Below are 72,089 nucleotides of genomic sequence, written 5' to 3' on the forward strand. Positions count from 1 at the left end.
TGCATCACCTCACATACCATTTTATTTTGGCTTTTTTTTTGGTAGGAACATTTAAAATCGACATTCTTAGCAATTTTCAAGAGTACATATATTATTAACTATGGTAGTCATGCTGCATAATACATCTCTAGAACTTCTTTCTATCTGATTAAAACATGTACCCTTTAACCAACATTTCCCTGTTTTCCATCCTTCCCTTCCTCAAACCCCATCCCAGTGATTGGCAATTACCATTCTACTCTCTGGTTCTATGGATTTGACTTTTTTGGATTCCATGCATAAGTGAGATCATGCATTATTTGTCTTTCTGTGCCTGGATTATTTCACTTAGCATGATGTCTCCAGGTCCAAACATATTGTTGCAAATGATATGATTTCCTTTTTTTGTAGGGCTGAGTAGTATTCCATTATGTGTGTGTGTGTATGTGTTTGTGTATGTATGTGTATGTATACACATGTACATGTACAGAATATATATCATATATCCTTCATCTGGTAAGTTTCCATTGGTGGAAACTTATGTTAATTCTGTATTTTGGCTATGTGAATAATGCCTCAAGGAATATAAGAGTACATGTATTTCTTCAACATACAGATTTCATATCCTGTGGATTTATATCTAGAACTGGAATTGCTATATTATATGGTAGTTCTATTTTTAATTTTCTGAGGAACTTCTACACTGTTTTTCAAAATGGCTGTGCTAGTTTACATTCTGTATTAGCCATGGTTCTCTAAAGGGACAGAATTAATAAGATAGATGAATATATGAAGAGGAGTTTATAAAGGAGTGTTTACTCACATGAACATAAGGTAAAGTCCCATAATAGGTTGTCTGCAAGCTGAGGAGCCAGGAAACCAGTCAGAGTCCCAGAACATCAAAAGTAGGGAAGCTGAGAGTGCAGCCTTCAGTCTGTGGCTGAAGGCCCAAGATCCCCTGGAAAAATCACTGGTTTAAGTCCAAGAGTCCAAAAGCTGAAGAACTTGGAGTGTGATGTTTGAGAGCAGGAAGCATCCAGCACGGGAGAAAAATGAAGGCCAGAAGACTTAGCCAGTCTAGTCCTTCCACATTTTTTCTGCCTACTTTTATTCTAGCCTTGCTGACAGCTGATTAGATTGTTCCTACCCAGATTGAGGGTAGGTCTGCCTTTCCCAGTCCACTGATTCAAATGTTAATCTCCTTTGGCAACACCTGCACAGACACACCGAGGAACAACACTTGGCATCCTTCAGTTCAACCAAGTTGACACTCAATAATAGCTATCACACATTCCTATCAACAATGTACACGATTCCCTTTTCTCCACATCTTTTCAATGCTTGTTATCTTTTGTCTTTGTAGTATTAGCCAGTCTAACAGTAGAGAAGTGATATCTCATTGTGGTTTTAATTTATACTTCCCTGATGATTAGCGAAGATGATCATTTCTTCATTTGTGTGCTTTCTCTTGAGAAATGTCTATTCAGGTCATTTGTCCATATGCTAATTGGGTTGTTTTCTTGCTAATGAGTTGTTTCAATTTCTTATATATTTTGGATATTAATCCTTTATCAGATGTCTGGTTTGCAAATATTTTCTCCCATTTTGTAGCTTGTCTTTTTATTCTGTTGATTATTTCCTTTCCTGTGCAGTAGCTTTTTGGTTTGATGTAATCCCACTTGTCTGTTTTGGCTTTTGTTGCCTGTGCTTTTGCAGTAATATTCAAAAATTATTTGCCAAGACCACTATTAAGAAACTTTTCCTCTATGTATTCTATTCTAATAGTATTTGTACAATTTCAGGTCTTATATTTATGTCTTTAATTCATTTTCAGTTTATTTTATGTCGTAAAAGAGAAAAAGCAAAACCCAACTATTTTCTGACTATGGGAAAATCACTTTAAAGACACAAATATATTGAAAGTAAAGCATGGAAAAGCATACGTCATGTAAGTAGTAACCATAAAAGCTTGAGTGGTTATATTAATATCGGAGAAATAAATTATAAAGCAAAAAATATTAGAGAAAAACAAGAACACTTTATGATTAAAGTTTCAACCTATATATGTATATCAAATGCTATAAAATATGCAAAATATATATTCTATGTGTGTATGTATTTTTTTATATTTATTCACACATATGTTTATCCTTTTGGGTGCTTTTAATTTCTTACTGTGGATTTTTATTACTAACAATGTCATTTTCTCTCAGCCTGATGACTTCCTTTAATATTTCTTGTAACATAGGTCTGCTAACCACAAATTCCTTAGCCTTTGCTTATCGGGGAATGTCTTTATTTCATCTTCATTTGTAAAGCATAGTTTTTGCTGGATGTAGAATTTTTGGTAGAATGTTTTTTCTTTCAATGCTTTTCCATTATCTTCTGATCTCCATTGTTTCTGATTTAAAGTCAGAAACAATGACTTCTGATTTAAAGTCGGGTTAATTATATTGCTCTTCTCTTTCACATAATGAGTCATTTTTCTCTTAAGAAAATATATTGACTTCAATATATTATTTGTGGATTTTGGCTTTCTGAGGTTTGAGTATAATGTATTTAGACATGGATGTCTGTGTTTACAGTGTTTGAGAGATGTTAAGGTTCTAGATTCTTTTGATTAATGTTTTGCAACAAATTTGAGAAGTTTTTGGCCATTATTGTTTTTTAACTTTCACTTCTCTCTTTCTGAGATTCCAGTTTTGCATATGTGAGTATGCTTGATTGTATCCCACAAATCTCTAAGTTTAGTTACTTTTAGTGTAGAAACCATGTGCCTATGTAGCACTGTGGAGTAATTCCTGGGGCCTACCAACAGAGTCCCAAAATACATAAAGTAAAAATGACAGTAATGAAACAAAAATAAATATATCAAAATTGCACTGGAGATATCAGACAATACAGTCAGATAAGAAATTGCAATAAAAGGCATCCAGGTTGGAAAGGAAAAAGTAAAAGTCTTTTTAATCTCAGACTACATGATCCTTTGTGTAAAAAACACTCCTACAAAATCTATGAAGAAACTTTGAGAACTAATGAATTCATTTATCAAGATTTCAGGATACAGTATGTATAGCAAAAATCATATGCATTCTAATCGAAAAGTGACATTAATAAAAATATTTTTATAGTTGCATTATAAAAATAGCACTTTGCAATATATTAAACAACAGAAATATAAGATCTATACATGGAAAAATATAAAATGTTGAGATAAATTTAAAAAGATCTTAAAGGAAAAGTATCCCATGATCATGAAGGGCTCAGTGTTGTTAAGATAGAAATTATCTTCAAATTTACCAATAAGTACACTGCAATCCTTGTCAAAATTCTAGTAGGACCTTTTGTAGAGATTGACAAGCTGATCCTAAACTTGAATGGTAATAAATAGGACTTGAATAGTCAAGGCAATTTTGAAAAAGAAAAACACAGACTTTAAAGACTTACACTAGCCAATTTTAAAACATAGTATAAAGCTACAATAATCAACAGAGTGTGGTATTAACATAAGATAAACATAGATTAAGGAAAAAGAAGACATAGATCAGGGATAAACCCATCCACTTATGGTTAATTCATTTGTGACTAAGATATAAAGTTATTTTAATGATGGAATAATATTATTTTCAACAAATAGTACCGAAGTTATCCTATGCAAAAACACTAATACTATTAATAATAATGATCTCACACCATATCCAAAAATTAACTCAGAACATGCCATATGCCAAATATCAGAGCTGAAACTATGAAACTTCTATAAGAAGACAGAAAAAAAATTATGTCTTTGGGGTAGTTAAATATTTCTTAGAAGTACATGAAAAGCATAATTCATAAAAGATAAATTAAAAAAACTGAACCTCACAAAATAAAAAAAATGGTTGGTCTTCAAAGTCACTGATTAAGAAAATGCGAAGACAAATGATAGAGCAGTAAAAAATGTTTGAAAGTCATATCTAATAAGGGACTCTTAAAACTCAATAATTAAAAGAGACAAACAGTCCAATTAAAATGAATAAAGAATTTTAATAAGTATGTCATTAGAGGTCATATAGGAATGACTAATAAGCAAACAAAAAGATGCTCAATATCATTAGTTATTAGGGAAACAAAATTTAAAAACCGCAGTGAGATGACACTACACATTTGCCGTAATTATGATTATTAAAAAAGACCAAATGTTGGAGAGCATGTGAAAAAACTGGAACCCTCACACTTTGATGATAGAAATGTAAAAGGAAATAGCCAGTTCTAAAAACATTTTGCAAGTTTTCTTGTTTCTGTTTTTAATTTATTATACCCTTACCCCATGACTCAGTAATTTCACTTCTAGATACCTACCAAATAAAATAAAAGTTTATAACTTCCCAAATATTTAAATAAGAACATTTGTAGTGGCATTATTTATAATAGGTTAACAACTGGAGCAATCCAAATGTCCAAAAATTGCTGAATGGATACATAAAATATGCTATATCCATACAGTGGGATAATTTTCTGCAACAAAAATGTAGCAAATAACTCAAATATACTATAACATGATTGAACACCTCAAATGTTAGGTGAACTTAAAGAAGTCAGAAACAAAGACTGCGTATTTTAATACTCTGTTTTTATAAAGGTTTTCAGAAAAATCAAATCTATGGAGGCAAAGAATAGATAGGGGGCTGCCTGGGGTGGGACACCTTAGGAAATAACTGCTAAAGGGCAGAAAGGATCTCTTGAGGGCAATGGGAATGTTCTAAAATGATTTTGAGATGCTTGTAAAACTCAATATATTTACTATAAATGATTAAACTGTACCTTACAGAGGGTGAATTTCACGGCATGTAAAGTATACTTATAATAAATCTATAAAACTGAGCAATAGCTGCTTTTTTTTTTTAAATAAAGCAAGACCGGGTTTGCTCATATATAAGTAATATCTATTAACATGAACATGTCACTTATTTCTTTACACTGAACCCCACAATTCACCTGGCATCTTTCCGGGAAACATTCATCATTTTCTGTTCCAGGGTCAAAGCTAGCTCTTCCTTTCATCAGAGAATTGGAAGGATTTCACTGGATCAGCTTCCAGCATCGCATTCAAAAATACTCAGCAGGGGTAACATTCATCCCCACTCAGAGACTTTGCTTTGTTTTGCTTCTGTCTGATTTATACCCTGTGACCATTCTTAAACAAAATGCTCCAGGAAAACCATGCACCAAAAAGAGATATATACTGGAAAATAAGGAGGATGGTGATGAAGAGAGCCTCCCACACCACTATTTGGAGGACAGGAACAATCTGAAGCAGATGAAGAGTTTTTGTGTTAGCATCATCATTAATGAGATGCTGGAGTAGAGGTTGGTCCTGTAGACAAGAAGTGCAGACTTCGTAAATACAGTGACAGCAGGTACAGGGGCTCAGATGGGTAAGAGAACATGGTGTATAGAAAATGGTCAGAAGTTCAATACTCCCAGGATGAAAAACAGCTAGGATAAAGTGTTCAAGATAAGCTAATTTCCAGAGTCCAGATCACAAAATACCATTAAGCCAGGTGAAGAAATTTAAATTTTATCTTGAATGTGGAGGAGAAACATGGAGAAATTGTGAGGGGATCCAGTAGCATAATCACATTTGTCTACAGTTATCCCTCAGTATCTTGGGGAATTGGTTCCAGGACCTTCCAAGGATAACGAAATCCACAAATGCCCAAGACCCTGTTGAAAAATGGTATATAGTATTTGCATATAATCTATGCATATACTTTAAGTCACCTGTAAATAATTAATAGTACCAAATATAATATAATGCTATGTAAATAGTTGTCATACTGTATTTGTTAGAATAATGGCAAAGAAAAAGTCTGTATGTGTTCAGTATAGACATAATTTTTGAAAAAAACATTTTTGATCAGTGGCTGGTTGATTCCAGGGATATGGAACTCATGAACACAGAGGGCCAACTCTATGGTGCATATCACTTTTGGAAGAAAGGCCAGAAGGGTAAGGTATGAGGCTGAGTTCAGTAAGGAAGGGTTTTTAATCCTGTAGGTGTTTGCTAAGGACACCTGACTACTGGAGATGAGCCTCCCAAGACAATGGTGTCTCCAAAAGAGGACATGGTATTGGGAGGATGATGAACTCTGTTGGGGACAGGTTGAGTTGAGTAGCCTATGAAATACAGAGATAGAAATGTCTAGTAGGCAGCTAACTTGAAACTAATGAGACATATACTTCAAGTAATAGAGTTGATGATATTGTTTAAGATGTACGTGTAGGTTAAGAGGCAAAGAATAAAAAGTCCAGAAATAAGGACAAAATAAGGAAAATGAGAATAGAAAGAGCCCACAAAGGAGAGTGAAGAATGGCTAGTATTGTAGAATACAAATAGAAAAGAAGACTGAATAAGCACACTTTTACAGTAAAATACGTATTATGTTCTCGAGATTATTTTCCAACATAGTAAAGCTACTTTTTAAGGAGGTAAAACCAGGACAGAGACTCTGTGACTTTACATTTTGGTAACCTCAAAACAGAGGTTTCACATCTGAGCTCAGCACCCACCCATTCTCAGGAGACCTAGAGCCCCATAGCAGTGTATACTTTTGTGAAAAATGCATCTATTCAAGGTCCCAGGTCCGATCTCATGTGGATAGAGAACATTTCCCTGAGATTCAGCATACCTAAGACAGAAGAATCATCTGTCTGTAGAATAGTCTCCCAATGGCAAGAGTAGTCTCCAAAGAGATTTAGGGCTGAATCCAGGGACATTGTTGAAGGCTATTCTTTACCAACATTGGAGCCTTTTCTCTTCCTTCTGCCTCCTTAGATTTAGCTAAAATTACATTTATTTAGAGGGAGAGTAGTGAAAATAATCATTAATCACTTATTCCAAGTGAAAACAAAAATTTATTCCAAGTTCAAAGTCATAGATTGAGGAACTGAAGTTGTCAAGTGCAGGATTGGGGTCAGGAAAGGGCAGGGACTTGTGAGGCTGTGTATGAAGGAACTAGTTTAACATGAGGAAGGAACCATGAACCAGGGTCGCCTCTAAGATGAGGACATCTTGCCTTCAGAAACCTCATCTTAAACTACAAAAACTCCTGTAGATAAAGACAGCCTGTGAGAAAGTCAGAGGATCCCTTTCCTGTTTCTTAGCTGACAAAGACTTTCTTCAGTCAGTCATAAGGCAACTGTCAAATATTATCACATTTATCTTGAAGGATAAAATTCATACAAGCTCAATTGAACAGCAGAAGCTAGATGCAAGAAAGAAGTCAGCCATGATGATTGTGGGGCTGGATCATTTCTCAGCTTGGTAGAGACTGAGCTAGAGATAGTCTTTAGTCTAGACTGTTACTTCAGGCACACTGGTGGTCTCTTAATGCTGAGGAGTCTGGGAAGATTTGCAGGGGTTTCTGTAATTTAAGATGAGGTTTCTGAAGGCAAGATGTCCTCATCCTGGAGGTGAGCCTTTCTGTGCAGAATGTAGGTGTCCATGAAGCGCTGTGTATTCACTGCTGGTACAGAGGTACTGAGAGGTAGATGAGGGGCTGGCAGACTCCAGGGTTGGGAGAAAATTCTCCTTCCTTATTCTGGAGACTGTTGACTCAGAGGAAAGATCTCCCTTCTCTGTGGAATTAACTCCATGGGAATAATGGATGAGCTTTAGTTCCATTCCTGGATCTTGTTGATACCAGTACATTCTGTCATGGCCCATGGTTTGAGAACATTCCAGAGTGATCTTCTTTCCTGTCCCTATAACACAGTGTCTTGGTGTCTGGTAGAGGTCAGCTTCCATGAAGCCTATGGGAAGAGACAAAAATTGGCAACAGAGTTCACGATGAACTTTGATGCTGAACCAGGCACAAACCCCACAAAGAAGAAGTGTTCTTTCTTGATTTTGGAATGAACTGTGTCTATGACTTACCTGCCCCCAGAAAATAAAAGGCTACATGGCAGAGGAGCCTGATAGTCATGGCATAGTCAGGACTAGAGAGGATGTCTCGAGCAGTGGAGAAGTAGGATGGGCTCTTGATGAAGTGATCGTGTGGATATGACACAGCCCCTGCCAGCTTCCTGGGTCCCATAGCCATCCTGTTGAAACAGTTTCATCCTTTTAACCCATCAAATGGCTAATATTTTTTTTCACTTCCCTCATCCAAAGTGGGCTCGGTGCTTTGCTTATCTTAACTCAAGTGTTAATATTCTTACAAAACATTCCACTGCAAGTGTTATTTATAAGCTATGAACATAAAAACTACATAGCTTCACCTGCCTATAATAGCAGGATTTTACCTAATTAAAAAGGTTGGGAAAGGAAGTGGCATTTGAGTTAAGTTCTGAAGGATGAACAGGAATGAATTTTGCAAACCTGAGAAGAACATGCAGAAGAGGGAACCAGTGAATAGCATGCCTTGAACAGACAAGGAGCAGGGAACTTGTGAGCATTAAACGGGGCAACCTATGTGTATAAACGCATGTAAAGGGCTTGGAGAAGTAACTGGAATTCATTCAGTCCTCAGAAAATAGGGTGTTATTATTGTCTGATAATAGCTTTCTCAGTCTCATTTTTCACTGACTTGGTGTTCAGGCTTTATCAGCTTGATCAACTTAGCCTTTGCCTGCGCTGATTTTAGTCCATCTTCCTTTTAATTGCACTATCAATGATGACAGAACAGAAAATACAATACAATATAAGCTTTGGTAATATTGCTAGAAATTGTTTGGGTGCCGCGGCAGTAAACAATGTCTAAACCAAGTGTCATTCTCCCCCCTCTCTTTCCCTCATTTCCTCTTCACAGAAAAGCCTTTGGTTTTGGTTGAGACAAAAAGATTAATCCCATAATGTCCACTTCCTTTGCCACAGCGCATTAAGATCCATAGTCAGTATTCACTGAAATTTTTGTTCACACCATGCTGATATGGGGTTTGGGTTTTTACAATTATATCTCTACTATTCAAGAACCATGTCTTCAGTCTGTATGTATTTTACATGTAACACATGTAGGCCCTTGTTTATTCTTCCTGTGCCACGTGTCACAAAGAAATATAACAGTTTTGACTCGCCAAACCCTGAAACATTATTGTCCTGTCAGAAGCTCCTTTAAGACAAAAGTAACCACTAAAATCATTAATGAGATTTGGCCTTAGCCTTTGCTATGAAATCTGGTCTTAATAGTAAGTGCTGAGAACAGAAAAAAATAAATGGAATTTTACTGCCCCCTGCTGAAAAAAAGGTGTTAGAGGTTTGGGGAGATTCTGACAACTGTTAAAGAAACAGGAAAGAGGGCGGGTCCCAGTTGTTCTCAGTGTGAAATGACTTAAGGATGAGTGATGAGTTGATGAAAATCTTCAACAGTGACTGGATGTAAAATCTATGTATACCTCACAGTAGAAGCAACTAAAGGAAGGAAAAAAGAGAAGTGCTCAATCTGGGCTTGAAAGTAGATATGAGAGAGTCTCAGGTCCTAGTCAGATGAAGGGGTGCTCGAACGCAGAGGTAACTATCTACTCCTGTTGCCCAGTGCAGGAATAACTCATGCATAGCTTGCCTTTTATGGATGAAAACAACTTTCCCCAAAGACTACCTTTCTAGTTTAGATAGGGAAGTCTCTGGAGAAGTTGCTGAGAATTTCTAAGTGTAAATAATTACAGAGACAGAAATAATTGCATGTAATTCTTGTATATATCTCCGTATATCTTTGTTCTAGTAAAACACCCTCTCTCAATGGAGGCTCCTTGATTCTCAGAAACTTGTAGTCCTTCCGGTGTCCATGAAGTTTGCATGGGAAAGAGATGCCAAGAAAGACAAGAGACAAAATGCAGTCTTAATATTCAGCCAGGCGGGAAAGATCTGGAACCAGAATATGGCAATGCTAAATTAAGACTTCATATTATGGCAAAGGACTCATCTGTCTTCAGACGAGCCAGAAGGGAGAAAGGCAGAGGGTCCTGGTTTCCCAAATAATGATAGACATTTCCTAGCTCAGGGGTCTGGGGCCCCATGGAAGTAGTATTACCTCTGAGGTTTCATTTTCCATGCCAAGAATAGCCTGTAACATCATGGTTTCTGTTTTTACAGACTAGAGTTTGATTCCAGAGAATCACAGGCACTGACTATAAGGCATGTGTGTTGAGCTTTTATGCAGTGTCTTATGTCTGAATCCCACACCAACAGCTTTTTATGAGCTTCAGTGCTATGTTCCTAACACAGTGGTTCTTTGGTTTTCATGGGGGATTAGTTTAAATCCACTGGTGCTTAAATCTCTCATAAAAAATGGCATAGTATTTGCATATAACCTGTGCATATCCTCCTGTATATTTTACATCAACTCTAGATTACTTATAATAGCTAATACAATGTAAATGCCATGCAAATAGTTGGTATACTGCACTGTTTTAAATTTTAAACACTGTATTTTTATTGTTGTGTTGTTATTTTGTAATTTTAAAAACACATTTTTTTCATCTGAGGTTGACTAAATCTGCAAACAAGGACCCCATTGATCCAGAGTGCCAACTGCATACTCTACCAATTTCCAAAGGCCCTCAAACACAGCATACATAATTCATCCTCTTTCTTCCTTCTAACTTTGCTCCTTTGCCTCTAATACCAAAACTAAGACTCTGGGCATAAACTTAACTTATTAAATATTTTAATTAGAATATATCATAGACTCACCTCAGTATATGAGTATATAAATTTGTGTTAACAATTAAAACAGGACAAATCTTTCACACAAATGCATATATACATCTTCCTTTACATGTACTCTTTCTCAAAACTCAGATTCCATTAAAAAAAATCTTTGATTTCACCCTGAACATTCTCCTATGTCTGTTTGGGATTATGTCACTTCATACTAGTTCTCAATTAATCGTGTATTGCCATCAGATATTAATATTGGATAATAATTGTTATATAAGTCTCTATATATTTTTGTCCAGTAAAACCCCCTCTCTCATTTTCCAGCCTTCTCTTAACCAAACATATTTTCTTTGTTTTAAAGGGACTTGTAGATGAGAGGTGTGAAGGACTTAAATCAGGCATCCCCAAACTTTTTACACAGGGGGCCAGTTCACTGTCCCTCAGACCATTGGAGGGCCGCCACATACTGTGCTCCCCTCACTGACCATCCATGAAAGAGGTGCCCCTTCCTGAAGTGCGGCAGGGGGCCGGATAAATGGCCTCAGGGGGCCGCATGCGACCCACAGGCCATAGTTTGGGGAAGCCTGACTTAAATACACATGTTCTAGAAGCTAGAAAATATGTTACTTGGAAGAAAATCCTGAAGAACTACTTAAACACATATTTAAATCTACTTCCCTATGTTCTTCTTTTACTCTTTTCTTCCTTCGTCTTTCTCTTTCTTCCTTCTTTTGTTCTTTCACTAAGCTAGACATTGTACTCAATGCTAGGGAAATAAAATTGAAGAGGCACTAATCTTAATTAAAGAATATATAGCCTTGTAGAGCCAGTATAAAAAGAAAACCAGCACAAGACAAGGATACCCTCTTTCACCACTCTATTCAACACAGCGTTGGGAGTCCTGGTTAGAGCAATCAGGCAGGAGGATGAAACAGAGACATCCAAACAGGAAGAGAGGAAGTCAAACTATCCCTATTTGTAGATGACATGATTCTATATCTAGAAAACCCCATAGTCTCTCTTCAAAAAGCTGCTTGATCTGATAAACAACTTTAGCAGTTTTAGAATACCAAGTCAACATTAAAAACAAGTAGCATTCCTGTACACTAACAACATACAAGCTGAGAGCCAAATCAGGAATGCAACTCCATTCATAATTGCCACGCACAACAAATAAAATACCTAGGAATACAGCTAAGAAGAGAAGTGAAAGATCTCTATAACAAGAATGACAAAACACTGCTAAAAGAAATTAGAGATGACACAAACAAATGAAAAACATTCTAGGCACATGGATAGGAAGAATCAATATCATTAAAATGGCCAAACTGCCCAAAGCAGTGTAGAGTCCATGGTATTAAGTTGGTGCAAAAGTAATTTTGGTTTTGGTGAATTTTAAATTATTATAACTAGGCTCAAGCATGTCTTTATTAATCAAAATAAGAACCATTACAATCGACACATTTTTGCCAATGAGATATGTTTGTTTATTCCTGTAGCATAAAAATCTATGCTTTGGAATTCAGTGATTTCTTGGAAAGCATTTTCTTCATCCTGCTGGCTGTGGAAGTGTTTTGTGTTTTCCCTGCAAAAAGCTGACAAGATACTTGAAGAAGTGGTAGTTGGTTGGTGAGAGGTCAGGTGAATATGGTGGATAAAGCAATACTTTGTAGCCCAAATTACACAACTTTTGAAGCATAGGTTGTGTGACCAATCAAGTGTTGCTGTGGACGAGAATTGGGCCCCTTCTGTTGACCAATGCTGGCTGCAGGCATTGCAGTTTTTGGTGCATCTCATTGATTTGCTGAGGATACTTCTCAGATGTAATGGTTTTGCCAGGATTCAGAAAGCTGTGGTGAATCAGATTGTCAGCAGACCATCAAACAGTGAACATGACCTTTTTTTTTTTTTTTTTTTTTTTTTTTTTTTTTTTTTTTTTTTTTTTCTAGTGCAAGTTTGGCTTTGGGAAGTGCTTCAGAGCTTCTCGGTCCAGCCATTAAGCTGGTTGTTGGCAGTTGCCATATAAAATCCACTTTTCATTGCATGTAACAATCCGATCAAGAAATGGTTCATTGTTGCACAGAATAAGAGATGACACTTCAAGGAAAAAATTTCACTCAGTTCATGAGGCACCCCCTTATCAAGCTTTTTCACCTTTCCAATTTGCTTCAAATGCTGAACAATTATAGAATGGTCAACACTGGGTTCTTTGACAACTTCTCACATAATTGTAAGAGGATCAGCTTTGATGATTGCTCTCAACTGGTGACTGTCAAATTCTGATGGCCTGCCACTATGCTCCTCATCTTCAAGGCTGTTGTCTCCTTTGCAAAACTTCTTGAACCAACACTACAGTGTATGTTCATTAGAAGTTCCTAGGCCAAATGTGTTCCTCATGTTGTGAGTTGTCTCTGCCACTTTATGACCGATTTTGAACTTGAATAAGAAAATCACTTGAATTTGCTTTTGTGTAACATGTGCATAGTCGAAAATATATACAAAATAAGTAGCAAGTAAGAAGTCATTAGCAAAAAAACAAAGTTAGAAATGTGCATTAAAATGATGTATAACATGACTACATTTACTTTAGAATGTATTCCAATATTAAAAAATGGCAAATTTCAACAATGCAAAAACCACAAATACATTTGCACCAACCTAATATTCCTATCAAACTGCTAATGATGTTCTTCACAGAATTAGAAAAAACAATATTTTAAAATTCATATGGAACCAAAAAAGAGCTGAATAGCCAAGGCAATCCTAAAAAGAACAAAGCTAAAGGCATCATGTTACCCAACTTTAATTTATACTACAAGGCTATGGTAACTAAAACAGCATGGTACTGTACAAAAACAGATATAGACCAGTGGAATAGAATGGAGACCCAAGAAATAGTGCTACACTTCTACAGTCATCTGATCTTTGACAAAGCTGACAAGAACAAGCAATGGGGAAAGAACTCCTTATTCAACCAATGGTGCTGGGGATAACTGGCTAGCTATATGCAGAAGATGAAAACTGGACCCTGTCCTTATTCCATAAACAAAAATCAACTCAAGATTGACTAAAGACCTAAATATAAACCTAAAGCCATAAAACCCCTGAAAGATAACCTAGGAAATACACCATTCTAGTCATATGATTTGGCAAAGATTTCATGATGAAGATACCAAAAGCAATTTCAACAAAATCAAAAATTGACAAATGAGACCCAATTAAAGAGCATCTGCACAGCAAAAGAAACCATCAACAGAGTAGATAGTCTACAGAATGGGAAAAAATATTTGTGAACTGTGCAACTATCAAAGGTTGAATATCTAGAATCTATAAGGAACTTAAACTTACAAGCAAAAAACAAATAACCACATTAAAAAGTGGGCAAAAGACTTGAACAGGAACTTTTCAGAAAAAGGTATATATGCAATCAATAAGCATATGAAAAAAATGCTCAACATCATTAATCATTAGAGAAATGCAAATCTAAACTGCAGTGAGATACCATCTCACACCAGTCAGAATGGTTATTATTAAAAAGTCAAAAAATAACAGATGCTGATGAGGCTGCTGAGAAAAGGGATTGCTTATATGCTGCTGGTGAGAGTGTAAATTAATTCAGCCATCATGGAAAGCATTATGGTGATTCCTCAAAGAACTTAAAACAGAACTACCATATGATCCCTCAATCCCATTATTGTACATATACTCAAAGGAATAGAAATCATTCTTTTATAAAGATACATGCACACAGATAATCATTGTAGCACTATTCACAATAGCAAAGACATGGAATCAACCTAAAAGACCATCAACAGTAAACTGAATAAAGAAAATGTAGTACATATACATCATGGAATACTACGCAGCCATAAAAAGAATGAGATCATGTCTTTTGCAGAAACATGGATGGATTTGGAAGCCATTATCCTAATCAAACTAATGCAGGAACAGAAAACCAAATACCATGTGTTCTCACTTATAAGTGGGAGCTGTATAATGGGACACACGGACTTAAAGAAGGGAACATTAGACTCTGGGGCCTACTTGAGGGAAGCAGGTGGGAGGAGGGAGAAGATAGAAAAAATACCTATTGAGTCCTATGTTTATTGCCTGACTGATGAAATAATCTGTATACCAAATCTCCATATCACCCAGTTTACCTATATAACAAACCTGTACATGTACTCACAAACCTAAAATAAAAGGTAAAAGAAAGGAATGTAAAAGAACAAAACAACTATGGTAACTTTGAAATGCATAAACTATCACACACAAGAGAAAAACTGAGTCTTTGTCTATAGAAGTCAGAAAAACTGTTATAGATAAGCTCACCTCTGATCTGAGAACTAAAGAATATGTGAGAATTAGCCAGACACGATTTATTTCAAACAATAGATGTTAGTGAGGTTCCAGAGGAAAGGGAACACTTATACACTGTTGGTGGGAATGAAAAATAGTTCAGCCACTGTATAAATCAGTTTGGAGATTTCTCAAATAACTTAAAATGAAGCTATCATTTGAACCAGTAGTGGTACCCATTAATTATGTACCCATTATGTTCATTGTAGCGCTATTTACAATAGCAAGGACATGGAATCAACCTAATTCATAATATAATTATGTACCCATTAATTATATAGCCATTACGTTCCTTGCAGCACTATTCACAATAGCAAGGACATGGAATCAACCTAAGTGCCCATCAACAGTGGATTGGATAAAGAAAATACGGTATATATATACACTGTGGAGTACCATGCAGCCATTAAAAAAAAATCATTCCCTTTACAGCAACATGGCTGAAGCTGGAGGGCATTATCCTAAGCAAATTAATGAAGGAACAGAAAACCATATACTATATGTTCTTACTTTTAAATGGAAGCTAAACATTGAATACACATGATTGTAAAGATAGAGACCATAGACATTGGGGCTCACTAGATGGGTAAAGGAGGGAGTAGGGCGTGGGCTGAGCAACCACTTGTTGGATACTATGCTTATGGCCTGAGTGATGGGATCATTGGGACATGAAGTCTCAGCATCATGCAATTTACCCATGTAACAAACCTGCACACCATGTACTCTTTAATCTGTAATGAAAGTTGAAATTTAAAAAATTATTTTTGACAAAAAGGGAATAAAGAAGTTCATTTCAGATGAAGGAAAGAGCTTTCGCAAAGGTACACCTGTGCAGTTCAGCCTGGTGTATTCACGGGATTATAAACAGTTCGGTTGAGCTACAGTCTAAAGAGCTGGAGGGAATTTGGCAGAGTGGGCCAGATGTTTAGTTGAAGAACCATTTCTGAAGGGCTTTGTGTGTTGTGTTAAGAGTGTCGTACATGGTCACACTGGTGGCAATGTGAGAAATAGAATAAGGGAAAGGGAAAAGAAGCTAGTAAGCCATAGAGAGGGCATTGCATTTATTTCTAGGCAATGGATGATGAGGGTCTGCACTGAGGTAGAAGCATGAGGAGGGAGAGGGGTAGCTGAATCAGATAAATATGTGTATATTAGGAACTGTGATGATGATGGCTCTCTGTGAATGGCCTTGGTCTAAAGAGACATCCCTTCCCCAACAAATTCATGACTGTGCCTCGGAGCAACCCACATATAGTGACATGGTTACAAGGAAAGTGGGAATAAGACCTGTGACCTCACCTTGGGATGGCACTAAAGGACCATTCAGTTTCAGAGCTCCCTGTGGGGTGAGTGAAGGACTTTGTTGAGGGTGCAGCACAGCCCAGCTTCTCCCTCTGCCCCATTTCCCTCTGCTCCTGTGCAAGGGCAGCTTCCAGAAACCTTTTGCACATGAATTTCCCTCTCAAAATCTGCTTGTGAAGAACCCAAACTATGCCAAACTGGGATATAGAAGTAATAGATTTGGAAACTGATTTAATAAGAGGCATAGCAAAAAGGAGGAACCTAGAATGCTTGTTCCAATCACTGAGATAGAGACACAGGGTGTGGCCAAAGTAGGCAAGTGCGAGGATGAAGAGACAATAATTCAGGAATAAACTGAGTTTGACTTGCCTGTGGAGCATTCTGCTGGAAGTGTCCAGTAGATAGTTGAATTTTCCAGGAAGGAACTTACAAAAGAAGTTGTCATGATAATGAATGAGACGGTTGTGGGAAAACATGTATATTGAGGAAAAAGGAGGGGAGAAGGGAAAATCCTGGGAAAATCTATCAGAAATGTCCAGGAGACAATTAACTGGGACAGCTAATAGCTTGTGATAGGAGAATTATTATTGCTGATAAGACTTGATGAGGTGTGCATAGAAAGCAGGAAACAAAACTGGAGAAACCTGTTTTTTTTTTTTAAATGGAAAGCAGATGAGTTAGAATCCTTAAGACTGACATTCTTTTCACATGAGAATGAGTAGAAAAGGAAACAAGTTGGATTTTTTATTTCTGAACAGTCACCAAGTCCTGTGGATTCTTTTGCTGAAATAATTGAGGTTTCCAGGACAAGAAGGCAATGCACATGAGGAAGACATCAACTTGATTCTCAGGAAGATTTTTACATCAAGCTCTGGCAGTCCTTGATCAATTATTTCTGTGCCTGGGCCTCACTGGCTCCTAAAAGAAGCCCCACTGTTGGGGAACTAGGGGCTTATTCCAGTGCCTGGAAAGAAAAGGGGCATCTCCAAGTTCCTAGCTTTGGCCTCATGCTGGGGACAGGGAATTTTGTTTTTTGAAATTCAGCCTATCCAGATAATAAAGTAAGTCTATCTGCAGCTGCAGGTTAAAATGAATCTCAGCAGAGATCAAAGTATGGGGTAGCAGATGAAAAATTGCTCTTGTAAATCAGCCTCTGGTACTTGAACTTCAACTTCTGAGTCAGATTTAATGATAATTAAATTTACTTACAGTGAAGTTCTAGAAAACAAGCCAGTTACTTTGTTTTTAAAAGAAAGGCAACCAAATATAGAGCTGAGCTGGGACAAACTGGGGCAGAGAAAGGTTAGACAGGGTAAAGAAGCTGTCAGTGGGAACAGAACAAAGCGTGGGATGTTGCAAAGTGGGGGGACATAATGGCAAAGGGATAGTAAAAATGACACTGGATGGAGCTCATAAGAAATGCCCTTGTTGAAAATCATGAGCTTCTGTCAAATGCTCAAGTCCATTCTCCTGAAAGGTCACTATTGGGCTAGCTCACTAGGAAAAATAAATAGGGCAGATTGATTCAGTGTAGCGTGTGGTTTCATAGTCGCTAAAGGTCACATGGCTTGAGAACATTGATGGAAAGTGGTCCTTAGGTCAGACCGAGGCTCACACTGCCTAAGCCCACTGAAAGCTCTAAACACCCCACATCCCACAACCCACATCCAGGTGCCCTTCAGAGCAAACAACTCACCCGTGTGTCTGTCTTTCTGTGTAGAGAGCAGGTGGCCAAGAAGCACTGTGCTAATAACTGGTGGCACAGAAGTAAAGAGCTGTGTGCTTGGGGATGGCAGACTCTACGGACAGGGAGAATTTAGACTGTTCCTGTCGAGAGACACTGTATCCATCAGAGATCTCTCCTTCGTTTCTATCTCCGACACCAATGGAGTAGTAGATCAACTGTAGCCCCAGTCCTGGGTCTTGTCGATACCAGTACATTTGATTATCACCCCTAGTCTGAGAACATTCCAGCATAATCTTCTTTCCTTTCTTTGTGATCCTATTTCTTGGGGTCTGGGTAACACCAGAATCCATGGACCCTGTGGGGAAATAAGACAGAAACTGAAGACAGAGCCTGGTAAGTGTCCTCTTGCTGTCATCTCTAGGGAGAGGCTTAATCCAGAACCTGGAAAATTTAAGGCAGCGATTTCCCCATCTGCTTTCCAAACTCACCTGTTCCCAGGAGAAAAAAGGCCACACAGAAGAGGCGCAGGGAGGCCATGGCAGGGAGAGGCAGGATGGAGGTGCTTCCAGCTCTGGATGTTGATGGAAGCAGGGCAGGAAATAGAAAACTGGGAGGATTCAGGAAGTGATGTCATTGTTCCTCCCAAGGTACTGGCCTTAAAGAAAGATGTAACTTTGTCTTATGTATTGTATGTTCTCAGCAGATGCTGAAACTCTTCTACTTGCTTCTCTTCTCTTTCTGGTGCTTTACTGACAACCACCTGAGATTGTCCGTCTCCCCTTCTCAGGGGATACTTATTTCAGTTGTTCATGGAGAGATCATCCTCCTGACAAAACATACAGGAGAAAATTCAAAACCAGAAGTCACTTGAATGATAAGACATTATAACTCATCTCCTTTTTTTCTGCATTTAATCATTTATTCCAACTCAGTTCTTGGTAAACTATGTAATTTGAATACATTCTCTGTAAAGTTTGAGACTTTTTGTTTGTTTTAAGGAGGACAGGATTTCTAAATTTGTTTCAAATCGCTCCAATTTTTAGTGGCTCCTGCTTTTCTGGTCAATGTTTTCTGAACTCAGAGCTTAATTGAAAATACTGGTTTCTTGTAGAAAGGTGTTAGCATAACATGGGTATATGCTTCGAAGAAGTACTGAACACATTCATTCCTGTTTTGAATTAGCTGAAAATACAGTGGTTCATTAAAGAATTGATTTTATCCTAACATATATTATTCCTGACTTTAGGAGGAAAGAGTGTAATATTTAAGGCAGTAGATTGCAAGTACAGAACAGCTATAGTGATAGTGTGCAACCCTGTCTGATGTAATAAACAACTGGCTCTTTGCTGCTTCAGATCTGTGCTTGTCCTGGTGAAGCAGGAGAGTTCCCTGACACCTCCTTGAGGACTTGAGCTCATAAGAAATGCTCTTGTTGAAAATCATGACCTTCTGTCAAATGCTCAAGTTCATTCTTCTGAAAGGTCACTGTCGGGCTAGCTCACTAGGAAAAATAAATAGAAAGGGTAGATCGATTTAGTGTAGAATGTTGTTTTATAGTCATCACATGGCTCGGGGACATTGATCCAAAGTGGTCCTTAGCTCAGACCGAGGCTCACACTGCCTAAGCCCACTGAGAGCTCTAAACACCCCACATCCCACAACCCATATCCAGGTGCCCTTCAGAGCAAACAACTTACCCATGTGTCTGTCTTTCTGTGTGGAGAGCAGGTGGCCAAGAAGCACTGTGCTAATAACTGGTGGCACAGAAGTAAAGAGCTGTGTGCTTGGGGATGGCAGACTCTACGGACAGGGAGAATTTAGGCTCTTTCTGTCGAGAGGCACTGTATCCATCAGAGATCTCTCCTTCGTTTCTATCTCCGACACCAATGGAGTAGTAGATCAACTGTAGCCCCAGTCCTGGGTCTTGTCGATACCAGTACATTTCATTATCACCCCTAGTCTGAGAACATTCCAACGTAATCTTCTTTCCTATCTTTGCAATCCTATTTCTTGGGGTCTGGGTAACACCAGAATCCATGGACCCTGTGGGGAAATAAGACAGAAACTGAAGACAGAGCCTGGTAAGTGTCCTCTTGCTGTCATCTCTAGGGAGAGGCTTAATTCAGAGCCTGGAAAATTTAAGGCAGCGATTTCCCCATCTGCTTACCAAACTCACCTGTTCCCAGGAGAAAAAAGGCCACACAGAAGAGGAGCAGGGAGGCCATGGCAGGGAGAGGCAGGATGGAGGTGCTTCCAGCTCTGGATGTTGATGGAAGCAGGGCAGGAAATAGAAAACTGGGAGGATTCGGGAAGTGATGTCATTGTTCCTCCCAAGGTACTGGCCTTAAAGAAAGATGTAACTTTGTCTTATGTATTGTGTGTTCTCAGCAGATGTTGAAACTCTTCTACTTGTTTCTCTTCTCTTTCTGGTGCTTTACTGACAACCACCAGAGAGTTGTCTCTCTCTCCTTGTCAGGGCATACCTATTTCAGTCGTTCAAGGAGAGATCATCCTGCTGACAAAACATACAGGAGAAAATTCAAAACCAGAGTCACTTGAATAATAGGATATTATAACTCATCTCCTTTTTTTCTGCATTTAATCATTTATTCCAACTCAGTTCTTGGTAAACTATGTAATTTGAATACATTCTCTGTAAAGTTTGAGACTTTTTGTTTGTTTTAAGGAGGACAGGATTTCTAAATTTGTTTCAAATCGCTCCAATTTTTTAGTGGCTCCTGCTTTTCAATGTTTTCTGAACTCAGAGCTTAATTGAAAATATTGGTTTCTTGTAGAAAGGTGTTAGTATAACGTGGGTATATGCTGAGAAGAAGTACTCAACACCTTCATTCCTATTTTGAATTAGCTGAAAATACAGTGGTTCGTTAAAGAATTGATTTTATCCTAACATATATTATTCCTGACTTTAGGAGGAAAGAGTGTAACATTTAATGCAGTAGATTGCAAGTACAGAACAGTTATAGTGATAGTGTGCAACCTTGTCTGATGTAATAAACAACTGGCTCTTTGCTGCTTCAGATCTGTGCTTGTCCTGGTGAAGCAGGAGAGTTCCCTGACACCTCCTTGAGGACTTGAGCTCATAAGTAATGCTCTTGTTGAAAATCATGACCTTCTGTCAAATGCTCAAGTTCATTCTTTTGAAAGGTCACTATTGGGCTAGCTCACTAGGAAAAATAAATAGACAGGGTAGATCGATTTAGTGTAGAATGTTGTTTTATAGTCATCACATGGCTCGGGGACATTGATCCAAAGTGGTCCTTAGCTCAGACCGAGGCTCACACTGCCTAAGCCCACTGAGAGATCTAAACACCCCGCATCCCACAACCCATATCCAGGTGCCCTTTACAGCAAACAACTCACCCGTGTGTCTGTCTTTCTGTGTGGAAAGCAGGTGGCCAAGAAGCACTGTGCTAATAACTGGTGGCACAGAAGTAAAGAGCTGTGTGCTTAGGGGTGGCAGACTCTACGGACAGGGAGAATTTAGGCTCTTCCTGTCGAGAGGCATTGTATCCACCAGAGATCTCTCCTTCGTTTCTATCTCCGACACCAATGGAGTAGTAGATCAACTGTAGCCCCAGTCCTGGGTCTTGTCGATACCAGTACATTCGACTATCACCCCTAGTCTGAGAACAATCCAGCATCATCTTCTTTCCTGTCTTTGTGATCCTATTTCTTGGGGTCTGGGTAACACCAGAATCCATGGACCCTGTGGGGAAATAAGACAGAAACTGAAGACAGAGCCTGGTAAGTGTCCTCTTGCTGTCATCTCTAGGGAGAGGCTTAATTCAGAGCCTGGAAATTTTAAGGCAGTGATTTCCCCATCTGCTTTCCAAACTCACCTGTTCTCAGGAGACAAAAGGCCACACAGAAGAGGAGCAGGGAGGCCATGGCAGAGAGAGGCAGGATGGAGGTACTTCCAGCTCTGGATGTTGATGGAAGCAGGGCAGAAAATAGAAAACTGGGAGGATTCAGGAAGTGATGTCATTGTCCCTCCCAAGGTACTGGCCTTGAAGAAAGATGCAACTTTGTCTTATGTATTGTATGTTCTCAGCAGATGCTGAAACTCTTCTACCTGCTTCTCTTCTCTTTCTGGTGCTTTACTGACAACCACCAGAGAGTTGTCGCTCTCCTCTTCTCAGGTCATACTTATTTCAGTTGTTCAAGGAGAGATCATCCTCCTGACAAAACATACAGGAGAAAATTCAAAACCAAATTGAATTTCGAATAAAGGGAGTGGAGTCTCATTTGACTGATAGGACTTTATAGCTCTTCTCCTTTTTTTCTGCATTTAATCATTTATTCTGAGTTCTTGGAAAACTGTACAGTTTGAATACATTCTCTGTAAAGTTTGAGACTTTTTTTTTTTTTTTTTTTTTTTTTTAAGGAGGACCAAATTTCTAACTTTGTTTCAAATTGCTCCAGTTTTTTAGTTACTCCTGCTTTTCTGGTCAGTGTTATCTGGGCACAGAGTTTTATTAAAAATACTAATTCATTTTAGAAAGGTGTTAATATAATGCGGGTATGTGTTTCAAAGAAGAGTTCAAAACCTTCATTCCTATTTTGAATTAGCTGAAAATACAGTGGTTCATTAAAGAATTGATTTTATCCTAACATATATTATTCCTGACTTTAGGAGGAAAGAGTTTAATATTTAATGCAGCAGATTGCAAGTATAGAACAGCTATAGTGATAGTGTGCAACCCTGTCTGATGTAATAAACAACTGGCTCTTTGCTGCTTCAGATCTGTGCTTGTCCTGGTGAAGCAGGAGAGTTCCCTGACCCCCCTCAAATGACTTGCTTATGTATTGTATGTACAGGTGTAACTCACCTCTTCAATTGTTGCAGCTGCTCAAACCCTTGAGGGGAAAAGGAGCATGCAGATGGACGGATGCAGGAGCCCAAGTGGGCAGATAGCCCTGCCATCCGTGCACGGCTTGCAGGTTAACTAGCTCAGTGGACCCTCTGCGTTTTTGCAAGGGCAGAGGCCCAGTGTGACAGCTTTCTGTATCCTGAGCTCTTGGTCAGCATCTTGGAAGAATCAGGTCACACAAGGGCTTGAAGGATGAGTGTGGGGTTTCACTGAGTGTGGAGCTGGCTCTCAGTGGGATGGATGGTGAACTTGAAGGGGGGATGGAGTGAGAAGATAAACTTCCCCTTGGAGTCTGGCCATCCAGGGACCAAACTCTTCTCTTACCACCCCCAGCTGAACTTCTCTCGGGGTTCAGACATTCCTTCGCTTCTCTTTCTGCCACGTCATTCTACCTTCTGTCTGCTTGTCTCCTTGTCTCTTCACCTGCTCGTCTGCCTCTGAAGCCTGGGGTTCGGGGTTTAAATGGGTATAGGAAAGGGAGCATTGCAGGCCAAAAGACGAATTTTGGGACATGAAAACAGGAATGCCTGTCCCATATACAGCTGTGGGTCTCCAGGCTTGAGGGTGGGGCCTTTGCCAAGAAGCCGCCCTCTTCTACCCAGTATTTCTGTCTCTTGTCTATATCACTCGCTCTCCCTCATGCGTGGGTACACCATGGCATCCTACCCTAATCATTACTGCTGCATGCCAAATTGGTAACGACTTATTTATAGATGTTTTTACTTTTAATTCTAAAAATTTCAAACATTTACAAAGTAAGCTTAAGAAAATAATGAGCAGCTACAAAACCATTGCGCCCTTATTTGTTGTAATTCTGAAAGTAAACGTGCTGTTTTGCTGCCCCCTGCTGTGGGCAGTAATTTGAGTGGAAGCAATATTTGGGAACTGAATATCAACTATTCTTGGTGATCAGGTTGGTTGAGAGAGGACTCATATCCAGTGGCTGAGAAGACCATTTCTCGGGGGTATTTCTAACAGAAAGTTTGTAGGTACCCAGCAAGGAAAGGAGAAGCAGAAATCATTCTGGGAGCAGAATCTATGCCCAAAGAGGAGTGAGTGAGTGTTATCAGGGGAATGAATGGAGGAGACACACAACTGGGCTGGAATGAAATTGAAAAAGGCATCCCAATTTCTGGACAAATGAGAGGGTTCTTAAAGGCCCAGGCCAATAAATATTCTCTACTCCCGGCTGACTCACATACCTCTCAAATTGTATTTATAATCCACTTTCACTCTCATGTATCCTCTATCACCGGCAGAACACAGACCTCTTGGTCTTACCCACATACCATGTCCATCTGTGTGCTGTACGTGTGTACGTGATTCTAAGGATTGTTGCACCCTTCATTCCATGTGTTAGTTATTGATCTGTATAGCACACATCCTCTGGCACAAAGGCTGTCAAAGGAGAAATAATTTTATTTCTTTACTATTGCTTAGAGATGTTGGTGTCCTAAGAGAATTTTTGCCTACTCTCAACTCACAAAGATGTTTTTCTATATTTTCTTCTAGAATATTTGTAGTTTCAGCTTTTATAATTATATCTATGAGACATCTCCATTTAATTTTCATTTATGGTGATAGGTGACAGTAAAGGTTCATTTTTTTCCATAGATTATCCAGTTTTTCCAATATACTTGTTGAGAATTACCATCTTAATGCATTGAAACTTACAATCCATAAACATGATATATCTCTCCATTTAAAAATGTTTTCTTTAGTTTCCCTTCAAGATGTTTTGTAGTTTTTAATTGAAAATCCATTGCTACATTTGTTCTTATGTAATTTATTATTGGTACTACTGTAAATAGTATAATTTTCTAAAGTTTGTGTTTTAATTGTTTGCAACTAGTAAAAAAAATTGATTTTTAAAATACCAATGTATCCTGTGATATGTTGGTAAATTCACTAATTATTTCTGGTTGTTGTTCCTTGATTTCCTATGATTTTTTTATGTAAACAGTCATGTAATCTGCAAATAATTGTAGTTTTACTTCTTCCTTTCAATATTTAAAACTTTTATTTTTTATTTTATTTTTGTTGCCTTATACTGGTTAAGATTTCCAATATAATATTGAATAAAAAGAGTGAGAAGCTTAGCATGATGATCTCTTAAGCTCAAGAACTCAAGTCCTTCCTGGGCAATAGAGTGAGATCTCATCTATAATTAAAATAAAGTTGAAAGTAATGAGAGAACTTAATGGCTGTGTCTTATTATAGGAGGAAAGTGCCTAACACACTATTAAATCAGATGTTATTAGTAAAATTTTCACTTATAACTTTAATCAGATTGGGATAATTGTCTTACCAGTTTACTGAGAGTGTTTCTTTTGAGTAAGTATGGATTTTGTCAAAGGTTTCTCTGCATCAATTGAGATGGTCAAATGATTATTCTTCATTATTCTGCTGATATGGTGAAGTATATTAACTTTGGAAGGCTGAACCACTGTTTCTCATGCAATAAACTCACTTGACCATGTTGTAGAATCATTCACATATGCACACAAATATATACATATATTCACACATACTTGGATTTATTTATTTTTGATCTAAAAGTATATTTTCTATTTTTGAAGTATTAATTTTTGGAAGCTTTTGCTAATCGAAATGCAAGTGAATTATCTAGCCCTACCCCCCAACTCTATTTTTTTTTTTTTTTAGTTCTGGGGTACATGTGCAGGATGTGCAGGTTTGTTACATACATAAATGTGTACCATGGTGGTTTGCTGCACCTATCAACCCATCACCTAGGTATTAAGTCCAGCATGCATTAGCTTTTTTTACTAATATGCTGTGTCCCCCCTTCACCCCCCAACAGGTCCCAGTGTGTGTTTTTCCCCTCCCTGTGTCCATACGTTCTCATGATTCAGCTCCCACTTATAAGTGAGAGCATGCAGGATTTGCTTCTCTGTTCCTGGGTTAGTTTGCTGAGGATAACGGCTTCCAGCTTCTTCCATGGCCCTGCAGAGGATGTGATCTCATTCCTTTTTATGGCTGCATAGTATTTCATGGTATATATGTACCACACTTTCTTTATTCAGTCTATCATTGATGGGTATTTGGGTTGGTTCCATGTCTTTACTATTATGAATAGTGCTGCAATGAACATATACATGCATGTATCTTTGTAATAGAATGATTTAGTTCCTTTGGGTATATATCCAGTAATGGGATTGCTGGGTCAAATAGTATTTCTGGTTCTAGATCTTTGAGGAAGCACTACACTGTCTTCCACAATGGTTGGACTAATTTAGGTTCTAACCAACAGTGTAAAAGCATTCCTATTTCTCCACTACCTTGCCAATATTCATTGTTTTGTGACTTTTTCATAATGACTGTTCTGACTGGCATGAGATGATATCTCATTGTGGTTTTGATTTACATTTCTCTAATGATCACTGATGTTGAGTTTTTCTTTTGGTATGTTTGTTGGCTGCATGAATGTCTTCTTTTGAGAAGTGTCTGTTCATGTCCTTTGCCCATGTTTTAATCAGGTTGTTTGTTTTTTTCTTGTAAATTTGTTTGAATTTCTTGTGGATTCTGGATATTAGACCTTTGTTAGATGGTTAGCCAGCAAAATTTTCTCCCACTCTGTAGGTTTCCTGTTCACTAGGATGATAATTTATTTTGCTTTGCAGAAGTTCTTTAGTTTAATTAGATCCCATTTGTCAATTTTTGCTTTTGTTGTAATTGCTTTTAATGATTTCATCATGAAATCTATGTCTATGCCTATATTCTGAAAGGTATTGCCTAGATTTTATCCTATGGTTTTTTGGTTTTACATATAAGTCTTTAATCCATCTTGATTTAGTTTTCATATAAAGTGTGAGGAAGAGATCCAGTTTCAGTTTCCTGCAAATGGATAACCAGTTCTCCCAGCACCATTTATTAAATAGGGAATCCTTCCCCATTACTTATTTTTTCAGATTTGTCAATGATCAGATGGTTGTAGATGTATGAACTATCTGAGTTCTCTACTCTGTTCCATTGGTCTATGTGTCTGTTTTTGTACCAGTACTATGTTGTTTTGGTTATTGTAGCCTTATAGTATAGTTTGAAAGTTTGGTAGCTTGATGCCTCCAGCTTTGTTCCTTTTGCTTATGATTGTCTTGGCTATTTGGTTTCTTTTTTGGTTCCATATGAATTTTAAAATAGTTTTTCCTAATTCTGTGAAGAATGTCAATAGTAGTTTAATGGGAATAGCATTGATTCTGTAAATTACTATGTGCAGTATGGCCATTTTCACAATATTGATTCTTCCTATACATGAGGGTGAAATATTTTTCCATTTGTTTTTGTCCTCTCTGGTTTCCTTGAACAGTGGTTTGTAGTTATCCTTGAAGAGGTCCTTCACTTCCCTTGTTAGCTGTATTCCTAGGCATTTTATTTGCTTTGTAGTGATTGTGAATGGGAGTTCATTCATGATTTTGCTCTCTGCTTGCCTTTTGTTGGTGTATAGAAATACCTGTGACTTCTGCACATTGATTTTGTATCCTGAGACTTGTCTGAAATTGCTTATTAGCTTAAGAAGCTTTTGGGCTGGGACAACAGGGTTTTCTAGATATAGAATCATGTCATCTGCAAACAAAGACAATTTTACTTCCTCTCTTCCTATTTGAATACCCTTTATTTCTTTCTCTTGCCTGATTGGCTTGACCAGAACTTCCAACACTATGTTGAATAGGAGTGGTAAGAGAGGACATCCTTGTCTCATGCTCATTTTCAAGGGGAATGCTACCAGCTTTTGCCCATTCAGTATGATATTGGCTCTGGGTTTGCCACAAATAGCTCTTATTATTTTGAGGTATGTTCCTCAATACCTAGTTTTTTGAGAGATTTTAACATGATGTTGAATTTTATTGAAGGCCTTTTCTGCATCTATTGAGATAATCATGTGTTTTTTGTCTTTAGATCTGTTTATATGTTGAATTATGCTTATTGATTTGCGTATGTTGAACCAGCCTTGCATCTTGATTGAAGTGAAGCCAACTTGATTGTAGTGGATAAGCTTTTTGATGTGCTGCTGGATTCAGTTTGCCAGTATTTTTCTGAGACATATTTGGATTTAATCTGTTAATATATTGTGAAAAATTTTCGTTTATTTGTGGTCATAAAAGTTACTGTTCTGTAATGTGTTTGACAGATTTTGGCATTAGGGTTTTGCTGAGATTATAAAAGTGTTGTGAAGTGTTTCTTCCTCTTCTATTTTCTGAAAAAGTTTATATAAAATGGATAGTCTTTTTTCCTTAAAATTTTTAATAGAATTCATCAAGAAAGAAATATGGGTCTGGAGTTTTCTTTGAGAGATGGTTTTTGATAAAAATTTTAACTTCCTTCATATGAAGTTCTTTATATTTCTTATTTCATTTTTAATCATTTTGGTAAATAGCATTATTCAAATAATTTCATTTTATCTAAATTGAAGAATATATTGCATATACTTATAATATTCTATCACTATTTTAGTGTCTTTTGTATCTATAGACATGTACTTTCCTCATCATTGATATGGTAATTTGTATCTTTCCCCTTTTTGTCTTGATTGCTGTGGGTTAATCAGTTTCATCAATTGATTAAATCATGGCCATATTTTCCTCCAAATTCTTGAACATATTTATAATAATAGCTGCTTAAATATTCTCATCTGAAATTTCCAATATCTGTGTTATTTCAGGGTTGCTTTTTATTGTTTATTTTTTCCCCATGTGACATTTTCTAGTTTTTCCCATGTCTATTTTTTTTTTTTTTCATTTCAAGATTGAAATTGTGGATGCTACATTTTTGACACTCTAGAGATACATATCTCACTACAGATATATATGTATCTACAGACATATATATCTGCAGGTTTTATATGTATATGTGTATATATATATATATTTGCCTTTATTTAGAGAGTGCTGAGATATTTTTCTTCAAAAGGCAGTGAATTTATTGGCAGATCAGCGAGATCCTTTTGAGACTTGCTGAGCTTTGTTAGGGCAGTTCTGGAGTGGTTTACTCCAGAACTTTGGTAGTCATTCTCTTGAGACATGACTCCTCTGTGGTGCCAGCTGCTTTCCCAGGGGTTTCAGCAGGTCCTCTCTGTTCTGCCTAGTCAGGATTCATGTCTCCCCTACCAGTGTGACTGCCAGAATCTCCATTCCTCTCACAGCTACCCAGCAACTTCCCTCTGCCAGGTCATATGGAGGCTTTTTCTATGCATTTGCTGCTTAGTTTTTGACCAAAGACTTAAGGGGTCCTCATACAATATTTAGAGGTCTTATTCTGCATAGCTTCCTTCTCTGCAGTAGCTTATCTCTACCACCAGCAGCCATGTTTACAGCTCTGAACTCAATCTCTGCCTCCCTATTCTGGAAAGACCACTGCCCTTTGCCTAGGCTTCATATCCTTGTGCTGCAGCCCAGAAATCGTACAAAGGCAGAGTCTTAGGACAATAGTGAAATTCCCCTTCCAGGTTTCCTCTTTCCCAGTGATGGTGACCCTATATTGCCTGTTGTCTGTGCCTCAAAATAGTTGTCTTATAATTTTTATTAAGTTTTATAGTGGCTTAAGGCAATAGGACAACTACAGTAACAACTATGTATTTTTATTTAAAGCCAAATTCTCAAAAATAAGCATTTTAAAGTTTTTGTTCCATATTGTCCAGCAACACTATTATAAGTAGTTTAAAAGAGTAACACTTTGACTAGACTCTTAATCAAATTAGGCAACAAAATTCATTTGTAAGTGTTCTCAAATGCATTTTTTACTAATATTTCATTCCATATTCATATGAATTATCTGTATTTATATTTTATCTTTCATTATTAAATTGTTTGTTTGTTTTTTTTAGATTGTTACCTTTATGGTAAACCCTGATGGTTTTCAGGATATCATTTAAAATTTGTTTTCCTAAATTAATTTTTTCCCAAAATTCTTCAGGAATTTGTTTTCATGTACCCAATGATACATCACTCCCAAAAAGAATATAAACGTTCTAATAGTTTTCATGAAAGTAATCTATATTTTGTCATCCTTGTATACATTATTTGAAAACATTTTTTATGGTTCTTTTTACTCTTCTCACTTTTCCCAGAGACCAAAATTTCATGTAGTGTAGCTGAAAGTTTCTCAATGCTTTTATGTATCAGTGAATGGGGGTAGCTCTGCAAGCATCTGTGGAGTCAAAATGAGTCAGCTGTCATATCAAGAGCTTAATAAGACACTTCTGTTTGCAGTAGGGAACTTGGCCCTAAAGGAGATAATGTGTGGGCAAGGATTAAGTCTTCAGAAAAGATGTGTGAAGTTTTTCTGTCCTTGGCTATAACCAGGCAGCATAATCCACTTAGAAAAGAGCAATAAAAAGTAATTTGAATCACGTTTACCCCAGATAGTAAAAAAGCGTAGCTAAATGGAGTGAAGCATTTTTTCAGCAGTTCTGAATGAAAAGGGTTGTTGATGGGTGGTAGAGTTTAGGGACAGCCATGGCAGGTAGCTTTTCTATGCTGTTTAAAGACATGAGTAATAATGGAGGAGACAACATGTCGGACACTCAGGAGAGTGGAAGTGAAAGGCAGAGGTCTCATTCACAAAATGGAGATAACATACCTCCACCTGCTAAGGTGAGAGACCACCTGCTTCCTCCCACATCGACTGATTCTTTGAAGTCTGGAACAGGGGTGGTACCATTTTAGGTGGTGGTATTTCCAGTGCCTAAAATTTTAAAAAGGATACTAACATGTTGTATATCTTAGGACCTCCTACAAATTGTTGAGGAAAATACAGAACTCTCAATAGAGAATTTGCCAGAGGATATGGATAGGCCATTTTGAGAACAGAAATCCAGGACCACTATCATGTGAAGATGTGCTCAAACTCATTAGCAATTAGGAAAATACAAGAGAAGGAAAAGGAGGGAGAGAACATTATTTAGTTTTCTAGATTGTTGCCAGTTATTATTATAGTGGTATGAAATAATCTAGTTTCTTTAAATTATTGGTTTTATTTACTTAAAAAAATTGTCACCTGTATCTTTATGGTTAACACTGGTGATATTCTGGCTGTGTGTGGGGGGAAGAGGTTAGAATCTCTTTACATTGCTAGACTGAGAACAATCTAGATCGCTGGATAATGATTAAAGGAAATAATAGGATGTAGGAGGTAACCTTATTCACTTTTATGTGGGATTGCAGATTTATACAGCGATCCTGAAGAACCCTGTGGTGGTATTTAGATACATAAAATATGCACACTATTCTGTATCTCAGCAATCACGACTCACTCTGGGTATATAATCCTATAAAGCAATTATACAAGTCTATGAAGGTATTTGTACAAGAATTTTCAAATTTTTCCTTTGACCAAATATCCTGGACTCTGTGTGACTTTGGCCTGAAAAGAGCCTGTAAGAGAAAGAAACAGAAACTTTAGACAGAGTCCAGAAAAGACCTTAAATAAATAAATACATACATACATAAATACATAAATAAATAGAGCAAGCTTGGAACTGGTGGTTGGCAAGCCCAGGACAAAGATTTTTCTGGCAGGAAATGGGAGAAAAACTGCATATGAATTTCTGAAGAATAAGTATAGTACTATCTATCATATAGAAGCAACAGACTGAATGTACATACAGAAAAACAGCATTTCACTTGCTTGAGCTGAGTGGAAAAGTGACATTTATGTGATTTTTAAATGCATACATACATGCCTACCGTTGAGTGTTCTATGAGAAGGTTCATGGCTGAATTATGACCCATCTGTTTTTTTTTCTCCTGGTATTTTGAACTCAGGCTTAGAAAGAGCCAGGATGGTGTTTGTTAGTGTAGGGAAATGATGGCAACTGAATTTATAACCTTTAGTGACCATCTCATTTTCACCACAAAGAGATGGTGTGCAGGGAGAGAAATGCATGCAGCAGCCAAAACTGAAGAAAAATCAGAGCTGGAGAGATAGCCATTCTAGAGCCCCATCCTACTGGTGCCTTTTCAGAATTGTCTGCCCATCACTTCTTGACTTCTGCTAAACACCCTTGATCCTTTTGTTGAATTCCACTGTGGCTTGAGCTGGCTCCAGTTATTTTCTGTTACTCCCTTGCAACCTAATACATCACCTGCTTCCTGAGCTGGGTCTATGACAAGTTTGTGTGCTGAGAGGAACTGACATTTCAGCGCTGTGGATTGACTGCTGGCACAGAGATACAGGGCCCTGTCTCCCGGGTCTGAGGACAGGATTGTCAGCCTGCAGGGTGAGTTCCTGGGGCATTGAGATGAGAATTGCTTCTTGTACATCTCCATTTCTTCAAGAATTTGTTCATTCTGAAAGGAAATCAAAAACATCAACTCTTTATTCTGGTTCTGTTGATACCAATAAACAAAAGTATGTCCTTTTTCGGGGGTACAATCCATCTCTGTTTTCTGTCCTTTTCTTTTGATCAAATATCCTGGAGTCTGTGTGACTTTTGCATGAAAAGAGCCTGTAAGAGAAAGAAACAGAAGCTGTATGTAGACAGAGTCCAGGAAAGACGAAACAAAAGCAAAAACCAACCAACCAACCAACCAACCAACAAAGCTTAGATATGGGGGTTGGCAAGCCCAAGCCCAGGACAAGAATTTTTCTTTTGTTCTCAGAGCTGACCTGCTGCCAGGAGACACAGGGCTGCCCAGCCGAGAAGCCTGGTGCCCATTGTCGCATTGACGTCGCAAAGGGATGAGGCTTTTTCATTCCTCTTCTGCACCTTCTTGTGACGTGATCCCTCCACAGACTCATAATCATCATGCTACTGCTTCATGTTCCTGAGCAAAAACGCTTCATGGTATCGGGAAAAAGTTTTTATCCAAACTCAATAAATATAACTAAGTTATTCTGTATTCATTTAAAAGATTTTATGTCTATTTTTGCTAATCTAAGTTATGCACTGATGTTTTAGAAAGTTAGAAAATGAAATAGCAAAATAAAAATATGACACACTGCCAGAAAGTGATTATCCCTGTGAACATCTTAATGACAGTCTTTCTAGATCCTTCTCTCCCCAATGTATAAATGTGTAGATATATAGACACATTATTTTTTATTATAAAAATATTCTTGAAATTCTGTTTAAGATTTTTTTCAGTTAATGATCATCATCAGTTCTCATCAATGCATTTTCATCTTATCTACTATTTGGCTTTTATGAAAAGCAAAAATATAAAATTAAAATTGTTTCAAAAGTGTCCCTAGCCAGTAATTTGAACATCAGTTGCTAACTCAAGACTGGACATTCCTTCTGACCATTAATTATCTAATTGTTTTTTAGTATAATACTATCTCTGTAGTAATTGCGATATGTATGATTCTGAAACTAGCCACTGCTTTGAAAAATACTTCACCTTCTAGCACTTTCTGGTGTTTATTAGCTTGTTCATTTACTAGTGTTTCTTTTAGATGACATCCCTTTATGCTTTTTCTCTCTCTAACTATTTATTTTAAATAGTGCATTTTTGGTGATTTTTTTTCCCCTCCATCTCATCCTCATTTCACGTAAGTAATGTTAACAACTTAATGTACATCTTTCCATAGACTTTTCCTTGCTTATTTACTTATTCAGTGAGCTTGTTTTCTCCATGTTACAAAATTGACTTTGAATATATAGATAAAAACTTGATAACATACTAACAAAAAGATCACTTTCAAAAAACTTGAAGTAGGAAATAAAATATTATCAGAATATTTGAAAGCTCTTATTTCTTTTCCCAGATTACATGCTCCTGTTCTCTAACTCTATTGAGGTATTTTTTTTTTATATTTGTTTGCTTCTCTTTTATACTTTAACACATAGGTACATAAGCAAACAAAATAGTCTTTAGTTTTACATGCTTTCAAACTGCACAAACAAGACAACACTGTACCTTTCTTCTGCATTGTAAGTTTTCATTCAAAGTTTTACAATTCAGTCATGTTTGTGTGTTTAGTTTTAGTTCATGAATTTTTACCACTCTCTAATTTCTTTATAATAGTATACCATAATTTATCTATTCTTCTGTTAAGTTACATTTGGATATTTTATACATTGTTGTTATTACAGATGTATTACAGAAAATATTATTGTCCTGATTTTCATAGAAGAGTTTCTCTAGAAAAGCGTTTCTCAAGGGTGAAATTGATGGATAGTGGGTACATACACCTTGAACTTCACTAGATAATACCAAATTGTTTTCCAGTGTAGATCTACCAATATACACCCTAGCCAGTGATTCAGAAGTTCCTGTTGACACTTTGCCTTGCCAAAACTTAATAGACTACTATTTTTGTCATCGTAGCCATTTTTGTGAGTATATATTTCACTGGACTCAATTTCTATTTCTCTGATTATGAAATTTGGCAACATTTACATGATTAACGACCACTGAGATTTTGCTAGGTGCTTATGGCTTTCACTCACTTTTTCTATTGACAGTTACCTTTTTCTCATTGATCTGTAGAAAAATTAGTTTGTAGGTTTAAAAAAATATAAAAAATATATATATATATACTAGCTTTTCTGAATATATAAATATAGATAGGGATATGAATTTGGTATAAATATGTATATAATATATAGATATTTAATGATATGTCACTATATAATCAATCTTGTCACTCATATAATTAACTTTGATAAATTCAATATCTTAATTTTTATATAGCCATTTTTATCAATCTTTTCCCTACTGATTAAGGGAATAAGAAATCTTTCTCTGCTTTAAGACCAGGAAGATGTGCTCTAATATTACATAGTATTCTAGAAGCCCTGTGATTTTATTACAATTATGCTTTAAATATAGCTGGGATTGATTTTGGCTATGTATTGAGATTTGTTCAATTGCATTTATTTTTCTTTATATAGATACCCAGTTTTCCCATCACCATTTGTTGAAAAATACATTCTTTGACTACTGCAGTACCATTGCTGTGTTTATGCACATGTATGTTTTTCCTTGGATCTATTTATCTATCAATGCCCCTGTATTACATCACTTTTATTCTTGTGGTTTTATAATAATTCTTCATGTTTGTTAGAGTTAGTCCTCTCACTTGGAGCTTTTACTTGAGTGGCTTAGCTATTTTTTTATCCTTTGCAGCTTCATGTGAATTTTAAATTTTGTTTATCAAGTTCTGCCAAAAACCTATTGGGATTTTTTTTTATTGGATTACATTAAATGTATAAGTTAATTTGGGAAAACTATTTAAAACATTGACTCTATCCAACCTCTAAAGATAGGAAATACTTTCACATATTTAAGCTTTCGTTAATACAGTAGTTATCAACAAGGCTTTATATTTATTTTTCATGGAAGACTTTCACTCCTTTTTGTCCAATTTATGTCTAAGTCATGTCTATTTGGCATTTTTGTTTATTTTCTAATCTGTTGCTGGTACATGGGTGTACAAGTCTGAAATATCAGGGTTATGTATATCTCAGTCCCATGGAGTATACCCGGCTGGGAAAGATGTGTGTCTAAACCCCTTTCCCTCCCACACCTTTCACCTTCTCCATAACCTCAAGTTCTGCTTCTGGCACCAGCCATTGGTAGGCAGACTCATGCGACTTCACTCAGGGAGGCTTTTCTTTCCCTGCTTTGGTGATTTCTTGTAATAATCTTAGCTAACTCTCATGTCTTTCTAAAAGGAACTTCAATGGAAAAGGTTCATTCCGATCCACTCAGTAAATTAACATGTAATATTTTACCAACTATTCCGTTACCCAAGAAGTGTGTGTGACTTCTTCTGGCTGGTCTGCCTTTATTTGTTTCCCTCATTTTCTTAGTTTTTTTAATTGTTGTTTCTTTCTAGTGGTCTTTATAAGAGTGCAGAAGCATTCCTTCTTTGATAATGTTAAATTTGTAAGCTACAGGTGACACGTGAAACCTTTTTAAAGATTTTTTTCAAAGGTTTGAAAAGCTATTAGTCAGAATCATGGTGTAATAAGACATAATGTTTTTCCTTTAAAAAAATTTAAGTGCATGTTTAGAGTTAAGAAGCCGTTGTACATTTATGATTTGATAAAATAATTCAAAAGAAAAAAAGAAATATCAAACACTAGACAAAACAAAACTCTCACTCTCTCTTTTGTTTTCACATCCCATGTTCTAAAGACTCCCCTCTCTCAACTTTCTTTAATCGCCAAAAGGAACCAGAATATCACAGTCTTAATTTCCATGCATTTTATCTCTGTGATCTAAATCTATATTTTGGGTGGAATTTTCTGTCCCCATAGTTCGATTATTTACATGCTGAAATCTGCAGAATCTCAATGTCTAGTCCAGCTTTATGGCACCTCAATTTCACATCTTGTCTATTCAATTGCCTACTTCTAGTTTTTATCTGTTTGTTCCATGGACAATTGAAACTCTACTATCCCAAATGGGAATTGCTACTGCTAACATTATTCCATATTGTTTGAAGTTGTGCCCTTTGTAAAGTATCAAAGTTATATGATGAAAACTGAAAAATTGTGTCAATTGCTTGTCTGCTGCTGACAGTCAAGCTTCAGCTCTCTCTTTTGAGTAAGAGCCTACAAAGGACTTTCATACTTATTATATTTGTGGAACCCAAAACTCAACTTTTCCAAAAACTCCTTTCTGTCTACTTCCTAAAATGTATTCCATTTCTTTTAATTCATGTAAGCTGATGATCTTTTTTTCTCTTTGTAAACTGTTCTCCAAAGTGTCACAGCCTTTAATATGCCTTTGCAAAAGTGTTCTCTTTGCCTAGAACGCCCTACTCAGAACCACAGCTCTATCTGGTGAAATTCGGATGTGACTTCCTCTTTGCTTTCTCTGACTCAATCAGACAGAATTGGACATGTCCTCCCTTGAGCTTCCAAATGACTTCTGATTATAGTATTATTATATTATATTATATTATATTATATTATATTATATATTCCATCTATTATAAATACTTTCTTGCTAGACCCTTACCTCCTTGGATAAAAGATCTTTTTTTTTTTTTTTTCAGTTTTGTATCTTTTGTGTTTGCAAAAGTAACAGGACATAGTAAAATCTCAAGAAAGTATTTTAAAAATATTAAAAAATAAAAAGTTAACCTAGAGGATGTGATGGGGGCTGTAGGACTAGGACACATTTCCTCACAGAGAGACAAAGGCTATGTTTCCACTGTGTTGTGCTACCAGGACAGAGCACAAAGCTGTTTGGCTGGTGTGGGCCAACTTCACCATGAGAGGAAACGGCCCCTTCTGCTCTCAAGAGACACTGTAGCCTTCAGTTGGGTCTCCTCCCTCAGCATCCTCTTCAACCATTGAGTAATAGATTAGTCTCAGATTTTGTTTTGGGTCCTGCCAGTACCAGTACATGGCATTGTATCTCAAATTCTGTTTCCACTCCAGGGTCACATCCCATCCAGCCCCAGTGAGCTGAAATGGTGTCTGGTAGATGTCAGCATCCCAGGGTCCTGTGGGGTAAAGAGATAAAGACTGGAGATCATGTCCAGAAGGCAGGTGTTGGCCAGGGAGAGGCTTGGCAAGCTTAGGTTAGGAATTGACCAACAGGATGTATGCTGGGCTCACCTACTCCCAGGAGACACAGGGTCACATAGCAGAGGACCCAGCTGCCCATGGCAGGGATGAAATATCTCTGAAGTTACAGACACAGGCTCTGAAAGAGAGAAACGCCGAAGGAAGGGGCTGAAATCTAGACCCTCCCCTGAGGTTCAATGTAAAGAATTTGTCATTGCTACTGGATGACCAATTGTCACAGCTGATTTTGCAGATGGTGAGACTAAGACTTAGGGGGATCAAGTTACATGCACCTCCTCTTCTGCTTATAGAAGCTTTTTATATCCCTCCTAAATGGACAAGGGCCTGCCTGCGTGGTCAGAAGAGCTGATCCCTCATTGCCTGGTCAGAGTCATACACAGAACGCCATGTACCTGTGCTCAATGAAACACAGGAGGGGGTTGAATGTTTAGTTGTTAAAAATAACTGATTATCTACATCCTCTGTATTAACTATAAATAATTAATGCAGTAGAGATGGAGTGGGGCTGCTCCTGTAATTTTAGGAATAGCAAAGAGTCTGAAGCACCACTCCCCTAGTGACAGTGGGTTAGAGCAGGGACTCGGGAGACAGCATGGGCTTTAGTCATGTCTCTGCCATTTAGCAGCTATGTAACCTTGGAAAAGTTACAGAGCTTTTGATTTTATCTCTAAAATTGAGATAATAAGTAACTACCCCAAAACCTGTGATGAACATTACATAAAGCATTTAGAACAGTTATTAGTACATAAGAAACACTATATTCGTGTTTGCTATTACTACTTTCCGGACCTGATGTTCTAATTCACAGAAGGTTAAGAAGTCAATACTATATCAAGTGAAATCAGACATTCGCAGTCGTAGGATTGTACCAGCTGACTTAAGTATCATTTTCCAACACAGAGTAGAAATGTGTGAGTGTAAATTAACTGCATAACAGGTTCTTCTCAATAGTTTTAGTAAATAAAAATAGGATGCGAGATATTTTCTTAATGAATGCATTTGTTTTGGTAGATGAATGTTGTTCTATTTCTGAGGTTATCTGCAATTAAAAGAGGCTTTCATGATGAAACTTTTGGTTGCAAGCTGGTGGTGGTTAGAAGCTGTTGGTGTTCCCTCCTGGAAGAAAAAACAGAATGTAGAGAGAAATAGAGAAAAAGGAAAGAGAGAGCAGGGGAGAGAGAGAGGTGGAGGGGGAGAGAGAGAGAGAGACAGAGAGAGGAGAGAGAGAGAGACAGAGAGAGAGAGAGACAGAGAGAGAGACAGAGAGAGACAGAGAGAGAGAGAGAGGAGAGAGAGAGAGAGAGAATGAATGAATGAATGAGAATGAAGTAATGATTTGGAGTGAGAATCATTAAGAGGTGTAGCAGTGTGGCTGAAACTCTGAGAAAGAATGCTTTCAACATGGTTGCTTCCAATGCTTAGGTCTAGGCTTCTCAATCATACCTGCAAAGTTGAGGATCTTATTCTTTGTACAGGAGTTCTTCACTTTGTACCATGGACCTCTTTGTCAGACTGGTAAATCCTAAGGACCTCATCTCAGAATAATATCTTTAATGCATAAACTAGAATATGGGAAAACAATTACTTTGAAATCCAGATATCAAATTTTTAAAATTCTCATATATTGATATAGGAACACCTTTACATTTCATTAAATAAAATGTAACCTGGTGAATCTGAAAACTGTCATGATTTCAACATAGTGATGAAAGTATGTTTACTGCATGTAATGTGATATAAAAATATCTGACTTTTATATCAATTGTCATTTATGCAACATATAAGCAAATGTCTGATTTCTATTGTTGCCTTTGTCATTGGTATTACTAAAACTACTATGGTTTTACTCACTATATCATAGAAGGAAATGCGTATTTCGGTTAGAGATTAGTTAAAACAAAGATCTATTTTCCCATTCAAATTTATGGATTCCCTGAATTTTATCTGTGCACTCCTTGGAGGTCCATGGATCCAAGGTTAAAAATTTCTGCCTTAGAAGACGATATCTTTGTGCTGGAATTTATAGTTAGGAAGTGTTTTTTAGGAAGCTCATATACTCTTGGAAGTACTTAGCCTATATGTGTACTTTGCAGATTTGTCAAGGTGTCAAGAGAAAAAGTTTAAACTACTTTGTTAGACTGCTTACAGACTTCAATTATAACAGGTATCACATTATATTTACCATGACTGTATTCTAGTCCTGGAAACATGGTACAAATTCTATCATCCATCTTTCTACATATTATCTGCATTATCAATGATATTCATCATCATCCATATCATCATCATCATCACAATGATCATCATCATGTATATTTTATTCCCAAGGAGGTGATTGGAATAGAAAACTATAAGGACATAGTATGATAGTATATACTTTCTTGCATGAAAGAGTGAGGCTTTATGCTAAGAAACCATGTAATCAGAAATAGTATTCCTAAAATGGAATCACAAAATTATCTCCACACTGTTTTAAAATAACCTCTACAATACTATGTGTTACTAATTCTGAGACACCTCAGATCCCGAAAATGGTAATAGACACATTACTCTTATTGACAGAATTTTGACAATTCTACTGTATTTAAGATCCTTGCATTCAATGTTAAGTACTGTCCTATTTCCTAGATAAAGGAGTAAATAATGAAAATATTTATATCATTAAACACCCTTACTATATTGCAACAGATTCGACAGTATGTTCCCATTTTGTGCTTCCAATATGGTAATTCTCCATCTGAATACTTGTATCCATTTTTAAATTAGTGAATTGTGTTTTTGGAGCAATTTTAAGTCCACAGCAAAGTTGAGCAGAAACTACAGAATCCCAAGTATTCCCTGTTCTCACACGAACAGCCTTCCCTACTATGGACACTCTGTGTTGTAGAACTACAGACCTGATGAAGGTGGCCCATGGGAGAAACAAGAATGGAATTCAGAGAGTTGACCAGCAGGGCTGCCTCATCCAAATCCCTCATCCCAAATCATGTGCTTACCTGCAAGACTTTCCCTAACAATCTTGCATGTTCTTCACATGTACCCCAAAACCTAAAATGCAATAACAAATATATATAAAATAATAATAATAATCATCATCATCTTAACTCATAGGTATGTTTTCATTAACAAAATATACCTCTTCTTAAAGCACACCTTGCAGAAATTTCACAGCTTTTCCAATACGTGCGAATGAGTATATCTTACCTGGAAACAGAGCGGCACTCACACTTGATTGGCTCACGTGGTAAATGAGGCTGACTTTGTGAGCTCACATATGGTTGCTCCAAACTATACACAATTTCTGAAGAAGGTGTTTTTATGTAATATGCTGAGGTAGAGATGTCAATTGAGAAATGTAAAGATGAAATTGAATTAGGCTGATGTGAAATCTTGGCAGAAATATTTTTAAATATACATTTTATTGCATTTTAGGTTTGGGGGTACATATTAAGAATATGCAAGATTGTTGCATAGGTACATACATGGCAATATGGTTTGCTTCCTTCCTCCCCGTCACCTATATCTGACATGTCTCCCCATGTTATCCCTCCCCAACTCCCCGACCCTGCTGTCCCTCCCCCAGATCCCCGCCACAGACCCCAGTGTGTGATGCTCCCCTCCCTGTGTCCATGTGTTCTCATTGTTCAACACCTGCCTATGAGTGAGAACATGCAGTGTTTGATTTGGCAGAAAATATTTTTATTCAGTACATTTATAATCTTACTAAAATAAAATTTAGGAAAGCATGTATAAAATCTGTATAATAAAAACTACAAAGCAATGCTAAGCGAAATTAACAAAGATCTCAATAAAGAGATGTGGGAAACTTTTTGAGATGATGGAAATGTTTTTTATCTTTATTGTCATGATGGTTATATGGGTATAAAAATGTTTTGAAATTTGTTGAAGTGTACACTGAAAGTGGGGGTGTGTTTTATTGCATCGGTTGCATTTGTTTATTGCATAAATATTCCATTTATATCTTATATCTCAGTAAAGTTGCTTTAACATTTTTTGTGATTGTCCCATTACTGGGTATATATCCAAAGGATTGTACGTCATTCTGTTATAAAGACATATGCACACATATGTTCATTGCAGCAGTGTGGACAATAGCAAAGACCTGGAACCAACCTAAATGCCCACCAAGGGTAGGCATGTCCAATGATACACTGGACAAGGAATATATGGCACATATACACCATGGAATACTATGCAGCCATAAAAAACGATGAATTCAGGTTCTTTGTAGGTTCATGGATGAATCTGGAAGCCATCATTCTCAGCAAACTAACAGAAGAACAGAAAATCAAACACTGCATGTTCTCACTCATAGGCGGATGTTGAACAATAAAGAACACATGGACATGGGAAGGGGAGCATCACACACTGGGATCTGTCGGGGCAGACTAGGGGAGGGACAACAGCGGGTAGGAAGGTTGGGGAGGGATAACAGGGAGAAATACCAAATATAGATGATGGGGGCATGGAGGCAGCAAATGACATTGCCATGTATGTACCTATGCAACAAGCCTGCATGATCTGCACATGTACCCCAGAACCTAAAGTATAATTTATATATATATATATATATATATATATATATATATATATATACTTAAAAAATTTTTAGAGAACAACAAAAAACAATTTTCTGATTGCACTATTCCAGAGGCAGGATTGCTAGTGGTTCCCACTAAGCTTCCATAGCAGGGAGAGTTGTGAGAAGCCTTCATAAATCCCTTAGAGTCTCTGTCTCTAGTTCAATGAAATGTGCTGGGTCAGATGATCAGAGTCCATACCTGAAAGACACAGTTGACCTGCTTGTCATTCTTATTTCTGAACTCACAGCTTTACCAAGTGAAAAGCACAGAATCACATTCTTTAAGTAGAGATTGTCAGAAATCCATAAAGCCCATATAAAAAGAGAGAGAAGGTAACCTAGTATATCTTACCCAATATCCCAAACACTGAGGAATCTGAACTTTTTATGCCTTCTGGGTCCTTCCCCAGGGGTTTGCTGCCATCAGCTGTTTTAAATAACACCCCCCTTTGTTTTTTCCTCACTTAGAGCTGTTATTTATAAGTTTTTCCTTCTGATTTATTGTCTTTCAAGCTTGGTTTCTGACCTACCAACCTGTTATACCACTTATTTCCTGAGCTGGGTTCGTAATGAGTTTGTGTTCTAAGAAGGGCTAACATTTGACACTGTGGCTTTGCTGCTGGCACAGAAATACAGTCCTGCATCCCCTGACTCAGTGGACTGGATCTCCAAGGCACAGGGTGAGTTTTCGGGGCATTGGGCTGAAAATCGCTCATTGATCTCTTCTGCTTTCTGAATAATTTCTCCATTCTGAAGGTAAAACAAAAACTTGAGCTCTTCTTCCAGCTTCTTATGATACCAGTAAACATAACCATGTCCTTTTATAGGAACACAGTCCATCTTTGCTTTCTGTTCCTTTGCTGTGACCACATGTCTAGGTCTCTGGGTGACCTTGGTGTCCAAGGAGCCTGTGAAGGAAGCAGAGAGCAGCTGTAGAAACAGTCCAGGAGCAAGCCTGATTCTGCGGCCACAGGAGAGAGTCTTGAAACTGGAATTCAACCAGTTCAGAACTGGGACTTACCGGCTCCCAAGAATGAAAGGGCCACACAGTAGAGAAGTCTGAGGCACATGGTCGGCTCAGAGAAAAATCGTGGTGGTGGCTTTTTCTGTAAGGCCTCCTCACCCCATTGGCAACCTGCTTGTGACGTGATCACTTCCCATAGCCTTCGTAGATGCTCTGTACATGGGACAGAATCCTTTCAATTTCATAGAATGTAGGAGGGCAGGCTTTGTTTTAGCTGGTGAAAACAGGTAGTGTAAGTTTCAGCCTGCTTTTAGTTTCTTTTTCATGACTCACTGTTTTGCCAGTTTTTTAAGTAAAATTACTCATACATTTTATTTACTTTTTTAACTTGTCAATTTGCTTCTTTCCATCCTCCCTTCCATCTCAGGTAAGGAATCATACAACTTGGTATTTAAGAATAGTAGCTTTTGCCACACTTAAAAAATCACATAGCGGCTGCTTTACGTTAAAGAATACTTTTTTTTTTTTTTTTGAGACAGAATCTTGCTCTGTCTCCCAGGCTGGAGTGCAGTGGTGTGATCTTGGCTCACGGCAGCCTCTACCTCTTAGGTTCAAGCAATTCTCCTGTCTTGGCGTGCCGAATAGCTGGGATTATAGGCTCCCACCACCACACCTGGCTAACTTTTGTATTTTTAATGGAGACAGGCTTTCACCATGTGTGCCAGGCTGTTCTCAAATTTCTGACCTCAAGTGATCTACCCACCTTAGCCTCCCAAACAGGCATGAGCCACTGTGCCCAGCTACATTAAAGAATTAAATGTTGAACTATACCAAACAATATTTATGACAGATATGCATGCACATATAGAAGCAATAAAACAAACACCCTTGCCTGAACCAATGAGCTTAAGAGATAAATCATTGCTGAGAATTTCTCAGTCATGTTACTCTTTAAGGTTTCCTCATTGTTTCTCCATCATGCCCAGGTGGGTGTAACCCTGAAGTTTAAATTTGTCATTCACTTGCTTTTCAGTCCTGGAGCAAGCCTGCCCAATAGGGGAGTGGCCTGCCCCCTAATGAGGCAGCAGGGAGGCATCCCAAGTACCAGAGCAGAATTAAGAAAAAGCAGCACATGATGTGATACCTGCCACATACTCCACAGCATTGTTACTATCAATTACTTACACAGTTACTCAGCCATTAGTCTAATGCTGATGGTGCTTTATCAATGGATTTTGCCTTCTCAACTTGTTACAGCCCCTAAGGCAGCTGTGCCCTCTAAATCTCAATCCTATGTTCTCTGCTCTTTTCATTGTAAACTCTGTATCAAGGACTTGGAGACACTTTCATTCTTCCAGTGATGCTAAATGTCCCAAAGGTGTATTTCTTATCCAGACCCGTTTTCTGAGTCCATGTCTTGTACATCCAACTGCTCTCTGCTTATGTCTGGTTAGATTTCTGTCCCAAAGGCACTCTCAGTTTCAAAGTAAATCTTGATCTTCTTCCCACTTGGTCCTTTTTATCTGTCTGGCTGTAGCCGTCTCTTTTAATCACCTCCGACCCCCTGCGTATTGCTGCTCATATCTAACCAATTGTCAAGTCCTTTGATTTACTTCCTTTTAAATTTCTCATTTCCCCATATTTCTAACACCGTTGTCATTATCCAAGCTAAACTACTGCTTGCCTCAGCTGACACGTTCCTCTGCATCAACTCTGACACACTGCTGGAGGGTGGCAGCGTAAGTCCCCCAACCCTCCACCCAAAATATGCCACTTTGGCATAAAGATTATTTTGAGCTAGAGGCATTAAAATAGCGGGTGTAAGAGGAGTACTCTGACCCTTCCCTTTTTCTTCTTGAAAAACAGGGGATAAGCCTCCCCTGTAAAAGATCTTATCTATATCAGGAAGAAAGAACATTCTGAACATCAAAGATAGGATGAGATGATGTTGAGGCCAAGGGGATCTGTACCAAAAAAAGCTTGTTAAACTAACCCTCACCTTCCTAGTCACTTTGTCATTTTGCCAGCCAACCTAGCCCTAGTGCCATTGCTTTTTCGCATTTCCACAGTGTGTGACTCTTTGCCTAATTCAGTATATATGTGTTCAACTCTAACTGCATATTCAGGCCTTCCTTTACTTATCAGGGCTTTCGTGTGATGTAAAACTTATATTAAATAATTTGTGTGCTTTCCTCCTGTTAATCTGCCCACTTCTCAGACCCAGCCGAAAAATCCTAAGAGGGCAGAGGTAAAATTTTGCCTTTCCTGAAAGGATCATTGTTTCTTCACTTTGTGACCAGGGTGATCAAATACACAGATACACACACAGCCACTAATGTGATTACTACATAAGTTAAATGTTTAAAACCTCAGGGTCTTCTGTTAAGCTTTATGGTGAATTATATATCATTTACCTTGACCAGTAAGGTTATGAGTGGTCCAGTGCCTTCCTGCCTTCTTCAATTTCACCCTGTATTCCACCCATTCCTCCCCCTCTTCCTGTCCACTGCTGACTTCTTTTCAGTTGTTAAACACACCAATTTATATCCTGATTAAAACATTTTGCACTGGTTCTTTAATCTTTTTTAAATGCCCTTTATTATCCCTAGTCCCACTTAAATAACTCTAGCTCATCTTGATGTAATAATATTTAAAATTTATTCCCATACCTTTTATTAAAAGGAGGATAACTATTAAATACACAAAACCAGACTCTCTAGGGAGTATTTCATCAAGAATTACTTGTAAGAAATTATACATAGTTCATTTTTTAGGATAAAAGAGTCTTAACTTGTTTTAAAAAATGGCACCAGATAGGAGATTACAGATAAAAGACACTCACATATTTATGAGTAGTTGAAATTGACTACTGGTCAGCTAAAAGTAGTTACACTGCTTTCCATATTCCAGAACGGGAAAACAGAAGCACAGCTATGAAGTTGTGAAGTAAATAATCAAATATTCACCTTTGGACAGCTGAGATGGTGCATGTACTGTAACAAATGGGTCGAGACTCCTGGAAACCAGTTCCTGAGATTATTTTTGACATTAAGAATGGGGCTATTCAAAGATATGGAGGACTTACAGGACCCTAGCTCCCTTGAAACCTCTGAAATTCTCCCCATGCTTCTCCTTTACTGGGAAACAGTGCCGCCATTGTGTGTGTGTGTGTGTGTGTGTGTGTGTGTGTGTGTGTGTGTGTGTAGGAGGATGTAAGAGTCTTACCTCACCCATCACTGCCTCTGAAAGTTGAAGTCGATTTACAACAAAGCCTAGAGAGTAGAATATAAAATCAGAACAGAAAGTTCAACATTTCAAAAAGAATTGGTCATCAAAAATTCATGGCATTGAAAATGTATAGGAAATGTGATAGGATTTTATTTTATTGGTACTTGTCCAAGGAAGATAGAACACAAATTTGGATTGGATGCTGTTCAATGCTGTTTTTTAGCCCCTGCAACGTAACATAGGTAGGCAGTAGGCTGTGTCCTTGAGAGACAACTGGTTTGGGAAAGGCAGGTCTGAACCCAGCACTCCTCCATGCTAAATGTCACTGAAACACTATACTCCTCAGCTTAATGCAGAGGGGAATAGTGACAGCATGAAATAGGAATGTAACCACTGTCTCCGTGTCTTATGCCAGAGCCTTAAATTCTCTTGTCTTTTCCATGCCATTAGTGAAACAGTGGAATATTTAAAAAATATTTTACTAGCTCTCTTCTCCAGGCTGAAGACACTAACAGAGTAAAAGGCTACAACTAAAATGTGTCATCAAGTTCAGTGGCAATGGCACAGTCTGACCTGACTGAACCAGGTGGGGTATTTAACCACCAGCAAAATGTGGTCATAGTGGGGATAAAATGTAGCAGCATGTCCGCTGCTGAATTGGCTCCCATCTTATTCCAGGCAGTTCCATGTTGGTCAGGGGCCAAGTGTCGTCTTAATGTTTTCATGTTCACCCTTCGTATCTAAACCCCTGCTCTCTGTTGCAAAGGGATTGACAAGGGTCCAGGTCTGTTGGATGGTAAGTTGTCTTCTGTGATTAATTTAGCAACAGATGTCTATATGAGGATGGTAGCAGTTGAGCCACTGCTATTTCACTTCCTGATTTGGACTATAAAATGCTCTTGATCCTTTTCTTGTCAGAACTCTAATCTATTCATTTATTTGTTTTATTTTCTCTTCTTTTTGATTTTATATGCATACAATTTGGTTAATCTTAACCAGTGGTTCGTAACACACAGGTATTGCTTGTCAATGAATCGTTATTTATTTATTTAAAAATGTAGTAGGCACTTGTAAAACATCTCCTCCTCAATGTTAGGCAAGATAGACCTTGATAATATTTCAATGTATAGCTGTGTAGTTCTCTCTCATTCTATCTCCTGCCACGCTCCAGCCTTCTAAAAACCCTAAACTTGGATCATTATTATTCCCTGCCAGTAATGTGTTGGTAAAGGTTTGACAACTAACTCTCTGGAGGAAAAACACAAACCATAATGTGTTGTGTTTGCTGATTTCTGCCATGTAAATACCCTCACTATGGCCAGTTCCAAGCTAACAACATGATGTTACTAACATTGGAATTGGGAAAAATGCGTAGAGTCAGCTCCCATGAGCTGATAAGGTTGGCTCCAGCATGCAACTGGTCTTTGCTTTCCTTTCACATAATTTGATCTAATATATTTTAGTCCTGAAAATTATTTTCTTGACTTATTTGTTTTTAGCCTATGCTTTTCACAATCTCATTAGACTTACTTAGTTTTTACATTTGCTATTATATTGCTAAGATTCACCTATAACCTTGCTCTTCACTACAGTTCATTCACGTTGACTCATACGAATATGCCAGTTTATTTATTCACTCCTATCCGTGCATATGTGGCTTGGTGCCATGTTTTTCTACTGTTTGATGCTGTTAAGAACACTTTTATATTTACGTCTTCTGATATGTGTATGCAAGAGCTTCTCCTGAGGTAAACCTAGGAGTGGAATTGCTGAGTCATGTATGCAAGAGCTTCTGATATAAACCTAGCAGTGGAATTGCTGAGTCATGGGATATAGGAATCTTCAGCTATGAGATAATGCTGAACCGTTTCCAAATGGTTTGTAGTACGTATGCTCCCATCAGTAATTTATAAGCAATCCTATGAATCCATATCCCTCACTTTTTATATTTCTAACCTTTTTATATTTTGCTAATCAAGTGGATATAAAACTATGTATCACTCTGTCTTGCTTCATAGTATCTTGATCATCAGTGAAGTAAAATATCTCTTTATGTGTTTATTGGTCATACATGTTTCTTCTTTTAAACATATGATCATATGTTTTGCTCATTTTCTATTGGCTCATACAGATTCGTGATCAATGTAAATTTTTGGTTTCCCCCAGGAAAGGATTTTCACTGTTCCACTTACTGTCTTCTAACTACTAGCAGAACTTTCCAGCTCGGTAGACAAGCCATGTTACCTGAGGTCTTCCTTCTAGGCTCCCTCTGCCTCCTCTTCCCCTTGAAACCTTTCCCAGGAGCCAGCTCACCAGCACCTTCCCTAGGGATACGTTCCACATGGTGTGTACCTAGGATCAGAGGGTGCGCCCCTCCCTTGTACCCAGACTTACCCTGTTCATTCAGCAGCTGAAGCACCATGGAGAACATGATGGTATTGAAAATTCACAGGAAATGTGATTGGATTTTATTTTGGTGGTCCTGGTCCAAAAAGGACAGAACACGAATTTGGAGTGGATGCTATTCAGTGCTGTTGCCAGCCTCCCCTAGGGTAACGTATTCATGCAGAACTCTCTCTGCTTGGCCGCCTCGTGGTTCTGTTTGTCTTGAGGGTCCAGCATGGTGTCAAGAAAGAGAGCCAATTGCTGAAGTTTATTATTAGGAGATGCACAGTGATTCTACAGCTGTCTTCATATCTACCTATAGGATTATGTGTAGATCTATTCAAGAACATTGAGTAACATGACAGAATCAGGGCAAAATTCCAGGTTTTATCATTTTCAAGGAACTTTCTGAGTCCAGTGACCACTTTAGGCCCAACTATACCTCCTCCACACTCCACACTCACATTGTTTCTTTTCTTTTTCTCCTTCTCTCTCTCTCTCTCTCTCTCTGCCCCCCCCCCACCCGCCCACACACATACACACCCCACCCCACACACCCACATGTCTCAGTCAGGAAAGCTGTGGTTTTCTATTCTCCATGCCTCCTTTCTCAGCACTCAGCGGGCCTGTCGGGGAGGAGGGCTGCTGCAGGGGTTCTTGCCACACTCTCTCATCCCCTCCTGGCGCTGTGTCTCTACCACTGCAGAGGTAGAAGCTGCTGTCTTCGGGTTGGGCACTGGCCACTGTCAGAGATGAGGAGGTCAGGTCTGGATGGCTGATGGGAAAGTGGTCCTCTGAGAAGCCTTGCTCATACGTGGCCTTGGAGCCCTCATTGGAAGTTGCCATCAGCATAAGGCCCTCTTTCTGGGACTGACGATACCAAAACATAGTTGTGGCCTGAAAGTCCAGGGCACGGCACTCGATCTTCACAGAGGTTCCACTCTTACAGATAACCCTGCTCGGATGTTGGGAGACGACAGCGCCAAGCCCGGAGCCTGCTGGAACAGGAGCCAGACAGAGGAGAGGCCAGTGGGACGCGAGTCAGACAGGATGTCAGGCGGAGCTCAGCCTGTGCTCACTCCCTCCCCGTGCGCCCAGCTCCTGGAGAATCCTGTTTGTTTTGTGCAATCTTCCTGTCATCGTTCCAGAGCCATAATCGCCCATCTCCTCTGACCGGTGGCTCTCACCGTACCCTTCACACCTCTAGAGAGCAGGCTCGCTGGCTCTCCCTTTGGTGAGCACAGGCAATCCACATTGCATGGCCACCACTTTACCATGCCAACACACGCAAATGCCCACCCAAGCTCCCAGGTAGGAGGAGGCTCATACCTGGCCCCAGAAGCAGCAGAAGCATCAGCATCTTCTGTGATGGCCTCATACCACCTTCTGTGGGGAGAGTTGTGACCACTGTCTCCATTCACCAGCGGGCTAATCACAGAATCCCAAGGATGCTCTGGTCTGCCCCCTGGTGGCGATCGTTGCCCATGACTGATGTTACATCCATCTCTGCCTGTCAAAGAACCACGCGTTGCCTAAAGTGGCCTAAGGGTTTCCCAATTCAACTTCTAAATGTATTGAAAATACACTGAGACATAGAACATTGCAATGACTTCAGTGAGTTTCTTATAAGGAAAGGAGTTTATGTTTGGGCAGTGAATCGCGTTGTAGTCTGTTTGTTGCTTCTGTTTCATATCCTCTAAGTAATCACACCAAGACAACTCATGGTTGTTAATCACTAGACCTACAGGGTTGACCCTCTCTTCTAAGTGCCAGAACTGGACTTATGGAGCCTCCTGGGCGTTTCTACACACATGTCCAATGAAGATCCACTACAACCAGGAACTCAATTTTGTTCAATAACTTTTACTCCATTCATTCCTCCAAATTTTCTTCCATTGTCACATTCCGGTGGAGGAGGGAGTGTTGATTTTTTTTCCTGGTATTATCTCATCACTCTTTCCTTTCATAATTCCTTTAGCCTGCCTCCCTCTTTTGGTGCTTGCCCATCTGGTGAAATCCTACTTGCCCATCTGGTGAAATTTGAATAATAAGTTTCATTTCAAAATTTACTTTCTCTTTGACGCCCTTCCTGATGTCACCAGACAGAATTGGCCGTGGTATTTCCTATACTCCACTAATGTCTCTGATTAAAGCACACATCATGTGAAATTATGATTACAGGGTTTGTCTTCTACGTCTCTCTTACCACAGGCTTTTATTATCTTCCTGAAGGAAGGAAATTTTTTCTATTCATTTTTATTATCTAGCATTCAGTAAAATAGGGAAAAGCTTGGGGTTGTGAGATTAACTTTTCTCTTCTTTCTTCTCTGTGTCTCTCTGACTCTCTCTCTCTCATATATATCTTATATACAACATATAACAGATGTATATATAAGATATATATGCATATATCATATATAACATATAACATGTACATACATATGTACATATATGTATGTATCTCTATAAATGTATGTATCTTATATACAACATACCACATATATATAACATATCTATATCCATATCCTATATGGCAGGAAACTTCACTAAACCACTAAGTGGGCTTAAAAAACTCTCTCTCTATATAAAACACACTATAAACTATAATAATATATATATTTATAACTATATAAAGCTATAAAGCAGCTGGGCATGGTGACTCACACCTGTAATTCCAGCACATTGGGAAGCCAAGGTGGGTGGATCACCTAAGTCAGGAGTTCGAGACCAGCCTGGCCAACATGGTGAAACCCTGTCTCTACTAAAATACAAAAATTAACCAGGTGTGGTGGCATGCACTTATAATCCCAGCTACTTGGGAGGATGAGGCAGGAGAATTACTTGAACCCGTGAGGCAGAGATTGCAGGAGCCAAGATTGCACCACTGTACTCCAGTCTGGCGACAGGGTGAGACTCTATCTCCAAAAAGTAAATAAATAAACTATAGTTTATAAAATTATACACACACACACACACACACACACACACACACAACTAGTTTAAAAACTATGTATATAAAACTATAGTTTAAAAAAACTATATGAAACTATATATAGATATAGATATAGATACAGATATAGTGGCTGAGTGAAGTTTTCTGTCATCACACAGTCTGTTGATGGCAGCAGCTGCACTGCATGCCTGGCTGAGGTGCAGGAAAGAGGGCAGGCAGGCAGGGACGGTGCAGAGGAGCCCTGCCACCTGGTCGGGGAATCAGGACTGGGCACATTTATGCAGAGAGAGGCAGCATCTGTGCTTCACTGTGTCAATACTACTGGCACAGAGATAGAAAGCTGTGTGGTTCCATTGGGCCGATGTCACAGTGAGAGGGAAAGACTCCTTTTTCTCCCGAGAGACGATGTAGCCTTCAGTTATGTCTCCTTTCTCAAAGTCATCTACTATCCATGAGTAGTAGATCAATCTCAGCCCTTGCCCCGGGTCCTGTCGGTACCAGTACATGGCATCGTGGTTCAAATTCTGTTCACAACCTAGGGTCACAGCCTGTCCTTCCTTTCTGAACAGATACTTTGGGGATTGAGTGATTCCACCAACCACGATTTCTGGAAAAGAAAGACATGCAGAAAGTACAGCCCAGGGAGGCACCCGATGCTGCTGTCCCTTGGGAAAGCCTTAGCTCTGGATCTTGCAGCATTCCAGATAAGGATTTTCTCCCTGAACCCAGGACTCACTTGCTCCGAGGAGACAAAGGACCACACAGCAGAGCACTTGGTTGCTCATAGTGGAAAGGGGCCCTTCTTGCTGGTTGCTCATAGTGGAAAGGGGCCCTCCTTGTAGCTCCGAGCGCTTATTGGAAGAGAATGAGAAAAGAGGCTTGGCTCCGGGGCTTCCCCAGGCCTGATGTGCAGAGTTTGTCAGAGGCTGGAATGAAGAGGGGAGAGATCCCTGGAGATATTCAAGACAGGCTTTCTAATTTTGCAGATGAGGTGACAGGACAGAGAACAGAGTCATTCCCACCTCCCATAACTCTACATCGCATCTGTGCTGAGGGGGCTGGCACCTCACGTTTCCGGGTCAGAGTTTCACTCCAATTGGCTCATTCGTTTTTACCTTTCCAGGGACCATATGTTTGAGTTACTTTAGGAGCACTGTAGACACTCTGATTATAGAAGAATGTGAAACTCATTCATTTTTCCTTTTTTAAAAATTGATACGTAATATTTGTATCTATTTGTGGGTGCCTGTGGTATTTTGTTACATGCGTAGAATGTGTGATGATGAAGTCAGGGTATTTAGGAAGTCCATCCCCTGGAGTTCTTATCATTCTTTGTGCCATCAGCTCTCTCAGAGAGAGTGACTCCTGGGGTCTGGCCAGCGGTGTCTGTGGCCACTGTGACAGCCTACTGCTTAGCCGTCCTGCTGCACAGAGCCCAGCGCTGCTGTTCTAGGACCCTCACGTGATCACACCGAGACCTGGCCTCCTTTGACCGCCTTCTGACTGGCTGGTCTCACTCATGTCCTTCTCATTCTCCTACATGTTTCTTTGCCTTTGTTCAATGTCCTAACAAAATTTTCATTTGAGTTTTTTCTCCCTTGGTCATCTTTTAATTTATTTTTCATTAATGGGATAATTTTATCTTTTTCTTTCATGTCCTTCCTGAGTTCTTTTTTTATGTCTTCCCAAGTTGGCTATTTCTAGTCTGAGTTTTTGAACTTCTGGTCTGGTTATGGTCACATCATATCCTCAGCTGCTTACCTGAATGTATTTAATTCTGTTTGGAGTGTAGGCTTATGTTTTCTTCTGACTCATGATTGCTTTTGAGGTGAGGAACAGGGGACAGAGGTGAGATGTTTTCCTTTGTTGTATGGGGTTTCCTTTCGTCTTGCTCATTTTTGTGTTATTGGGGTGTTTTACAAAATTCCTAGTTTCATGTTCCTTTTGCCATCATTCTAGCAAAGTCCACACTCCTTAGTGAGCTTTTTGTCTTCGTAGCGGGGCTGGTTGTGTCCTCTTAATTTGTGATTTCCTTTGTTTTGTGGAACTCTCAGTGTCCCCCTTTCCTTCTTATTCCTCACTATTGAATTGTCAGAAGACCCTCTTTTCTCCTCTTTGCCTTTTTCCCCTCCCTGTAAAGCAGTACCTTTGGAAGCCTGTTCCTCTAAATTACACATCTGGTGCTTTAAATGGCATGGAGTTTGGCATCCCTCTTCCTTGCAGCCTTGCTGGGGTCTTAGGGTTGGTCTTTTTCAAGAGATCTCTCTGGATTTTTCTCAGGCTCCCCAGCCAGTGTCCCTCTTCTGTCTTCCTGGAAGATTTTCTGGGCATTTCTCCTTTTGGGTGAAGTGAGGGAGGGGCGGGAGTATATTAAATGATTTTAGAAAATCAAAGGGCGAAAACTGCAGTGGAGTCGCGTGGTTTATACTCCATGTTGGTGAATCTGAACTTAGCCTGCATATACATTTGAAATGACTTTGTCTTTGTCTGCCTTTTGATTTTAGGAAATTGTTTCATCATAGCAAATTATAACACATCTTTTTCTGTAGGCGGCCTGTATCTGTGGAGTGATGATGATAAAAACAAACATTGACTGAGTCAAAAAGTTGAGGTGACATATTTCTAATGAGCAATATCTGTGGGCCAGACCTTTTCCCTAAATTCTAGACAAATTTATCCAACTCGATCTCCATCATCTCTCAGATGTTCTATAATTTTCTAGCAGAAGTTCTTGAACCTAGCATCTGTACAAACCTGCACAGGCACTCGGCAAGGAACAGAATGAGGATTATGCCTGAAAGAATGCTAAGCAGCATGGTGTGGGTTAAAAATCATAACCCTTTGAGCCAAATGCTCTCTGTTACCTTCTAGGTTTCTTTCTCCCCTCCCTCCCCTCCCCTCCCCTCCCTCCCCTCCCTCCCCTCCCCTCCCCTCCCCTCCCCTCCCCTCCCCTCCCTCCCCTCCCCTCCCCTCCCTCCCCTCCCTCCCCTCCCCTCCCTCCCCCCCTCCCCTCCCCTCCCCTCCTTTTCCTTTCCCTTCCCTTTTTCCTTCTCTTTCTCTTTTTCTTCCCCCCCGTCTCTCTGCTAAGTGTCTTGAAACTGACAAATTAAGTCAATGTTGAAACTGACAAATTATGTCTAGCTCTTAAAAATCTTCATTCTTTGGATGACAGAGTCTTAGTTTCTGAGCATATATGCTGGGATGTTTCATGATATTCCTACAATCCTCCCCTATTTCCGTCCTCAACTTGCAGAATGCCTTAGAGCTGACCTGTTCTCTGTACAGTTAACGCGTTTCCTTTCCCAGCCCGCCGCTGTCCCCATCCCCAAGGCAGTTCCGGAAGATGTTTGTGCACTGAGAGGATGTGGCTCTGCATTGATGTGGGTACTGAGCTGGCACAGAAATAAGCTGCTGAGTCTCCACGCTCTGCCTGCTGGATCCTTAGGACGCTGGGCCCCTCTTTGGGGAATTCAGCAGAAAACTGTTCCTTTGGCATTCCTGACTCATCTATGGTGCTTTCTCTCTGGAGATAAATCATGAATTTCAGACCTTCCCCCAGGAGTTGCTGATACCAATAAACATGATTGTGTCCTTTCACTGGGCTGCATCTCAGTCTTGCCTCCTGTCCCTTCCTCCTGACCAGGTGTCTTGGGTTCTGTGTGACGCCGGCATTTGAGAGACCTCAGAGGAGAAGAGACCGCATGAGACAGAGTTGTAATGGCAGAAGAATGAATGTCTTACAGCGAAGGAGCTTTTCCTGCATTCATTTAAAAACTCACATGAATTTTACTTTTTACTCCACAATGTAATTATTTGTTTTCATATACAAAAATCCTTAGTCAACACAGAGGTCCAGGGTATATTTGAGACTCCGCTGTAGAGCCCAAAATGAAGCCCAGCCATGGTGATCCTTTAGCTCAAAACTCACCTGTCCCCAGAAGACAGATGAGTGCACAGCAGCGGACTGTGGTGTCCATGGCAGAGCTGGGCATGGAGGGAGCCTGCAGGCGGGGCTGGCAAGGCACTCACTGCAGCACATAAGGGAACCAGACCTCACAGCTGCCTCCTACAAGACGCGTCTTCCTGTGAGGTCACCACTTCCAGTGGGTCCTATAGTTTCTAGTAAGAAATCTCGGATGTCAGTTAAATGGTAGATCTTTTGTTCTTACCTGTACATATAACCTAGGCTTCGTGTGTGTTTGTGGGGAGAGTGTTTTGAAGTGAGCACCTCTATATTATTGGTTTTCCTTATTCACTTTTTTTTAAAGACTATATCTAGCTCTGTTGTCCAGGCTGAAGTGCAGCAGTGCAATCGTACCTTATTACAGCCTCGATCTCCTCGGATCGGTCAAGCGAGTCCTTCATCTCAGCCTCCCAAGTAGCTAGGACTACAGGCCACCAATCCCAGATAATTCATTCATTTTTTTTTTTCATAAATGGAATCTTGTTGTTTTGTCCAGGCTGGTCCCAAATTCCTGGGCTCAAGGAATCCTCCCACGTCAGCCTCCCAAGTAGCTGATCTCACCACTATTCTTATTTTTTGTTTATTTTCCTTTTGTTGGCTCATATCATTTTTCTGTTTTCTGGCTGTTGCTGAGTGGAGGTATTGACAAGAGTTGATATCTAGATGCATACAGTAAGAGACAGGGAGGTGTGCACCAACATTGCTGGAGGGAAAATTCGGGACAGAAAATGATTTGGCATTGTCTCAGCTTGTTTTTCGCTCCCACACCTCAGCTAAGGAGTGGTTTCAAGCATTTTGAGGGAACTTTAAGAGTCACCTTTGCTTATTCCACTTGAATTTATGATATAAGTAATTCAAAGAACAAACCCTAGAAAAACTTCTCCCGCTGACCTCACGTCTCCTTGTTCTAAATACCTATCACTCTCTGTAGTCATACTTGGGATGCCTGTGTTTGAGAGATCTTCCTTCCTCACGTTTTTTTCTGTCCTTTCTTATCCTGTAGCATTGAATAAAAAGTATGTGAAAGTCTACTTTGTTACCGGCATAAGGAGAGGAAGATCTCACCCCATCGGATAGGCACCCTAGAGGAGTTAGGTGTGTGACTTGTACCTCTAGGACCCTCCACACTTAGATTAATAAATAAGATCATGTTAACATTTAGTGTCCAAATAACAGTGACTCATGGCTTTACTCTTATCAGGATCCTAGAGATCATGTTAACATTTAGTGTCCAAATAACAGTGACTCATGGCTTTACTCTTATCAGGATCCTAGGGATCCCCAAATATACTCCTTTTTTCTGATGTTGGAGCTGTCATTTTGAATATTTTCATGTTGAGGTATCTTTTTCCTTAAAAATGAAATATAATTTATATGCCATAACATCCACACTTTCAAAGCAAATAATTCAGTGGTTTTTAGTATATTCACAAAGCTGCAACCATCACCATGAATTCCAGAACTTTTTTTTTTTTTGAGATGGAGTGTCACTTTGTCACTAGGCTGAAGTATAGTGCCGCAATCTCGGCTCACTGCAACCTCCGCCTCTGAGGTTCATGCAATTCTTCTGACTCAGCCTCCTGAGCAGTTAGGCCTTCAGGTGCACGCTCCACACCCAGCTAATTTTGTATTTTTAATAGGGATGGGGTTTAGATCCCTTTCCATTTTAAAACTGGGTTGTTTGTTTAGATCCTTCCCCATTTTTAATTTGGGTTATTTGTCTTTTTATTATTGAGTTGTAAGAGTTCTTCATATATCCTGGATACAATTCCCGGTGAGATATATGATTTGCAAGTATATATTCATTTTGGAGTTATCTTTCTTGAAAGTGTCCTTTGAAGTACAGATTTAAAAACATTTGATTAAGTCCAATTTATCTTTTTCTTTGGTTGCCCGTGTTTTGGGTTTCATATTTAAGAAGTCACTGCCTACTCTGCAGGACAAGTTCCTGGATGGCCCTGGCAACACAGATCCCCCTTTTCTCTTTTATAATTCTTAAGAATAACTAGGATGTGCTAGCAATACCACATCCTGTGTGGTATTAAGAGGAACTGGCAGGAAAAGCCTGGGCTCTGTTCTTGTCTCTCCTGGAACAGGATGTCCTGCAGTGCTTTAACTCATTAAATGTAGCCCCTGGGTTTTAAACCCAGGGCAGAGCGCACTTTCAGAGTCTCTCAGCTGCAGTGCAACATGAGGCGGATGCAGACAAGATTCTGTCCATCCTGAGTAGTTTTCCTGAGCCTTGAGAAGACAAACCATGAATCCTAAGCTTCTACTGCCTTTTGCTGCCTATTTGTGAGTAATAAAGTTGCTTTGCTCAAATTGTTATATGAATCATGCAAGTAATGAAAATTGCAGTTCAAGATGCAGTGGGCTGAAGTGGTGGTTGGCATGGTGGCGACCTCTGTCATCCTTCATGCATTCCTCCCTGGAAAATTAACACAATTTCCTGGGATTAGTAATGGTGCACAGCAAATCTGCTTCACATATACCTGCTAGAATAGGTAGTTAGGCAGATATGAGCAGGGCAAGAGGGACCCCCTCCTCACACACCAAAATGTCAGGTGATCATCAGGTGATGGTCAGGTGGTTGTTAAACTGTCTCTCAAAGATGATAATTGGTCACAGCCAGCGTCATGGAAAGACGGTTTCTACATAGATAAAAAACATCTGGAGGTGGTGATCAGCAGCTTGCTGAGAAGATCTCTGGAGTTGGGCAAGTGGGCTCAAGCATGTGCACAGAGGCTAAATGGTGGAGTTTAACTAACATATGACTCTAGGAACACCCCACTGGTAAGGGAAAAATGCCTCAAGTGAGCATGTGTACAACTTCAGTAAGAACACTGTGCACTTAGCCCCTCCCAAGTGCTGGTGGGCCCCTGAGCACACAGACAGCTTTCCCCAAGGAAAAAACATCAAGGAAGGAGAAACACAAACCCTAGAATCATGGTGATGAGTAAAACCCCAAGTCAAGTGCTAAACAGGGCACTTAGGGCTCTCAGGACGCCTGCTTGGCCCTCTTCCAAGTGTACGTTGCTTCCTTTTACTCCTGCTCTAAAACTTGCCTGGGTCTTTTCCCCTACCTTAGACTGCTGCCCCTTGGCCACATTCTTTCCTCCCAGGAGTCTAGAACTGAGCTTACTACAGACCCATATGGATTTGCTGCTGGTTACATACACACCCAGGTCACAAAGATGTATACCTATGCCTTCTTCCAAGAGTTTTTGCTTTTACACTTAGGTCTTTAATTCATTTTTAGTTATTTTTTGTTTACGGTATGAGACAAGATCCAACTTCACTCTTTTGTACATACATACACAGTTTTCCCAGTATCGTTTGTTAAAAAGACCATTCTTCCCCCATTGAACGGTTTTTGCTGGACTCTTGTCTAGGATTAATTGCCCATAAATTTATGAATTTATTTGAGGGTTCTCAATTCTATTCCATTGACCTATATGTTTATACTGTTCCAGTACCATACAGTTCTGAATAAGGTAGTGTAGTAATAAGCTTTGAAATTGTGAAATATGAGTAGCTCAATATTTTTTCTACTATTACAACACTGTTTTGGCTGATATTGGTACTTGAGACTTTTGTATGAATTTAAACATTGGTTTGTCAATTTCAAAAAAAAAAACTAGAATTTTAAAATTTTGATAGAGATTGAGTTGAATCTATCAATAAATTTGGGGAGTATTGCCACTTAACAATGTTAAGTCCTCCAATCCATAGACATAGAGTATCTTTCTATTTATTCAGATCTTTAATTTCAACAATATTTTGCACTTTTCAGCCTACAAGTCTTTTCTGGGTTTTTTTGCTTAATTTATGCCAAGATATTTTATGATTTTATTGCAATTATACACATAATTCTGCTCTTAATTTCATTTTCAGATCATTCATTGATAACATATAGAAATACAGTAGAACTTTTGCATTTAATTTTTTATCCTGCACCTTGCTGAACTTGCTTATTAAATCTAGTGGAGTTCTGTGTGTACATGTGTATGTGTGTGAGAATTCATTAGTATTTTCTATATACAAGATTATGTCAGATGTCAACTGTAATTTGAGATTATGTTATGTCTTTCTTTCTAGTCTCTTATTTTCTTTAAATGACTGATTTCCCTGGCTAGAATGAGGTTGTTACAGGTTGACTTTTTCTTTCAGTACTTTAAGAGCGATGCTTTCCTATTTTTTTCCCCACTGGATACCCCAGAAAAAAAAATTGTCTGTACTTTGCCTAGACTCGCCTGTACCCAATAGACAAAAGCCTTATGCAAAAATTTCCACTCGCCCATTGCAGAGTGCAGCAGGGAATGCATACCTGCAGCTTCAGGTACCAGATCTGAGGATGGCGAGAAGCAATGCTGAAGTTGCAGTTCCGCATGGATTCACATGCATATTTTCTTTATTCTATCAAATGACAGAAGCCATAGATGAATGGTTCCTGGATTAGATGAAGATCTGTTCTAAATTTCAAAATTTTAAATTCCTATGGTCTAATTTTAAGCTACTTTTCTGTGTGTGTGTGTGTGTGTGTGTGTGTGTGTGTGTAAGCCCTGAAGTGTAAGGCAGCAGTGAGCAGTGAGTGAAGTCACTGATCATAGAATGAGAAGATAGTGAGTTTATTTTGATTATAAGGATAGATGTGAGGATATCTCAAATGTGCCTCATTTTCAAAATGACCCCATTTGAATTTGTATGCCTCCTTTATTGAATATTCTCTTTCATCTGTGTTCCGTGGATTTGTTGTTCATATTTTTATTCTTGAAATCCAAGGGTCACCTTAATCTCTCTAGTCTCCCTCACTTTTTAGTGCAGACAGTGTTAAGACTGTGTTCATTTTATTTCCAAAGAGTTTATTCCCCTCTTTCAAATTCTGTTACTGTTGTTTCAGTTCAAAGCCTCATAATTTCCTGTCTAAGTTATTCCAATAATTTCCTCTTTCCTTTAATAAATTTATTTTATCGTTTGTTCTATGAGACCTACCCTGCTAACACATTTTTGAGTGTATCATACAGTCATGTTAGCTATAGGTTAAATGTGCTGCCTTCTTTCTTTCCCATTTTAACAACCTTCAATTCAGTTGCTTTTGACAACTTTGTCTAAAATATAGATGACCTAATTATTTTCTGGCTCAGTAATATTAAAAGATCATGTTTGAAATCCAAAGAAAATTAAAAGTCTTTCGATTCTCTATGGCTTAATTTTAAGTTACTTTTCTTGACTTAACCCCTAACGACGTTACACTGTGCTCCGGTTATGTGGATCCCACGTGGGCTTTCCCACTTCAGTGACTGTCCTGCTCCTCCCTCAGCCTAAACCTCCGCTTTCTCATTCCACTATCCAGTGCAAGCATCATTCAAGGTTGCTTTAAAACATTCTTTTTGACCAACAGTCTTGGTTTTCACCTCTAACTCTGAGCAAATGCAGTAATTTTTAAAATATCTCTCTTATGGCATTTTTCTCAGCCTCTACCACTTCTCTTTAAGTGTGTGTGTATGTGTGTGTGTGTATGTGAGTGTATCTGTCAGTGAGTGTAGCCGTATGTCTTTCTTCTCACTAAATGGTAAGCTCCTAGAAGAGAAAGTCTTGTTCTTCTTTGTGTTGTTAATAATATTTATCATAGTCCCTGATGCAGAAGAGCTATTTTTTAATAACTCTTTAAATTAATTAAATTTCCCATTAGTCAAGATTGAGTTTATCCTCCCTAAAATTTCTAAGCAAGTTGGTCTCAAAAAAATACAAATCGTTTTTTTTCTCTTTCCTGCTTCATCATTCTCCCTTTAGCCAAAAGGTTACTTGAGTGCTTTTAATATAATTGTGTGGGTCTGGGGCTACTGGGTCTTCTCAAGAGCACTGAGATTGATATGTACACCTGTTCTACTAGATAACGGAAGCCAGGATAATTTCCTATTGCAACCAGGTGATCTCATCACTCTGAGTAGCCAGTGTTGTAGGGGTAACTTGCAGAGTCATTTTAGGCAGCCGATAATTTGCTGTGAATAAATGTATTAGCCTCAGGCAGACTGACTACAAATCCTTGGGAATTACTTTTTCTGACTAATCATTTTATTGTAAGAAGCTATAAGCAAACTTTGGCCCCATCCCTGGATTTGTCAATACCACAATATGAGACATTCCTCAATGTCTTCCTAAGCTTGTCTCATTCTCAGCTCCTGATTAGATATTGTCATTTCTGGATGACTCAAAGACAGTGAAAAAAAAAAAAGACAGAAACTGTGGAAAGGGCAGAAGAGCGAGCCTAATGATGCAGCCGTCAGTGAAAAGCTTCAAGCCAAGTCCCAGAACATCTGGAACCAGAATGCCCCACCTGCTTCCAGTGGAAAAGGCCACATAACAAAGAATCTGGGGGCTAGGGCAGGACCAGTAGGTATGTTCCATAAATAAGAGAGAGAGCTTACGTCTGTCTGTCTGTGGCTTCTCCACCCCAACCCAAATAAGCCTGGCTGACCACACCACAGTCCCTGCATAGCTCCTCCCTGTCAAGAAGGCGTACCTCCCGTACAGCCTAAGTGAGGGGTCAGAAGTAGTCAGAACAGCCTCTCCACTAAATCCCTAGTATCTGAAGCTGGTCTTCGGCATTAGCACGTTTTATCTACTCATCATCAATCAAAAGATCTATGGCAGGTCACCATGGCAACTGTTCAATCTCATACCAGCCTTCCCAAGTGTCAAAATTTCTGCCTAGCCACAGGCAATGACACCAGCATTTGCCCACACTATGGACAAGTTTGGTGGTCACTGTGTAGGAAGGAGAAATAATGTGCTGTGTTCAAACCTCTGGGAACTGTCCTTATTCTTGTCTTTCTCCAGATAACTTGTAGTTTGTCTTCTAGCAATCTTTCTATACCCTTCAGCTTCCTGTTTTCAACTTAGATGAGTCATCTTTTAGCTGTCGTGCCCCTGGGCTTTTTCTCTCTGCTTTTTCTAGTTCCTTTCTCATTCTATTAAAATGATTTTATTTTATTTTATTATTATTTTTTTTTTGAGACGGAGTTTCACTCTTGTTACCCAGGCTGGAGTGCAATGGCGCGATCTCGGCTCACCGCAACCTCCGCCTCCTGGGTTCAGGCAATTCTCCTGCCTCAGCCTCCTGAGTAGCTGGGATTACAGGCACGCGCCACCATGCCCAGCTAATTTTTTGTATTTTTAGTAGAGACGGGGTTTCACCATGTTGACCAGGATGGTCTCGATCTCTCAACCTCGTGATCCACCCGCCTCGGCCTCCCAAAGTGCTGGGATTACAGGCTTGAGCCACCGCGCCCGGCCATGATTTTATTTTTAATTTTTATTCTGTTTTGAAAATTTCTTCCTTTTTTTTTTATTTATAGAGACGTGGCATGATCATCTCTCACTGCAGACTCACAAGCGATCCTCCTGCTTCAGCTTCCTGAGTAGCTAGAACTACAGGTGTGAGCCAGCACACCCAGCCCTTTACTATTCTTAATTCAACATGATGATAGTAGAGCAAACTGAATTAAATAATATCCCTGGCTTCAAAGGCCAGCTCTGCAATAGGCTTAGTATACATTTGGCACTTACTCCTTAAACTTCAACTTTTTTGTTAGTAAAATAGAAATAAGTAAAATAATTTTGGGTTGCTGGTAAGGATGAAATGAAATACCACATGTGAAATATCTAGCATAGTACTTCACCTATAGCGATATCCTGCTTAGTTTTCTCTCCCTCTTAAGCCAAGCCCAAGCTACCTTTAATGAATATTACAATGTGTTTTTCTAGGAGATGATTAAGCTGGTTTAACATAATTGTTGTGATGATACACTACGTTTGCTTAGAAAGAAATTAAGGTCATTCTTGTAATCTTACTAGAAAAAAGTTATTTCTTCATTTCCAATCTTTGCCCTGAAACGTATTCATAGTTGTGAGACATTGGACAAATTATTACTCTTTCGGGGTCTATAAAATTGGGGATAATAATACCTACACTAATCGTTATCTTATTCCCAATTAAGGGAATAAGTCCCATGTAGCATATGGTCACAGTATCAGCAGACGTTGACCACATATGGTAATTTTGACATTTATGCTGATATTGTCTGGCACGTCTGGATTGACTGAAGCAGGATGACGTCTCTGGACAGATTCCTTTCCACCTAGATGGAACAAGTAAAAGAAATGCACCTTCGTTGTTTGTAGTAGATTTGGAAGATATTGCACAGTATCGGGGGCGGGCCGGTAATGACAGAATAATGAGTCATGGAGTTGCGTACGTCAGTGGTCCGGTAAGAGACAAACCGTGAAACTCAGCAAAAAGCTGGAGCACAGCAATCCTAGACAATAACAACGTATCATAATAGTAGCCGAAACCTGTGTATATGAGTGTTTTAGTTTTAGGCACTGTACTAGAGATTTTGATGAATTATTTTATTTAACCCAATGCTGTCAGGTAGGTACCATTATTATCTTCATTTTAGAGGTGAGGAATTGAGCAATAGAGAGGTTCATAGTCTTGCTCATGTTCAGGAGCCAGAATTGTGGTCTGCCTTATTTGATTTCAGAGCCTATACTTTTAACTATCACCTCCTAGAGACCCATGGCAGGCAGCTTCACATACCCAGGTGGGCAGTGGGCCAGTGGGCATTTGAACGTCTTCTTGGGACATCCAGGATGAGACTTAAGGCTGTGGACACAGTTCCTTTGAGAGAGAGGTATATTTCTTTAATCATGAGTGAGTTGGGGTTGAAGACTATACCTATCAGAAGTCACATTGTCCAAGACATTAGATGAAAGATTACTAATGTTGTTATATATTATGCATGTTGAATGGACATTTTTATTATGTATAGAAAATATATGTGAAAAATTTTATTATCTATGAAAATATATATGAAAAAACATCACAAGGTCAAGAGATCATGATCATCCTGGCCAACATGGTAAAACCCTGTCTCTGCTAAAAATACAAAAAAATTAGCTGGGTGTGGTGGTGCAAGCCTGTACTCCCAGCTACTCAGGAGGCTAAAGCAGGAGAATCACTTGAACCCTTGAGGCAGAGGTTGGAGTGAGCTAATATCACACCACTGCACTCCAGCCTGGCCACAGAGGGAGACTCCATCTCAAATACATATATATATATATATATATATATATATATATATAAAATATGCCAAGGTGAACACCAAAGATGTTTCTGTAATTCTGAGTATTTCTATGGCAGGATGGCAGGCAATAAAGATGCATGCCTTCATTGAGGGAGTATCATTGAATAGGAAAACATTTTAAAAGACCAAACAGAAGGCACAAGTTGGAAAAGAATCAAGTAAGAGAAAATTTGGTTCAAATGATGGGCACTGGCAGAAGGGGAGAGAGAAAGGGGCTGGCCTTGTTATGACAGCCTTACAGTCTCTGGGGAGTGCAGGAGCTCAAATGCTCAGAGAACCTGAAAACATAGAATTAATGCATGAAAATAAAACAAATTATTCAGTAAACCATAGAGTGCTAAATGAATATGAGGTATTTTTACTGACAATGACAATGCAGGCAGAGTGGGCAGGAGACTAGAGAGAAGAGCGTGGGCTTCTCTGGATGGTCAATAAGTATATAACCATTCATTTATCCTTTTCACTTTTGTTACTTGTTTTACCCTGTTGCCACTGGCATGTGATGACATATATGTATTAGTAGATGAATGAGGGAAAGTTGACGTTGCTTGTTTTTATTTACAGAGAAAACAGGTCTGGAAATGTCCTGGTAGATTTATTAGCAGGTAGGAATTGGGAAACATTGGAACACACTGAGAGGTAGTGGGTGTTGGGCAGACAGTGATAGAAGCACTAAGAAGACCAAGCTGAGTCTGTAAGTTGAGGCTTCATAAACTGTATATTGCTAATACAAACTGTAAGTAGGGCTGGGATATATTTAAATAGTAAAATGACAAAAAAAGCAGACCAATGCTATAGCTTCTGTTTATTTCTTCTATAATTTAAAATATCTTTCTTATTAAACTGAAAGAAATGAAGGTACTGCAACATTAATAAACAATTTATTTTTAATAGAAATGCTATCATTCGTGTCATTATCTACAATGATTGTATAGTTCAGTGTTCAAACTGAGACACTTTTGTATGTGAAAGAGGATGCTATTAACAATCATGCCGGGATGACAAGACTAAACCAGGACTGATGACATCCCCGCGCCAGACTTTCTAACATGTTGCTTTACTGCCATCTAGCAACAGTGGAGGGGATTGCAGGAAATGTATACTACTTCACAAACCGCATTTCAAATCAGCCCCAAAGTTGCCGTATATAGGGGTGATCTGTAATGTCCCTTGAAACCAGATAGGCTCTGGATCTGTGTTATCTACATATGTAATTATGTTCATATTTGCCAGGTGGTAGTGATGTCTTCTGTAGCAACCCTGATTGTTACATGTGGAAAATAGAAAGCTGTAGGTAGAGAGATTATACATATACACACATGTTTATATAGATTAATATTCATATATATTTATATATTTGTATTGAACAATATTTACATAAACATATTTGCATATATTTACATATAATTTTATGTAATATAAAATTTATATTTATATCAATAATATGGATTTCTATAAATGTATATAAAATGCTATACATTTTATGTTTATATTAACTATAATTAAATATATTTATGTTAAATATATATGAATACTCTAATATTTATATAAATAAACATATAGTGAGTCAAATAATTATAGTTGTATGAAATCTTAGAGACTAAATAGTGAAAGTATCTCACTTTGAAGAGGACACTGAGTCCCAGAGAAGTAAGGACATTTGTCAAGATTTCACAGGTGAATGGGAAAAACAAAACCAGATTTGGGATTAGAAAGCAATTTTTCTGACTCCAATTCTAGTGTCTGTGAGTCTAGGGCCTGCAAGAGAGGGAAAGGAACAGCTGAGTGTTTGAAATAAGAGAGAAAAACGTCATGCTCCCCTGGGCAGCCATGGGAGGAAGTGAATTTGCTAGGACAGACCCTGAATGCGGACTCTAGCCAGTGTTTCTCTGGCATCATCCCCTAAGAGGGTCATGTTGCCGCCCACCTTGCACTCTGGCTTAGTCACTGCCCTCCGGGGAAAGTTGGTCTTGTTCAGGAGGTGGACCTGCAGTACCCAGCAGGCTGTTGTTCCACAAACATACATGTCATTGCCTCTGCTGAGTACGGTGATGGGGGAAGAGTTTGCAGGAGAACTGTGAGATAAAATCAGTGGGAATGTTTTGTGTTTTGGTTAGTAATATCAACCGCAGATCTCTGGCCTCTGCACTTGAAAAATGGTTTGGGGGCCTTCCTTCTACACATGTGGATTCCTCCTAATCCACAGAATGTCCAGTTCTGTGTTTGGGTAGTTTCAGGAGCCCACTGCCCAGTGTGCCCATCACGATCATTAAAGATGTTAATTCATGGTCTTGTGCTCTTCTGGTAGCAGCTGCACCCACAACAATCAAACCACTTCTTTCTTCTGGGGTAGGAGGATGAGGAAGGGGATTTTTCAAATGTCTTCTTGGAGTTCAGTGGGGAGGAGAGTAGCTAGAGCGTTTGCACCCAGGAACTGACTCTGTCACGCTGTGCCCCTGCCACTGCAGAGATACACGGCTGAGTCCCTCAGCTCTACGGGATGGATTTTCAGCGTGGAAGACGTTCCATTAGGTCTTTCAGCTGTGAATCGTTCCTTGGGCATCCCTGAATCAACTGCAGTGTTTTCATATTGGAAGGAAATCAGAATCTCCAGTTCTTGCCTCAGATTCTGTCAGTACCAGTAAACAAATATGTGACCAGACCATAAATCGCCCCTCAGCATCACCTCCGATCCCATCTCTGTGACCTGGTGTCTGGGGGTCTGGCTGACTCCAGGCTCTGAGTATCCTGTGGGAGAAGACAGAAGCCACAGAAGATGAAGGGAAGCCCAAAGAAAACATCTTTTTGGTTTGTTTGTTTGTTTGTTTTGAAACAGGGTCTTTCTCTGTTGCCCAGGCTGGGGTAAGGTGGCATGATCTCTGCTCACTGCAGCCTCCACCTCATGGGTTCAAGCGATCCTCCCGCTGCAGCCTCCCAAGTAGCTGGGACTACAGGAGCATGCTATCATGCCTGGCTAAGTTTTATATTTTTTGGTAGAGAAGGGGTTTCACCATGTTTTTTTAATTGCATTTTAGGCTTTGGGGTACATGTGAAGAACCTGCAAGATTGTTGCATAGGTACACACATGGCAGTGTGGTTTGCTACCTTCTTCCCCATCACCTATATCTGGCATTTCTCCCCATGCTATCTCTCCCCAACTCCCCACCCACCACTGTCCTTCCCCTTTTTCCCCTCAACAGACCCCAGTGTGTGACACTCCCCTACCTGTGTCCATGTGTTCTCATTGTTCAACACCCACCCATGAGTGAGAACATAAAGTGTTTGATTTTCTGTTCTTGTGTCAGTTTGCTGAGAATGATGGTTTTATAGGGACAGCTTCATCCATGTTCCTACAAAGGACATGAACTCATTGTTTTTTATGGCTGCATAGTATCCCATGGTGTATATGTGTGTCACATTTTCCCTGTCCAGTCTATCATCGCTGGGCATTTGGGTTGGTTCCAAGTCTTTGCTATTGTAAACTGTGCTGCAGTGAACATTCATGTGCATGTGTCCTTATAGTAGAATGATTTATAATCCTTTGGATATATACCCAGTAATGGGATTGCTGGGTCAAATGGAATTTCTATTTCTAGGTCCTTGAGGAATCGCCACACTGTCTTCCACAATGGTTCAACTAATTTACAATCCCACCAACGATGTAAAAGTGTTCCTATTTCTCCACATCCTCTCCAGCATCTGTTGTCTCCAGATTTTTTAATGATCGCCATTTTAACTGGCTTGAGATGGTATCTCAATGTAGTTTTGATTTGCATATCTCTAATGACCAGTGATAATAAGCATTTTTTCATATGTTTGTTGGCCTCATATATATCTTCTTTTGTAAAGTGTCTGTTCGTATCCTCCATCCACTTGTGAATGGGCTTGTTTTTTTCTTGTAAATCTGTTTTAGTTCTTTGTAGATTCTGGATATCAGTCCTTTGTCAGATGGGTAGATTGCAAAAGTTTTTTCCCATTCTGTTGGTTGCCAATTCACTCCATGTTGACCAGGCTGGTCTCAAACTCTTGACCTCAAGTGATCCACCCGCCTCGACCTCCCAAAGTGCTAGGATTATGGCCATGAGCCACCACACCCAACCAAGAAACATCTTTTATGCAAATTCTTACATATACCCGAACTCACCTGCCCTCAAGAGATGCAGGGTCCCCCAGCAGAGGAGCCTGATGTCCATGATGAAGTCAGGCAGGACAAGGTACAGCCAGTGATGGGTTCTGATGTACAGTAGCAAACAGCACTGAAAGTTCTGGGTTCCCTTGGCCCCATGAGGTAGGATCTGGCCATGACATTGTGTCCCCAGCAACACCCAAAACCTCAGGGCACCTTCCGTAGGAGATGGGGATCCTTGGTTCAAATATTTGGCCTCATCCTTATTTTGCTATGTGGATGATGTAAACACGGCTCCAATCCCACTTGCTGGTGCTTAAAAAAGCTGAAATTAAGAAAAACATAAGAGGAAGTGGAAAAGGAAAGAGAAGAAAGTGAGAATAGAAAAAATGAAGAAGAAAATTGTAATAAAACACTACAGAAGAATTGCGATTTTATTAACCTTGTGAAGTCCTCTGGCCAGAGTTTTGGCACAAACAGAAATACTCAGGAGCAATGATATATATTCCACCAACAAGAAATTCTGACGACCCTGTCCTAGAATATAACTGTTTAACCTATACTTCAGGTGATACTAAGAAAAGTTGTCTCAGACCACACTTCAAAATTTTTTCTTTCTTTCTTTTTTCTTTTTTTTTGAGATGGAGTCTCTGTTGTCCAGGCTGGAGTGCAGTGGCATGATCTCAGCTCACTGCAACCTCTACTTCCTGGGTTCAAGCGGGTTCAAGCGATTCTCCTGCCTCAGCCTTCTGAGCAGCTGGGATTACAGGCTCCTGCCACCACGTCCGGCTAATTTTTGTATTAAAAATTTTTTCAGTAGAGCTTTTTAAAATGCTAAACAAAAAAGAAGACCACTTTCCTATTAAACTAGAATGTTAAATTTTAAATAGAACAAGAAGAATTTTCCTGGGAAAGAGAATATTAAATGGATAGTTTTCGTTTCTGGGAACTGCACTGAAAACAAAAAGAATAAGGATGAAATGAGAAACCTAGTTGAAAATGAGGTAAATGAAACTGAACGAAAATTAATGCTCAGGACTTAGGGCATGGTCAGTATTGTCAAGAGCTTCAAAGAGATCAAGCAGGCAAAGAAACAAACACATGTCTTTTGGTCTGGAAAATATGTAATTTTAATTTTTAGGAGAACAGTGTGGTTTTTTGTTTTTTGTTTTTCTTTTTTCTTTTTTTTCCCAGACAGTCTTGCTCTGTCACCAGCCTGGAGTGCGGTGGTGTAATCTCGGCTGACTACAACCTCCACCTCCCAGCTTCAAGCGTTTCTCCTGCCTCAGCCTCCTGAGCAGCTGGGATTACAGGCATGCACCACCATGCCTGGCTAATTTTTGTATTTTTAGTAGCGACAAGGTTTCACCATGTTGACCGGGATAGTCTTGATCTCTTAGAGGTGTAAGCCAGTGTGCCCGGACAGGAGAATGGTTTTGTTACAATGTAAATATTCCAAGAAAAAGCTGAAGATGGCCTCTAGAGGAGTGACTTCCCTGTGACAAAAGCAAAGATATAAGTCACCAATATTAAGACTGGGCTTGAGGGGGACCGAGAAGTGAATGTTAAGGAGTACTCACTTATGGAGAGTGGGGAAAGGAACTTGAAATGAGAAGGTGGCCGGGCGCGGTGGCTCACGCCTCTAATCCAGCACTTTGGGAGGCTGAGGAGGGTAGATCACGAGCTCAGGAGTTTAAGAACAGCCTGGCCAGTATGGTAAAACACCATCTCTACTAAAAATACAAAAATTAGCTGGGTGTAGTGGCACAGGCCTGTAGTCCCAGCTACTCAGGAGGCTGAGGCAGGAGAATCGCTCGAATCCGGGAGATGGAGAGTGCAGTGAGCCGAGATCGTACCACTGTACTCCAGCCTGGTGACATAGTGAGATTCTGTCAAGAAATAAAGAAAGAAGAAAGAAAGGAAGGAAGGAAAGGCAAGAAGGAAGGAAGGAAAGAAGGTATAACATTAAATAGATCAGAAAAGTGATAAAGTGAGAACTTCTGTTTCAAGGAGTCAGAGTGAATGTTTTCCCCAAATACACTTACTTCCAGAAGTGAATTTTGGACTTCTGGAAGTAAGACAATGAGGTTCAACTTATTCTGAAATAAGAATAGATTTAATTGGAGAGAATAAAGGAAATTTTCTCAAGGTGAATACTAGGTGGTGACCAGATTTGTGAACAGAATGGGTTATCAAATTTTAGCAGAGGTATTTTGAATTCTGTAACTCTCAACACAAGTGTAGTCTTCTGCGTAGGTAGTGTTGATACCATAATGCCTCATTAGGAATACTGATGTTGAATACCTTGCCCCTCATTATAATTTGTATCACATACTTGAAATTTTTAAATTGTATGTGCATTAATACGTTTTACACCAAGAACACATTAATCTGCTCTCTTTCAGTGCCATAGAGGCCAATGCACAAATTTGTAGGATCTGAAGTTGTCACACTTAAAATCATGCGTCCCCAAACTTTTTACACAGTGGGCCAGTTCACTGTCCCTCAGACGGTCACATACTGTGCTCCTCTCACTGACCACCAATGAAAGAGATGCCCCTTCCTGAAGTGCAGTGGGGGGCCGGATAAATGGCCTCAGGGAGCCGCATGTGGCCCACGGGCCGTAGTTTGGGGATGCCTGCTTAAAATGGACATGCTTTCTGTGTTATCTAGGTTTAATTTCTTAAGGAAAGATTAATCAGATTCTCTACGTGGTCTGATATTGTTCTAAATACTAAGGTTTTGATCCCCTCTCCAAACCCTTCTCTTTCCCAAGGTCTCTGTATTCCAGAAAATGTATTAATTATCCCTGACTTCTTACTTGTGATGGATGCCTATTGGATGTCCTGACTGGATTCCACCCCTTGAAATCCTTCGTCCATAAGATCAGAGGGACAGGCTCCCAGATACCATCTTGTTCAAAATAACTCAATTCCTTTGGATTTCCGTGAACATATTCTTGAGTAAAGCAGGATCACATTTTTTTTTCCTCCTGCAATCTGCATTTGTAATCTAGCATGAGAGAAAATCAGGTTAGTCTCAATTAACTGGAAGGCTAACATCTGAATCTGCAATTTTCTAATCACTATGAGACCTAAGAAAGAGAAAAGACAATTTATATTAAAAGAGAATAATGAGGCCAAAAAAAAATATGAAAAATGAGTTGTCAGTCGGCCATGCCATGGTTCCAAGTTTTCACTGCAGTTTATTTCTGTGTTCTTGTTTTGTGGTTCTATGTGACATACATTAATACATTAATACATGTAATACATTCCCCTTTGGCTTAAGCTAGCTGTAGTTTCTGTTATTTCCTTCCAAACTAGTACACCACCTGCTTCCTGAGCTGGGTCCGCGAT

General features: G+C 39.0%; 1 protein-coding gene and 6 gene segments (V, D, J or C); all 7 read right to left on the bottom strand.

Annotated features, from left to right (window-relative positions):
- Positions 1-6,853: 6,853 nt before the first annotated feature.
- LOC141580018 (T cell receptor beta variable 25-1-like) lies at positions 6,854-8,065 on the bottom strand. The segment is given in 2 exon segments: positions 6,854-7,773; positions 7,898-8,065. Coding segments are annotated over 2 exon segments (516 nt in total).
- A 9,945-nt stretch (positions 8,066-18,010) lies between these two features.
- On the bottom strand, positions 18,011-18,535 carry LOC120365300 (T cell receptor beta variable 24-1-like). The segment is given in 2 exon segments: positions 18,011-18,321; positions 18,455-18,535. Coding segments are annotated over 2 exon segments (345 nt in total).
- A 1,117-nt stretch (positions 18,536-19,652) lies between these two features.
- Positions 19,653-20,222, bottom strand: LOC141580023 (T cell receptor beta variable 24-1-like). The segment is given in 2 exon segments: positions 19,653-20,009; positions 20,143-20,222. Coding segments are annotated over 2 exon segments (345 nt in total).
- A 1,118-nt stretch (positions 20,223-21,340) lies between these two features.
- On the bottom strand, positions 21,341-21,984 carry LOC141580022 (T cell receptor beta variable 24-1-like). The segment is given in 2 exon segments: positions 21,341-21,693; positions 21,827-21,984. Coding segments are annotated over 2 exon segments (345 nt in total).
- A 9,846-nt stretch (positions 21,985-31,830) lies between these two features.
- Positions 31,831-37,440, bottom strand: LOC141580138 (uncharacterized). The gene is made up of 4 exons (XM_074379868.1): positions 37,392-37,440; positions 37,077-37,276; positions 32,480-32,621; positions 31,831-32,318 (listed from the first exon to the last, which is right to left on the bottom strand). The coding sequence occupies exons 1-4, from the start codon at positions 37,438-37,440 to the stop codon at positions 31,831-31,833; spliced, it is 879 nt and encodes a 292-aa protein (XP_074235969.1).
- Positions 37,441-42,456: 5,016 nt separating this feature from the next.
- LOC141580020 (putative non-functional T cell receptor beta variable 23-1) lies at positions 42,457-43,179 on the bottom strand. The segment is given in 2 exon segments: positions 42,457-42,872; positions 42,986-43,179. Coding segments are annotated over 2 exon segments (375 nt in total).
- A 5,915-nt stretch (positions 43,180-49,094) lies between these two features.
- Positions 49,095-50,061, bottom strand: LOC141580017 (T cell receptor beta variable 20-1-like). The segment is given in 2 exon segments: positions 49,095-49,536; positions 49,871-50,061. Coding segments are annotated over 2 exon segments (513 nt in total).
- Between the last annotated feature and the right edge of the window lie 22,028 nt (positions 50,062-72,089).

The sequence above is a fragment of the Saimiri boliviensis genome, chromosome 10 (assembly GCF_048565385.1).
Source record: "Saimiri boliviensis isolate mSaiBol1 chromosome 10, mSaiBol1.pri, whole genome shotgun sequence".
In the NCBI taxonomy this organism is placed as follows: Eukaryota; Metazoa; Chordata; class Mammalia; order Primates; family Cebidae; genus Saimiri; species Saimiri boliviensis.

Excerpts from the sequence above, each read along its gene's own strand:
- LOC141580138 (XM_074379868.1), bottom strand. The coding sequence starts at position 37,440 with ATGGGCAGCTGGGTCCTCTGCTATGTGACCCTGTGTCTCCTGGGAGTA. Across the intron at positions 37,277-37,391 it reads CCTGTGTCTCCTGGGAGTAG|GACCCTGGGATGCTGACATC; the intron begins GTGAGCCCAGCA and ends TTTACCCCACAG. Across the intron at positions 32,319-32,479 it reads CCTGTGTCTCCTGGCAGCAG|GCTCTTTTCATGCAAAAGTC; the intron begins GTCAGCTCTGAG and ends TTTCTCTTACAG.